Genomic DNA, 72,089 nt, shown 5'->3' with positions numbered 1-72,089 from the left:
CATGCATACCACATAAAACTTGAGAGTTGTGGTGTATTCCCATGAGGGGGGTGAATTGGGAATTTTAAAATTTCTTCCTAGGTTAATTTATCCCTATTTTAATTTCACAGTCAATATAACAGAACCTAGGGTCTTTCTAAAGAAGCATCAATCCAAAAAATAATAATGTATGCAAATATTTAAAATAAATATAACATTCAACACAAATTGAACATAAGCATACAAGTATGGAAAGTAAAGTGCGGAAATTAAATAGAGTAAGGAATAAAAATGCAAACATGATATTTGTTATCGGAGTTCGGCCAATCCCGCCTACGTCCCTGCGTAATGCAAACCACCCAAGGATTCCACTATTCCGCTCCTTAAACCCAGGCGGAGCTTTCTATTACAATCTACTGCTTACAAGAAGCACAACTTCCTCATAATCTGCTGCTTACAAGAGACACAACTTCCTTCTATTCCGTTGCTCACGAGACATAGCTACCTCACCCGGTTCACAACCCGAACCATAAATACAAATGGTATGAAAATTTGAGTACAAGTAAATGCTTCTTTACAAGAAGATTTGTACAATGTAAGAACCTTAATGCACTCTCAAATGATTTTCAATTTGAAGCTCCATAGAGTACGATAAAACCTCTCAAAAATATTTTATAATTAATTGAGTGAGAGAATGGAAAAATGATTTTCTCAAAATGATGGACCTTTTCAAATATAAGAAGTCTCCAAGCAAGAAAATATGAGTGAAAAATATTGCTTAAGGTTTTCTTCAAAAATTCAAATAGTTTTCTCCAAAATATATATTTTCAAATGAAAGGGTAGGAGGAATGATTTCTTTTAAGATTGGCCCCTTAAAAATAGCAAGAAGGTTTTACAAGCAATATATATTATAAATATATGCTTAAGCTCAAGCCTTGCTTGTAAACTCCAAAAATAATTTCCCCAAAAAAATTTTCAAGTAGAAGAATAGGAGAAATATAACCTTGATCTTCAAAATGGAGTATAAATATATGTTTGGGAGGAAAGAATATGCAAGTATGCTTTCCAAGGGTTTTTCTAACATTTGTCAGGTGTTTCGGCATGTATTTTTAGGCCAAATTGGAGATATTCAAGTCATTTTTCGGCCATTGGGGCACTTTCTACGCAAACACCTTTCAGTTTTTCAGTCATAACTTTTTCTATACAACTCTAAATTCAACGCTCTTGATGTCAACAAAAATTTAAGAGAAAATACCACAACTTTTATGTTGAACACATTTTAAGATATGGAGTGATTTATTGATAAAATCGCTCATCCATGAGATGAAAGAAATATGAAGGGAATTTTTCTACTACGAGCACCCTTCAGTAATTTGGACATAACTTTTTCTATATAAGGCCAAATTGAACGTGTTTTATATCAACAGAAAGCTAAATAAAACCCACAACTTTCATGTTGGATACTTTTTAAAATAAGGAGTGTTTAATAGAGAAAAGTACTCATTAATGCGACAAAAGAAACATGAAGGGGTTTATTTTTATTTTTTTTTAAAAAAACTTGTGTTGGAAAAATATTTTCATGAAAAGTTTATGTGCCCTAAGGTCAATCTAAGGTCAAGTTTGAGTTTCAAATTAAATCATGAGATGCATACACAATTAAACCTAATTAATTATTATAAACCAAAAATAAATAAAGTCTTCAAGCTTGTTCTCCTAATTTCCATGGAATACACCAATTGGTGCAAGCTTGAAGTGCATTTATGGCTTCCATTTTGCATCCTTCATTTGTGCTTCCAAAATTATAAACCTGTATATTCACTAAGTAAACAAGTGAGATGTTATTGTTTGTCATAATTAAAACAGGGATCAAACTCAAAAAGTCAACAATTTTAAGAGAAACAACTAAGGAACAAATCAAATTAAAGTATCGAAATCAATCAAAAGAACAAACCTTGGTCCAAGTCAACATCCACCATCGGAATTTTACAACTGATCATCGATGCAAGTATATATCAATTCACACTTTGAATATTCACCATTAGAACTATTTTCCTATCTCTCCTTAGTCACAGTTAATTAGAAAACAAGCGATCTAACTAACCCTAACTATTAAACAACCAAAGACAAACGCTAAAGGTTTATTCTAGTAGCAGCCTTATGAATTAGAGAGATTGATAAAGCTAAACAACACAAGCACAAGCAGTTGCATTACACAAGCAGTTGCATTTAATTCAGTCAAGCGTTCTTCCTAAGATCTAATAATTTCTGACGAAGCAAATCATTAAATCTTAGTTGCTTCACAAATTAGAGCCTGAAGGCATTGTAGTCCCATTATTTTATCCAAACTGTGTAGCTGTAGCATGTGGGGGATTTCCCACATAGCTTGAGGAGAGTGGTCGTGCATCCGTTGAATATGGGTTTAATTAGTTGAAAATGACCCAAATGGCCACAAAAAAAAAAAAAAAAAAAAACCCATATTTAGCATCAAATAAAAGCGGAGGTCCATAATGGGCCTTAAATAAGCACATAGGACCACTATTGGACTTTAATTCGACAAATAGGCCTATATTGGGCCTCAATTTGACACTTATCCCCAATATTGGGCTTTAATTACAAGCAAAGGCCCATATTGGGCCTTATTTTGCCACATAAGCCCACACAAGCCCAAAATTGGGCTTCAATTCAAAGCATAGCCTTATGGGCTTCAAATTAAGGTCAAATTAATACTTTAACTAAAGCACCTTACCGTATGGCTCCAGTGGAGTTAAAAGAATTAAAAGAATTATTTATGGATTTAATGAATCGAGTGTTCCATCAATATTTGGACCAATTTGTGGTTGTATTCATTGATGATATATTGGTCTACTTGAGGAGTTTTAGGGAGCATGAGCATCATTTGAGGCTAGTATTACAAATTTTGAGAGAGAGAGAAAGCCATGTGTAAAGTTCAAGAAATGTGAATTCTGGCTGAGGCGGGTTTCTTTTCTTGGCCATGTGATCTTTGACACAGGTGTAACTGTGACTCGAGTAAGATAGATGCAGTAGTGAATTGGGTAAGGCCAAGAAATGTTCAAGAGGTTAGAAGCGGTTTAGTAGGTTATTGTTAGCATTTTGTTGATGGTTTCCCCAGTTTATCAGGTCTGCTGACCCGACTCACGAGAAAAAATGCGAAATTTGATTGGACTGATGAATGTGAGCAGAGCTTTTAGGAGTTGAAATAGAGGTTGGTTATTGCCCTGGTGTTGGCTATTCCATCATAAGAGGATGGGTTTGTCATATATAGTGATGCGTCCTTGAAGGGACTTGGATGCGTGTTGATACAGCACGGCAGGGTTATCGCGTATGCTTCTAGACAGCTTAAAGAGTATGAGAAAAACTATCCAGTGCATGATTTGGAACTAACTGCAGTGGTGTACGCTCTCAAGATCTGGAGGCATTATCTATATGGAGGGAAGTGTGAAATCTTCACAGATTATAAAAGCTTGAAATATTTCTTTACCCAGAAAGAACTGAATATGAGACAAAGATGGTGGCCAGAAATTATTAAATATTATGATTGCACTATTATTTACCACCTAGGGAAAGCGAATGTGGTAGTAGATGCTCTGAGCAAGAAGTCAGTGGGTCGAACACTGACAGCTATAGAGATTCAGCACCCGATCCTGATGGATTTGTAGAGACTACGCATAGAGTTAGTAAAGGATAGTCCTTAGACATTTGTTGCCAGTCTGGTTGTACAAACTACACTATATGAGAAGATTAAGGCCGCTCAGGGTGATGATGTAGAGTTAGCAAAGGTAATAGCCAGAGTACGGGACGGTGAGGGAGAGGAGTTCGGCATCTTTGATGACGGAGCTCTAAGGTTTCGCACCAGACTATGTGTGCCAATAGATTATAATATTAAAAGAACGATCTTAGAAGAGGCACACAAATCACTATACACAGTCCATCCTGGTAGTACTAAAATGTATAGGGATCTGCGGGAGTATTTTTGGTGGAGTGGGCTGAAAAGGGAAATTGCCAAATTTGTATAGCAGTGTTTGACGTGCTAGTAGGTTAAGGCTGAGCACCAGAGACCAGAAGGACAGTTGCAACCACTCTTGATTTTAGAGTGGAAGTGGGATCACATCTCTATAAATTTTGTTATTGAGCTACCACCAATGCGATAGGGATTGAATGCAATTTGGGTGATTGTTGATCGTCTGACGAAAACTATTCATTTTATCCCTATTAAGGTCAGCTATTCCATGGACAGACTGATAGAAATATATGTACATGAGATTGTTCACATCCATGGTGTACCAGTATCCATAGTTTCAAATCGAGATCCTTGGTTTACCTCACGATTTTGAAAAAAATTTTAGGGAGCTATGGTACACAGTTAGCATTTAGCACGGCTTTCCACCCCCAGATAGATGGTTAGACTCAGAGGACGATCTAAACATTAGAAGATATGCTTCATGCATGCGTGCTAGATTTTGGGGGTAGCTGGACTCAGTTTATACCACTAGTTGAATTTGCTTATAATAACAGCTATCAGACTAGTATCGGTATGACATCCTACGAGGCATTGTATGGTAGGAGATTTCGGTCTCCTCTTTTCTAGGATGAAGTAGGTGAGAGGTCAATTTTGGGTCTAGAGATAATACAACAGGCGTATGATAAAGTCTGACTAATTAAAGAAAGAATTAGTTCCACGCAGAGTCAGCAGAAAAGCTATGCAGACACTTGCCGCTGAGAGATAGAGTTTGACGTGGGAGATTGAGTATTTTTGAAGATAGCTCCTCTAAAAGGGGTTATGAGGTTTGGGAAGAAGGGCAAGTTGAGCCCTAGGTATATTGGCCCTTTTGAGCTACTAGAGAGAGTGGGCTCAGTTTCTTACAGGCTAGCTTTGCCTCTAGCTTTATTTAGAATACACGATGTATTCCATATAGCTATGCTGAGGAAATACATCTCAGATCCTTCCCACATAATCAGTTATGCAGAAATAGAAAGCACCAGTACAGATCTTGGACAAAAAGATACAAGCACTGCGCACTAAAGAAATTCAGTTAGTAAAAGTTTTGTGGAGGAATCATGTTATAGAGGAAGCTTCTTGGGAGCTCGAGGAACAGATCAGACAGAAATACCCGCAATTGTTCCAAGAGGTTTACAGGTAATCAGGTAAAGTGTAAATATAACCTTGATCTTCAAAATGGAGTATAAATATATGTTTGGGATGAAAGAATATGCAAGTATGCTTTCCAAGAGTTTTTCTAACATTTTCAAGTGTTTATGCATGTATTTATAGGCCAAATTGGAGATATTCAAGTCGTTTTTCTACCGTTGGGGCGTTTTCCATGCAAACACCTTTCAATTTTTCAGTCATAACTTTTTCTATACAACTTTAAATTGGATGCTTTTGATATCAACAAATATCTAATAAAAAATACCACAACTTTCATGTTGAACATATTTTAAGATAAGGAGTGATTTATTGATAAATTCACTCATCAATGAGACGAAAGAAACATAAAGAGAATTTTTCTACTGTGAGCACCCTTCAGTAATTTGGACATAACTTTTTTTCTATAGAATTCCAAATTGAACATATTTGATATCAATAGAAAGTTAAGATAAAATCTCACAACTTTCATATTGGACACTTTTTAAAATAAGGAGTGTTTATTAGAGAAAAATACTCATTAATGTGACAGAAGAAACATGAAGGGTTTTTTTTAAAAAAAAAAAAAAAAAACTTGTTTTGGAAAAATATTTTCATGAAAAGTTTATGTGCCCTAAGGTCAATCTAAGGTCAAGTTTGAGCTTCAAATTAAATCATGAGATGCATGCACAATTAAACCTAATTAATTATTACAACCCAAAAAAAATAATGTCTTCAAGCTTGCTCTCCTAATTCCCATGGAATACGCCCATTGGTGCAAGCTTAAAGTGCATTAACGGTTTCCATTTTGCATCCTTCACTTGTACTTCCAGAATTATAAACCTGTATATTCACTAAGTACACAAGTGAGATGTTATTGTTTGTCATAATCAAAACAGGGATCGGATTTAAAAAGTCAGCAAAACTCCTTTAGATGCTTGCGAGGATCTTCACTTGCAAGGCCATGAAAAGTGGGCAAGAGATGTATTAGTCCAGATTTTAATTCAAAAGTAGTAGTAGCATCTAAATTAGAGAACATTATGCATAAAATTTTTTTGATTCAAATCAGAGGTAGCAAGCTCTTTCAAAGTTTGATTTCCAGCCATGACTTCCTCCTCTTCTAAATTAGAATCGCTAGCCAATAGGGAATCAAGAGCTAGATCATTCTCTTAAGGATTTCTCCGAGCTTCCCTCCTTAACCTGCGCAAAGTTCTCTCTATTTCTGAATCGCACTACAAATCACCTTGATTAGAAGATCGAGTTACAGGCATAAACAATCAAGGAACGATCCTTTAAATTTAAATTTAAATTCAAATTCAAATTTAAATTCAAATTCAAAGTCAAATTAAAATTCAAATTAAAATTAAAATATAAATTCAAATTCAAATTTAAATTTAAATTCAAAAGAGAAAGATCCTTTTTTTTTTTTTCCCAAGAATGAAATAAGGATCGCAAGAAGCACAAAAATCAACTAGAATCATTCCCGGCAACGGTGCCAAAATTTGGTGTGCTGTCTTAGGCAACCAAATATAAAACCTATACTCCTAAAAATACATGTAGTGGTGCAAGTAAAGATCGTTCTCGTGGAGAGTATCTAGCCTAGTTTTATGTTTCGTGAACAAGGATTGGGGGGTTGAGTATAACGAAAACAATTTTAAGAGAAAGAACTAAGGAACAAATCAAATTAAAGTATCGAAATCAATCAAAAGAACAAACCTTGGTCCAAGTCAACATCCACCATCGGAATTTTACAACTGATCATCGATGCAAGTATATATCAATTCACACTTTGAATATTCGCCGTTAGAACTATTTTCCTATCTCTCCTTAGTCGCAGTTAATTAGAAAACAAGCGATCTAATTAAACCTAACTACTAAACAACTAAAGACAAATGCTAAAGATTTACTCTAGTAGCAGCCTTAAGAATTAGAGAGATTGACAAAGCTAAAGAACACAAGCACAAGCCCTTGCATTTAATTTAGTCAAATGTTCTTCCTAAGATCTAATAATTTCTGACGCAGCAAATCATTAAATCTTAGTTGCTTCACAAATTAGAGGGATCAAACAATTGCGAATTTGAAATCTAACCTTGCAATAGACTGCAGTAAATAATAAACTAGTAGGCCTCCTAATAATTAAACGAGACAATCATGAAAATAGGTACAAAAGAACATCTGATACTCAAAGCATAAATTGAACAATAAAAACAAATTAGATCTCGCAAGTTTATTAATTCCAAGGCTTCTGTTTCCTTCGACTAATTATAAAAGTTTAGCCATATATAGGGCCATGATTTCTCTTTATTCTTTATTTTTATTGGGTTTGATGATTTTGCCTTTCTGTTTGCCCGTCAGCAATTAACTTGACGTGAAGGACCTCGCTGTGTTCATGAACAAAGTTTGAACATAATTTACAAGAATGATTTGTCTCTGCAAAGCCCTTTTCACCTGCCCAGGCGCTATAATATCATCTTCATTTCGCTATGAAACAGCAGAGAAATTAAAATTAGGAAACCAGGAAAAAATTGAGTCCTGAATACAGCAAACTTACGCTTTCTCCCAAACTGACTCAAAAGTCTCCACTTGGGCGCACATATGCACGCACACAAGTTTCTCAAATTACATTTATCATGATCTGTAGCAGAGAAAATTGAAGTAGGCAAATAACAAAAGCAAACCAAATGCCAGCACAACATAAATGACCACCAGGAGGAGAATAATCAGCGCTACACTGCAAGATTAAAAACTCATCAGTTGGCTCTGTCCTCGGAGGCCAATAAGAACGAGTAATCCCTGGAGTATCTGTTCCTCTCAATCTTCTGCCGCAGTTTCTCCGGCGCGAGGCGCAGTCTGAGAAGGAAAGCCTTGAGCCGCCGCTGCTTCAGCATCTTCATCATCAGCCTCCGCGGGGATCTCTTCTTCGTGGGCACCTTCATGGTCCTCCGCCGGATCACCGTCGTAAACATCCGCCGCTGCTTCAGCATCTTTATCATCAGCCTCCGGGGGGATCTCTTCTTCGTGGACACCTTCAGGGACCTCCGCCGGATCATCGTCGTAAACATGATCGACGGTGGATAATCAACTAGTTCTCTATCGATCTCTTTACGTAGCTTGGTAGGTAGGTAGGGTGTGGATGGATATTAATTCATTGGGGTTGTGCACGCATATAATATATAGAGGGAGAAAGGAATTGGTGAAAGGAGACTGATTAGGACTCGAGATTTCTTATTGGAGTTTTCCTGATTTTAAATAATTTTAAATAAAAAATTACCACTTTAATTCAATCACAAAATCACTCAAAATCCAAGAATAATTTCTCTCAATCATATCACTTTCATAAACTATCTAAAAAACTCTCAAGTTTCTTATCTCAACTCAAAAATTGAAATCCTCAAAAATAAAATAGATAACTCATTGTTCAAATTAAATTTCAAATTTCAAATTATTGGCATTTTTTGAAAAGAAGATGTTTCAAAAAGTATAAATTTTATGTGGTCAAGCGAAAAGAAAGGAGTAGATGCACCTAATTGGAGTTCATCTGTAGAACTCTAGAATTATAGATCAAGCCCCAATTTTTTTGCACATAAAATTGAAATCCAAAAAGTTTTCGTGAGGCAGCATTTTGTAAGGTTAGGTTGAGATTATGCAATATCTATTCTTACAAATAGAGCATTTATATATAATAGAAGGACTTTAATATAAGTATATATATATATATATATATATATATATATTATCAACGTAAAAAAAATAAATTAATAATAAAACAAATTTTGAATCCACAAATAAATAATTATTCCCAAGTTTGAACATGAAAATGTATATTCCCATCTTGTCATTATCTATAAACATTACCGATCTTCTTCTACAACACCCATAAATAATTACACCCATACTATCAAAAATAAAAAAAATAAAAAGTAGGAAAATAAATAAATAAAAGTCTCTTGCTAGACAAACAAATGAATTAGTTACTAGTTAGCAATTTAAATTTTGAAAGTCAAAATACAAAGTAATGGGCTCGTCCCTCTTCCTTCTCGCCAGAACTTGATTAATTATTGTGTGGAGATAAAGGTGGTGACGGCAGTGGTCGGGGCGCCCCTGAGGTGGAGCCGCTGTTGGCGCTGTCCTCGGAGGCCAATAAGAATGAGTAATCTCTGGAGTATCTGTTCCTCTCAATCTTCTACCATTGTTTCTCCGACCAGAGTCGCAATCTGAGAAGGAAAGCCTTGAGCCGCCGCTGCTTCAGCATCTTCATCATCAGCCTCCGCGGGGATCTCTTCTTCGTGGGCACCTTCAGGGACCTCCGCCGGATCACTGTCATAAACATGATCGATGGTGGATGATCAACTAGTTCTCTATCGATCTCTTTACGTAGCTAGGTAGGTAGGTAGGGTGTGCATGGATATTAATTCATAAGGGTTGTGCACGCATATAATATATAGAGGGAGAGAGGAATTGGTGAAGGGAGACTGATTAGGACTCATGATTTCTTATTGGAGTGTGGGAGATTGATTAGGAAGTCTCTTATCTAATAATTTGTAGTTTGTTAGTCGCTCTTGGTTAATTTTATTAGTTAGTTACATTCAAGTATTTTCTTCCTACTTTAATTTTGAAAAATGCCTCTCAAATATTTATTTTTTTTCCTTATTGTTTGGTGTGGAAGAATGAAATGAAATAATATGAAATTGGTCTTTATAATTTTAGATAAAATCCAGTAATACCCTTGAGTTTTTAAAAAGTGACACTTTACTCCCTGTATCTTCAAGAACTACCAAACAACCTTTTGAGTTTTAATTTTATTGATAGAGTAAACTTTCCACTAGTTGACTGTTAGTCAATTATTATGTATATGTGGAAAAAAGATAATTTTAGTCATAATAAAATGGTGTTTTAAAATGACACGTGTTCAATAAATTAAATTGAAAAAATTGATCAGCATAATATCTTAAAAATTAATTATGTAATTGAAAGACCTAATTGATTCTCAAATTAATTAGTCTATCTAGTTCGTCCACGAAGGGCCACGTTCGTCGACGAAGTCTATTCAGCACCTCGTCGACAAATTTCATAGTGTCGTCGATGAGGAAATACTGAGCGGGTCAGAGAAAATATCCGAATGAGATTTGTCGACGAAGGAATGGCTTCGTCGACGAGCTGTGTGGCTGGCTCATCGAACTCTTTATAATACTTGCATGAACTATGGGAACTAGAGTTCCATTTTTCTATACAGGAAAATATGGAAAACAGGTGCCCGTTATATGCCGAGCTATATACATAGAAAGGGTAAACCGAGAGAGTGTGTGCCAGTTTATATGCTAACGTGTTTGTATGAGTTTTGTGAAAATACTGGAATTGCACGTGTTATTATGTTTCATTATAAATTGTATATATGATAATTGGAACCACAACTTGCTACCAAAGGAGTTGAAAGATATTTCAGTAAAGGAGTTGGAAGATACTTCAGTATAGAGGGGTTGAAAGATACTTCCAAAGGCTCGGATTCGTAGCTAGTAAAGTATAGTGCAATCACACATGTGAATTAGTGTGGGTACATAAGATAGTCGGCTTGCAGGAGTTACGAAATCACTGGTGAAATAATAGACCAGGGGAGGCAGTCAGACTATGGAATAGATGCTCGGAAGTGCCTGCACAAATAGGGCACGTTAGAGTCATTAGTGCACAACCCATGCCATGGGGTAAATAGACATAATTATGTCATACCAAGCTAGTCCTTGTTCTAATATCTATATGCATGATTTAAAGACTAAAATGGGCAAAGTACTATATTTATGTTCATAGATCTCTTATATTACCATATTACAAATATGTCATTTATATATCAGATTTTTAATTGAAATATATGCATATGTTCACACCTTGTTGTAATATCTTTCCGCCTTACTGAGAAGTGTCTCACCCCATTATCCAACCTTTATTTTCAGGTCCATCCGGACGTCGGTCCTAGTAGCTAGAGGGACTTGGAAGGTTGTTTTTGGTTTAGCTTACATATATATTTAATCACGTAATAAACTTGGTTGGAGTACCTTTTTGGAGATTGTGAGTATTGGTTATGTTTTAGGTATGGATGACTGTAATTAAGAACACGACAAGTAAACTCTGGTATATGTTTGGTATAATCCCGATGAATGTTTATATTTTTTCGCAACATTTACATTATAGTTATGTGTGAGTACACCCGTATGTAGGGGTGAGCAAACGGTCGGTTCGGCCAAATTTGGTTAATTAACCGAATTAACCGAAAATTTCGGTTAAAGAATAGTGTTAACTGAACCGACCGAACCATTGGGCCTCACCGAACCGAACCCGACCAAATTTATTTTCGGGTAATTCGGTTAACCTAATTTAACCGAGAAATATGAGGGAAGGGGGAATTGGGAAGGTAAATCCGAACAAGGGAAGGGGGAAGTCAGGAAGGAGTCGGGGGAGATGATTGAGCTCGGGTGAGCTTGACGCCGATGACGATGAGGAGTCGGGGGTGGTTCTCGGTGACGATGGCTGGCCAGTGGCGACGGCGATGGCATCACGTGAAGATGGTGGTGCCGTGGTGCGGAAGTGAGCTCAGGTGAGCGAGAGAGAGGCAGTGACTCAGTGAGGGCTTCTGACTTCTCACTTTAGAGAGCAGTTACTGCGTTGCACTGTTGGTGATGAACTGATGATGGCCGGCGACGGCGACGGCGATGGACACAGATGAAGGCATTGCGTGAAGATGGTGCCTGGTGGTGCAGAGGAGCTCGGGTAAGCGAGAGAAAGGCGACGACGATGGCTTCTGACTTCAGAGAGCAGTGACTGTGTTGGTGATGATGGCCGGCGACGGCGATGGCGACGGCGACGGCGATGGCGACGGCGACGACGACGGCGAAAGGCAGTGAGGGACTTACATTTTCTGACTTCTGTGAGACTGATCGCAGTGAGAGTGTGAGACTGAGAGTATGAGAGGGATTTGGGAATGAGTGAAATCAGATTTTAATTTATTAATTTATATTTAAAATTTAATTAATTCGTAAATCGGTTAATCGGTTAACCGAATTAATATTCTCCATTAACCGAACCGAAACCCGATTAACCGAAATATTGGAAAACATAACCGAACCGACCGAACCGAATTTTTTAACCGAACCGAACCGACCAATTTCGGTCGGTTAATTCGGTTAATTCAGTTTTCCCCGAATTATGCTCACCCCTACCCGTATGTCCCTGTTTAGGGCAGGTTGTTCATGTATGTTTATCACGTACAGGTATTCTGTATTTGTGATAACAGTATGGGCCCATTTAAAGGGTCGGGTCACTATAAAGCCTCCCTCTTTTGCTGGAGGACCTGACCCGATCATAGCTGAAAACTGGGTTCAGGACATTGAGGAGATCTTGGCGGTGCTGACATGTACAGATCAACAGAAGGTGTCTTTTGCGTCCTTTAAACTGACAGGAGAGGCAAAACGCTGGTGGAGATCAGCGCTTTTGATTGAGGAACAGAGGCCTGATCCAGTACCAGGATTATGGAGTTGGTTTAAGGAATTATTCTTCAAACGATATTTCCCTGCTATCGTTCGGAGTGCGAAGGCAATAGAATCCCTGCATTTGGCTCAAGGGCAAATGACAATGTCTCAGTATGCTGGACGATTTATTGAATTGTCCCGTTTCGCCCCGTACTTGGCATTAGATGAGGAAAAGAAAGCAAGGAAGCTTGAAGAAGGCCCGAGGTAGAATTTTTTTTAGCAGGTCATCGGTTTTTGAGCTCAGACATTTGCAGAGGTGGTGGATAGAGCTACTATTATTGAGAATGGTTTGTAAAGAGGTGCCGTCGCTTAGAGTCATAGGAAGAGGTTCGCGTCTCAGGATTTTCAGGCAAGTTCCAGCAAAGGGCCATGGAGAGAAGAGTGATATTTAGGTGGTCAGGGATGGATGATAGGTCGCGGTGGTCCTCAGGGTGGACGAATTCCTACTTGTCATAGATGTGGTCGGGGACATCCAGGTGAATGTAGAATGGGAGAAGACGTTTGCTACCGTTGTGGGAGACCAGGGCACAGATCTTGGTCCTGTTAGGGATTTCCAGCTTAGGAACCAGCTCCCAGACCATTTTGGGGTGGGTATTAGGCACCCCGTGGAGGCCAGCAGAGGAACACTACACTAGTAAGACTGTACGCGTTGACGCCGGGTGATGCTGATGCAGCTGGAGACGTAGTTACAGGTACCCTTACTACTTTTTCATATAAAGTTGTTGTTTTATTTGATACAGGTGCCACCCACTCTTTTATTTCCTTGATGTATGCAAAATTAACGGGGTATGAGGCACGGTTGTTGGATGTTGGGTTGGCTGTAGCTACACCGATAAGATCAGTGGTGAGATGTTGGAGGGTACTTAGGAGTTTTCCAGCGATTATTCAGGGAAAGGTATTACGAGCCGATCTTGTGATGTTAGATATGTAGGGGTTTGATATAATTCTGGGTATGGATTGGTTGGCAGTTAATTATGCTAGTATTGACTGTCACTTGAAAGAAGTGATTTTCAAACGTCTAGGTGAGCAAGAATACAAGTTTCTTAGTTCACGTGTCCGTTCTCTACCACAGCTTGCGTTAGCTATTTAGGTGAGGAAAATGATTCAAGAGGGCTACCAAGGATTTGTCGCTTACATAAAGGAGTTGCCAAAAGAAGAATTGAAACAAGCTGATATTCCTGTAGTCAAAGAATTCTCAAATGTATTTCCAGAAGAATTACCTGGTTTGCCGCCAAACCGTCAAGTTGAATTTACTGTGGATCTTCTACCAAGGTTAGCACCAGTATCTAAGGCACCTTATTGTATGACTCCAGCTGAGTTAAAAGAATTAAAAGATCAATTAGAGGAATTGCTGGATAAAGGTTTCATCAGGCCCAGCGTGTCACCTTGGTGTGCACCAGTTCTATTTGTGAAGAAGAAAGATGGGACCATAACGATGTGTATAGATTATAAAAATATAAATAAACTGACAGTTAAGAATAAATATCCTCTTCCCGGAATCGATGACTTGTTGATCAGCTCCAGGGGACCCAAGTCTATTCTAAAATTGATCTACGGTCAGGTTATCATCAGGTAAATGTGAGGGCAGAAGGCATCTCAAAGACGACATTTCGAACAAGATATGGGCATTATGAGTTCTTGGTGATGCCATTTGGATTGACTAACGCATCATAAGTATTTATGGATTTAATGAATAAGGTGTTCCATCAATATTTGGACCAATTTGTGGTTGTATTTATTGATAATATAATGGTCTACTTGAGGAGTTTTGGGAAGCATGAGCATCATTTGAGGCTGGTATTACAAACTTTGAGAGAGAAAAAGCTATATGTAAAGTTTAGGAAATGTGAATTCTGGCTGAGGCAGGTTTCTTTTCTCCACCATGTGATCTCTGAGGAAGGTGTATCTGTGACCCAAGTAAGATAGAGGCAGGTAGTTAATTGGGTAAGGCCAGGAAATGTTCAAGAGGTTAGAAGTTTTCTGGGTTTAGCAGGTTATTATCGGCATTTTGTTGATGGTTTCTCCAGTTTATCAAGTCCGTTGACGCGACTCATGAGGAAAAATGTAAAATTCAATTGGACTGATGACTGTGAGTAGATCTTTCAAGGGTTGAAACAGAGGTTGGTTACTGCCCCGATGTTGGCTATTCCATCAGAAGAGGACGGGTTTGTAATACACAGTGATGTGTCCCTCAAGGGACTTGGGTGTGTGTTGATGCAGCACGGTAGAGTTATCACGTATGCTTCTAGACAGCTTAAAGAATATGAGAAAAACTATCTTGTGCATGATTTGGAGCTAGCTGCAGTGGTGTACACTCTCAAGATCTGAAGGCATTATCTATATGGAGGGAAGTGCGAAATCTTCATAAATTATAAAAGCTTGAAATATTTCTTTACCTAGAAAGAATTGAATATGAGACAAAGAAGGTGGCTAGAAGTTATTAAAGATTATGACTGCACTATTAGTTGCCACCTAGGGAAAGCAAATGTGGTAGCAGATACTTTGAGCAGGAAGTTAGTGGGTCCAGCACTGACAGCTATAGTGATTCGGCACCTGATTCTGATGGATTTGGAGAGACTACACATAGAGTTAGTGGAGGATAATCCTCAGGCATTTGTTGCCAATCTGGTTGTAGAGCCTACACTATATGAGAAGAATAAGGCCACTTAGGGTGATGATGCAGATTTAGGAGAGGTAATAGCTAGAGTACGGGATGGCCAGGGAGAGGAGTTCAACATCTCTGAAAACGGAGCTCTGAGGTTTCGCACCAGACCGTGTGTGCCGACAAAAGATGATATTAAAAGAACGATCTTAGAAGAGGCACACAAATCACTATACACAGTCCATCTTGGTAGTATTAAAATTTATAGAGATCTGCGGGAGTATTTTTGGTGGAGTGGGATGAAAAGGGAAATTGTTAAATTTGTACAGTAGTATTTGATGTGCCATCAGGATCAGGCTGAGCACTAGAGACCAGTAGAACAGTTGCGACCACTCTTCATTCCAGATTGGTAGTGGGATTACGTCTCGATGGATTTTGTTACTGGCCTACCACTAGTGTGATAGGGACTGGACGCAATTTGGGTGATTGTTGATCGTCTGACGAAGACTGCTCATTTCATCCCTATTAAGGTTTATTATTCCATGGACATACTGACAGAAATATATGTATAGGAGATTATTCGCGTCCATGGTGTACCAGTATCCATAGTTTCAGACCGAAATCCTCGGTTTACCTAACGATTTTGGAAAAGTTTTCAGGAGGCTATGGGTACACAGTTAGCATTGTAGACACCCCATTTTTACCCAGGCCCATATATGTATTGCTATTATTATTATGATTGTTATTTTATTATTATTATTATTATTATTATTATTATTTATTTATTCTTATTATTATTATTAATTTTCACTAATCTTATTATTATTATTATTATTATTATTATTATTATTATTTCTTTATTATTATTATTATTATTTTTCATTAGTATTATTAATATTACTTTTATTTTTATTTTTATGTCTATTTTATTATTATTATTTATTATTTTCATTATTATTTTATTATTTTATTATCATTATTATTAGTATTTTTATTACTATTTTTACTATTATCTTATTTATTATTATTATTATTATTATTATTATTATTTTCCATTAGTATTATTATTATTATTTTTATTTTTATTTCTATTTATATTGTTTATTATTATTATTATTTATTATTTTCATTATTATTGACATTATTTTAATTATTTATTATTAGTAGTTTCACCTTTATTATTACTATTATTATTATTATTTTATTTATTTATTTATCTTTGTTATTACTATTATTATTATTATTTTATTATTATTATTATTTTACCTTATTATTATTATTATTATTATTATTATTATTATTATTATTTCCTTATAACCATAATAGTAGTATATATTATTTCCAAAAAAATAAAAATACCAAAAACCGAAAAAGGAAATGTTTTTAGGGTTTTTTTTTATTTTTATAAAAGGGGGGGCACGGCTGGGCGCACAGCCAAGCTAGGAGGCGCAGCGTAGTCCAGCGCTGAAGGGAGCCAAGCAAAAGCAAAAACCCTCATCTCCATCTTCAAGCCCTCACACCATCATCTTCTTCCCTCTGCCCTCACGACTCCCTTGTGCATGCCTTTGCAGCCCCACGACCAAACACCACCGCCGCATCCATCGATCTCGCCATCACATCCCTGGCTTCCGGCATGTTACAAACACAAACTTGAAGAAGACGTCCTGATTCTGATGGGTTTCTCCGGCATCCCCTATAGTTCGTTCTCCGTTACAGCGTTGTTCCTCTAACTCTCTATTTTTTTCCGTGGCCATCTTGCAATTTCTCAGCAGCAGTCATCTTCATCGGCGCTCATCGTTGTTCACCCTATCTCTTCGGTGGTTTCTCTCTTCTCTGACGTCTCTGCTCCGGTGTGCTTTGGCCATCGTATTCATGCAATCCGGGCAATCTCAGTCTCGCGAACTTGGCTCTCTGCTCTCCTTCCATTCTCCTTCGACCTCTGGCTCTCTCTAATCTCTCAGTTACAGGTTCTACGGCTCGTTCCTCCGTTCACTGATCCGTCTTCTCCGGCGAAGAGCAGCAGTAAGTTAGAAGTTCTCCACAGCAAGCTCTGCCTCTCCGGTTAGTAGAGCCACCAGGCTCTCTACAAACACTCCACGGCAGAAACCGCAACAACCTTACCAGCGGAGCAGAGCACAGCCACGCCACTCTTGATTGAGGAGGCCGAGCACACGTTCAGTCGCCTTCTGCAGCTTGGCTGCCATGCAAACCTGTTCTCCCTTTGCTTCCGGCCAGTACAGCAGGACCAAACCCCTGTATTCCTCAGCCCCGACGGTTACCCATCGGTTAAAGTCCCCGGTGAGTCCCTCTGTAACTACGGCAAACACACGCCTTAGGTTTTTAATATTTAAAATTTTCTTTATTTTATTTGATTAGATATATATATATTAAAATTGTTTTGAAGGTTTTTTTTTTTTTTTATGTTGACATATTGTTATTATTATTTGTATATTGATTTAGTAAATTGCTGGATATTATTAGTGCATTATATATTGTGTTAACGTATGATATTGATTTTATTGTGTTGTGATTAAGTGTGGTATAGTTAATTATCGAATTTTTATTGTAAGAACTGTTTTAAATAAAGTTTAAATTTTATAATATTGTGACATATATATATTGTGGTGAGATCTTTTAGCTGATATTCATGTAGATTGTTTCTTTTGTATTATTATTATATTTATTATGTTATGAAATATAATCGATCGGAGTTTGTGTTTAAAGGTCAAGATTGTATTCGTTGTTAGCATATTAATATTTAAGATTCTGTTATAAGTGTTGGTGTACTGTTTTATAGTAAATATTCATGATAGGGTTTTTTTTTTGTTGTTATATTCACGTTTGTGGGTTTGTATTATTGTTGTGGCAACTGAAGTGTTGATTTCAATATTAGTATTATTTTTTTGTCATTATGATGTTTAATGCTGGAGATAAAAAGAAAGACACATGACAAAGTTGCCCTAATAAAATTCTTATAAAAAATACAAACCAAATTTTGAATGTAAGTTGAAAGGAACAAAAAAAAAAAAAAAAAGAAGAATAATTCTATCTAAGGTTAAAAAAGCCATAAGAGCCTTAATCCTCATTAGTTAAGCCAAAAACTTATAAATAAATAATATGAAATCACATTATAAAATATATATATTTCACCATTAGCTCATCTATTAGCCTAAGTGCATAAATCGAATTTTGTTCAAAATAAATTATTACCGAAGAAAATGCACGCTTCACAGTGAAAATAATCATGATTTATTTAGACAAATTAAGTGCATGCAAATGAAATTAGTAAATATTCATAAAAGGCTAGCTAGATAAATGTTACGCACAACATCTTTCAAATTGAAGTCAAATTAAAAAGTCAACACTTCATCTATTTTGATAAACAGATTAAGCAATGGGCCGTATGTCTATTATCTTTGTAGAATATGTTATTATCCGATTTCAAGGTCAATATACATCTCATTGAAATTATAAGCGTCATTTCCTGTTTTCCTTTACATTTTTAGAAAGACTTATAAAGATAACTTGTGTGACTTATGACTCAAATACTTTTTGCACTCGAATAAATTGAGATAGTTTATTTGATTCAAATGCCGCTCAAGTCATTTTATATAAATCATTTTAAAAACCTAAAACAAAAGAGGAAAAAGTAAACTACTGGCAGTAATTACTCAAAGAGGCAAGATGAAAGCATAATAAAGTATGATTCGTTGAACTAATACTAGGTCATAGCGCACGCGCATTGCGGTGCATAACTAAATAAAATATTTATAAATCATGAAGGAACAAATAATTCCTAGATGCATGGGTGCGGAGGGAAAACATGGATAATTATTTTTGAAAAAGAGCCGGAGAAAAAGGTTTTTCTCTTCCTGTCTCGAATCATACTTCGGTGCATTCACAGAAGAGGAAATCGCAATGCATCTTGCTTAGCAGAAGTGGCTTGGAGTGGTAGGTAGTTAATTACTCGATCAAAAGATATAAATATAGGGCAGAGTAAAAAACTCTCTAAGTACAATTGAAAGAGTTAAAGACAATAAAATTAGGTTACATTTGGCTTAGTGATATATATTAGGAGTAGAGCATTTTATAATAAAATAATAAAATCATTTAAACAAAAGAACATGCTATTACAATAAAATGAATAATAATTCATTTTTTTTGCTTTAGTACATGATATAGAATAGATAAAGAATAATCATGATCAGCGAATGTCTATTCTCATCCATGTATAGAATAGAACAAAATTAATTTTAACATAAGTTAGATTTTTAAAAATATAATTATAGTCCACTGTAACTTTTATTATATTTTTATTATTATTTTTTTAAAATGTATTAGTTTAAATCTAAGAGTCAGACATAGTATTAAATTATAGAAAACTTTTTGGTCGTCTCGTTTTACAAATCTTGTTTTTTTGCCTAAAAGCTCTAGAAAATTGTTAGGGTTTTTTTTTTTTTTTCAAAAAAAATTTATTGGCACCATAAAAAATTACCATTAGTACTCTATTTTTATTTTTTACATATATTAAATTAAATGACAACTCTATCTTTATAAAATTAAAAAATAGAACAAATTTGGGTCAAGGGGGATACCTACTTAGAGCCTGCATAAAATTAAATGGCAAGACCATTATCGATCTAAGGACAATCATATCTATAGTACCCAGTTGGACCCAATTGTGGATTTGTTCACAAAATCACTTTACAGTTTATACCCCCAATTTAATTATTTAATTAATTGATTGATTTGGGGGGTGACAGTACTCGATGTTCCCAGAAAGCTAGATTGCATGCTTTTTTTTTCTTTTTTAATTTTCTCTCTCTCCAAACAAGAGGCAGGATGGAACTCCTGAAAGAAGAAAGCAAAAAAAGTACACTAATGGGCTGCTTAGGGTGCGATTTTGCTTTTAATCCAGAGCAAGATCTCGCCAGAAAAGAGAGAAAAAAAATGAAAACAAAACAAAAACAAGAAAAGCAGAATTGCTTTTGTGGTATGTGCTGATGGGTGGGTGTTGTTCCTTTCACACTTTCTCGGGAAAAAAAACGAAGTAAGAAAAACAAGATGGACAGCTTCTGGTGTCCTGTTACCATCTAAGTTAGTATCTTGTGGCCTGTGGGTGTTCTTGTCAACTAGTGGTTTGGAGAGAATAGTGCTAAATTAGCTTCGGTGAAGTTTGTACTTCACGTGGCTCTGGTTTTTGTGACTGGTGAGTGACAACCATGCCATGATAATTATATAATATGCTGTACAACCTTCAAAACCATCATGTGCTGCCCACTGTATTTGAAGCTGAAAGGCTTCACTGCTTAATTGGTTTGGATTTTGGAATGGTTTGGGTGTTTAATTTTGTTTTTATGTATGATAAATATTTTATGTTCGTTCAACTTTCAAAATTTACTTTACAATAAAAATTTTATTGGACATGACAATTGAAAAATAGTTAAAATATTTTGTAATTAGCTTGATTATTATTATTATTATTTGAAATTTATGTATATTTTTTAATTATATTTAAATTCATATGTTCATTTAATTTTAATTTTAATTTGAAAGTGTATAATTTAATATAAAAAAAAGAAACTATTTCTCGATATTAAAATTTCTAACAACAGGTTGTCAAAACGACTAAAAACCATAAAATCTGGTTTTCAATTTTTTGGCAAATAATTGAAAATCGATAACAGAAACATAAAACTAACAACATAAATAAACGCATTTTTATAATATGTTTTTATATATGCACCTAATTGGAGTTCATCTGTAGAACTCTAGAATTATAGATCAAGCCCCAATTTTTTTGCACATAAAATTGAAATCCAAAAAGTTTTGGAGAGGCAGCATTTTGTAAGGTTAGGTTGAGATTATGCAATATCTATTCTTACAAATAGAGCATTTATATATAATAGAAGGACTTTAATATAAGTATATATATACTTATATTATCAACATAAAACAAATAAGTTAATAACAAAACAAATTTTGAATCCACAAATAAATAATTATTCCCAAGTTAGAACATGAAAATGTATATTCCCATCTTGTCATTATCTATAAACATTACCGATCTTCTTCTACAACACCCATAAATAATTACACCCATACTATCAAAAATAAAAAAAATAAAAAGTAGGAAAATAAATAAATAAAAGTCTCTTGTTAGACAAACAAATGAATTAGTTACTAGTTAGCAATTTAAAGTTTGTTAGTCGCTATTTTCTTGGTTAATTTTATTAGTTAGTTACAATCAAGTATTTTCTTCCTACTTTAATTTTGAAAAATGCCTCTCAAATATTTATTTTTTTTCCTTATTGTTTGGTGTGGAAGAATGAAATGAAATAATATGAAATTGGTCTTTATAATTTTAGATAAAATCCAGTAATACCCTTGAGTTTTTAAAAAGTGACACTTTACTCCCTGTGTCTTCAAGAACTACCAAACAACCTTTTGAGTTTTAATTTTACTGATAGAGTAAACCTTCCACTAGTTGACCGTTAGTCAATTATTATGTATATGTGGAAAAAATATAATTTTAGTCATAATAAAATGGTGTTTTAAAATGACATGTGTTCAATAAATTAAATTGAAAAAATTGATTAGAATAATATCTTAAAAATTAATTATGTAATTGAAAGACCTAATTGATTCTCAAATTAATTAGTCTATCTGGTTCGTCGACGAAGGGTCATGTTCGTCGACGAAGTCCCTTCAACACCTCGTCAACAAATTTCATAGTGTCGTTGATGAGGAAATACTGAGCGGGTCATAGAAAATTTCTGAATGAGGTTTGTCGACGAAGGAATGGCTTCGTCGACGAGCTGTGTGGCTGGCTCGTCGACGAAAACCCTGCCTCTTCGACGAGTTTGACTCAGTCAAGGGCCCTATAAATATCCATTTTAGGTTGCTTAAGGGCTAAGACTCTCCCAAAATCTCTCCCTCTCTCTCTCTCTAGAACAGGTGAACTTTCTCTCTCTATGGGATCCTTCACCATTCATCGTCTGTTTCTGCAAACGAAGATTCCTGCGAGGATCAGAGGAGGAAACTCTACAAATATAGCGGATCGGATCGTTGTTTTGAAGATTTTTTGGTTGTCCCAAAAATCGAGGTAAGGATTTGATCTCGTTTTCGAATAGATAGTTGGATAGTAGTCGAAATTGTAGTAAGGTAATGTTCTGTGGTTTTTTGGTTTCGAGGATCCCGTGTTGTTGGTTTGGACCGTTTCGTTCGTATTTCCATATTCGGATTTAAGGTTAGGGGAATTTGTTTACAACAATATTTTTGTAAAACTAAACTGCTAAAAAGTTAGTTTATGCTTTTATGTATGATTTGACTGCTTATTTGCTAAATTTCATTGGGTAAAAATGTCAGTTTTACAATTTTACGGTTTTTGGTAAAAAAGAGGATTTTGGTGTATGATCTCCAAACTTTACAAAACCTCTTTATTTGCACTAATATTATAGTAGGAGATGCTTGAATCCTTTATTTTCCATTTTAAATGATGTTTACTGAATTTTGTACGATATAGTGGATTTTCGTTCAAATGAGTGTGACTTATGTAATGAAATGAAACATGAGAACTCTTTATAATACTTGCATGAACTATGGGAACTATAGTTCCATTTTTCTATATAGGAAAATATGGAAGACAGGTGCCCGTTATATACCGAGCTATATACATAGAAAGGGTAAACCGAGAGAGTGTGTGCCAGTTTATATGCTAACGTGTTTGTATGAGTTTTGTGAAAATACTGGAATTGCACAGGTTATTATGTTTCATTATAAATTGTATATATGATAATTGGAACCACAACTTGCTACCAAAGGAGTTGAAAGATACTTCAGTAAAGGAGTTGGAAGATACTTCAGTATAGACGGGTCGAAAGATACTCCCAAAGGCTCGGATTCGTAGCTAGTAAAGTATAGTGCAATCACACATGTGAATTAGTGTGGGTACATAAGACAGTTGGCTTGCAGGAGTTATGGAATCACTGGTGAAATAATAGACCAGGGGAGGCAGTCGGACTATGGAATAGATGTTCGGAAGTGCCTGCACAAATAGGGCACGTTAGAGTCATTAGTGCACAACCCATGCCATGGGGTAAATAGGCATAATTATGTCATACCAAGCTGGTCATTGTTCTAATATCCATATGCATGATTTAAAGACTAAAATGGGCAAAGTACTATATTTATGTCCATAGATCTCTTATATTACCATATTACAAATATGTCATTTATATATTAGATTTTTAATTGAAATATATGCATATGTTCACACCCTATTGTATTATCTTTCCGCCTTACTGAGAAGTGTCTCACCCCATTATCCAACCTTTATTTTCAGGTCCATTAGGACGTTGGTCCTAGTAGCTAGAGGGACTTGGAAGGTTGTTTTTGGTTTAGCTTACGTATATATTTAATCATGTAATAAACATGGTTGGAGTACCTTTTTGGAGATTGTAAGTATTGGTTATGTTTTAGGTATGGATGACTGTAATTAAGAACATGACAAGTAAACTCTAGTATATGTTTGGTGTAATCCCGATGAATGTTTATGCTTTTTCGCAACATTTACATTATAGTTATGTGTGAGTACACCCGTATATCCCTATTTAGGGCAGGTTGTTCATGTATGTTTATCAGGTATAGGTATTCTATATTTGTGATAACAGTATGGGCCCATTTAAAGGGCCGGGTCACTATAAAGCCTCCCTCTTTTGCTGGAGGACCTGACCCGATCATAGCTGAAAACTGGGTTCAGGACATTGAGGAGATCTTGGCGGTGCTAACATGTACAGATCAATAGAATGTGTCTTTTGCATCCTTTAAACTGACAGGAGAGGCAAAACGCTGGTGGAGATCAGCGCTTTTGATTGAGGAACAAAGGCCTAATCTAGTACTAATATCATGGAGTCGGTTCAAAGAATTATTCTTCAAACGATATTTCCCTACTATCGTTTGGAGCGTGAAGGCAATAGAATCCCTACATTTGGCTCAAGGGCAAATGACAATGTCTCAGCATGCTGCACGATTTATTGAATTGTCCCGTTTCACCCCACACTTGGCATCAGATGAGTAAAAGAAAGCGAGGAAGCTTGAAGAAGGCCCTAGGTAGAATTTTTTTGAGCAGGTCATCGGTTTTCTAGCTCAGACATTTTAAAGGTGGTGGATAGAGCTACTATTATTGAGAATGGTTTGCAGAGAGGTTCCGTGGCTCAGAGTCATAAGAAGAGGTTCGCGTCTTAGGATCTTCAGGCGAGTTCCAGCAAAGGGCCATGGAGAGAAGAGTGATATGGAGGTGGTTAGGGATGGATGATAGGCCGCGGTGGTCCTCAAGGTGGATGAGCCGTTCCTAGTTGTCCTAGATGTGGCCGGAGACATCCAGGTGAATATAGAATGGGAGAAGACGGCTGTTGCCGTTGTGGGAGACCAGGGCATAGATCTTGGTCGTGTCAGGGATTGCCAGCTTAGGCACCAACTCCCAGACCGTTTTGGGGTGGTTATTAGGCACCCCATGGAGGCCAGTAGAGGAACACTACACTGGCAAGAGTGTACGCGTTGACGTCGGGTGATGTCGATGTAGTTGGAGACGTAGTTATAGGTACCCTTACTACTTTTTCGTATAAAGTTGTTGTTCTATTTGATACAGGTGCCACCCACTCTTTTATTTCCTTGATGTATGAAAAATTAACGGGGTATGAGGCACGGTTATTGGATGTTGGGTTGACTGTAGCTACACCGATAGGATCAGTGGTGAGATGTAGGAGGGTACTTAGGAGTTTTCCAGCAATTATTTAGGGAAAGGTATTACGAGCCAATCTTGTGATGTTAGATATATAGGGGTTCGATATAATTCTGGGTATGGATTGGTTGGCAGTTAATTATGCTAGTATTGACTGTCACTTGAAAGAAGTGATTTTCAAACCTCCAAGTGAGTAAAAATACAGGTTTCTTGGTTCACGTGTCTGTTCTCTACCACAGCTTGCGTTAGCTATTCAGGTGAGGAAACTGATTCAAGAGGGCTGCCAGGGATTTTTTTCTTACATAAAGGAGTTGCCAAAAGAAGAATTGAAACAAGCTGATATTCCCGTGGTCAAAGAATTCTCAAATGTATTTCCAGAAGAATTACGTAGTTTGCTGCCAGATCATGAAGTTGAATTTACTGTGGATCTTCTACCAAGGTCAGCAGCAGTATTTAAAGCACCTTATCATATGGCTCCAGCCAGGTTAAAAGAATTAAAAGATCAATTGGATGAATTGCTAGATAAAAGTTTCATCAGGTGCAGCGTGTCACCTTGGGGTGCACCAGTTCTATTTGTCAAGAAGAAAGATGGGACTATGAGGATGTGTATAGATTATAGAGAGATAAATAAACTGATAGTTAAGAATAAATATCCTCTTCCCAGAATTGATAACTTGTTTGATCAGCTCCAGGGGACGCAAGTTTATTCTAAAATTGATCTACGGTCAGGTTATCACCAGGTAAAGGTGAGGGCAGAAGACATCTCAAAGACGACATTTCGAACGAGATATGGGCATTATGAGTTCTTGGTGATGCCATTTGGATTGACTAATGCATCAGCAGTATTTATGGATTTAATGAATCAGGTGTTCCATCAATATTTGGACCAGTTTGTGGTTGTATTCATTGATGATATAATGGTCTATTCGAGAAGTTTGGGGAGTATGAGCATCATTGGAAGCTGGTATTACAATTTTTGGGAGAGAGAGAAAGCTATATGTAAAGTTCAGGAAATGTAAATTCTGGCTAAGGCAGGTTTCTTTTCTCAACCATGTGATCTCTGAGGCAGGTGTATCTGTTGACCTAATTAAGATAGAGGCAGTAGTGAATTGGGTAAGGTCAGGAAATGTTCAAGAGGTTAGAAGTTTTCTGGGTAGCAGGTTATTATCAGCATTTTGTTGATGGTTTCTCTTGTTTATCAAGTCCGCTGACGCGACTCATGAGGAAAAATGTAAAATTTGATTGGACTGATGACTATGAGTAGATCTTTCAGGAGTTGAAACAGAGGTTGGTTACTGCCCCGATGTTGGCTATTCCATCAGAAGAGGACGAGTTTGTAATACATAGTGATGCGTCCCTCAAGGGACTTGGGTGCGTGTTGATGTAGCACGGTAGGGTTATCACGTATGCTTCTAGACAGCTTAAAGAATATGAGAAAAACTATCTTGTGCATGATTTGGAGCTAGCTGCAATGGTGTACACTCTTAAGATGTGGAGGCATTATCTATATGGAGGGAAGTACGAAATCTTCACAGATTATAAAAACTTGAAATATTTCTTTACCTAAAAAGAATTGAATATGAGACAAAGAAGGTGGCTATAACTTATTAAAGATTATGACTGCGCTATTAGTTACCACCTAGGGAAAGCGAATGTGGTAGGAGATGCTTTGAGTAGGAAGTTAGTGGGTCCAGCACTAACAGCTATAGAGATTCGGCACCTGATTCTGATGGATTTGGAGAGACTACGCATAGAGTTAGTAAAGGATAGTCCTCAGGCATTTGTTTCCAGTTTGGTTGTACAGCCTACACTATATGAGAAGATTAAGGTCACTTAGGGTGATGATGCAGAGTTAACAGAGGTAATAGCTAGAGTACGGGACGGTAAGGGAGAGGAGTTCAACATCTTTGATGACGGAACTCTAAGGTTTCGCACCAGACTGTGTGTGCCGATAAATGATGATATTAAAAGAATGATCTTAGAAGAGGTACACAGATCACTATACACAGTCCATCTTGGTAGTATTAAAATGTATAGAGATCTGCGGGAGTATTTTTGGTGGAGTGGGATGAAAAGGGAAATTGTCGAATTTGTATAGCAGTGTTTGATGTGCCAGTAGGATAAGGCTAAGCACTAGAGACTAGCAGAACAGTTGCGACCACTCTTCATTCCAGATTGGTAGTGGGATCACGTCTCGATGGATTTTGTTACTGGCCTCCCACCAGTGCGACAGGGACTGGACGCAATTTGGGTGATTGTTTAACGAAGACTGCTCATTTCATCCCTATTAAGGTCGATTATTCCATAGACAGACTAGTAGAAATATATGTATAGGAGATTATTCGCGTCCATGGTGTACCAGTATCCATAGTTTTAGACCGAGATCCTTGGTTTACCTCATGATTTTAGAAAAGTTTTTAGGAGTCTATGGGTACACAGTTAGCTTTTTTATGACTTTCCACCCCCAGACAGATGGTCAGACTGAGAGGACGATCCAAAAATTAGAAGATATGCTTCATGCATGCGTGCTAGATTTTGGGGGTAGCTAGACTCAATTTATGCCACTAGTTGAATTTGCTTATAATAACAGCTATCATGCTAGTATCGGTATGGCACCGTACGAGGTATTGTATGGTAGGAGATGTCGGTCTCCTCTTTTTTGGGATGAAGTAGGTGAGAGGCGAGTTTTGGGTCCAGAGATAATATAGCAGGCGTATGATAAAGTCCGACTAATTAAAAAAAAAATCAGTACCGCGCAGAGTGGGTAGAAAAGCTACGCAGACACTTGCCGCTGGGAGTTAAAGTTTGACGTGGGAGATCGATTATTTCTGAAGATAGCTCCTTTGAGAGGGGTTATGAGGTTTGGGAAGAAGGGCAAGTTGAGCCCTAGGTATATTGGCCCTTTTGAGATACTAGAGAGAGTGGGGTCAATTGCCTATAAGCTAACTTTGCCACTTGCTTTATCTAGAATACACGACGTATTCTATGTATCTATGCTGAGGAAATACGTCTCAGATCCTTCCCATATAATCAGTTATGCAGAAATAGAGCTTAAAGATTCATTAGCTTATGAAGAAGCACTAGTACAAATCTTGGACAGAAAGACACAAGCACTGCGTACCAAAGAAATTCAGTTAGTAAAAGTTTTGTGGAGGAATCATGCTATAGAGGAAGCTTCTTGGGAACTCGAGGAATAGATGAGATAGAAATACCCGCAATTTTTTCAAGAGGTTTAGAGGTAATAAGGTAAAGTGTAAATAGTAGGTAATGTTTCTTTTGCAGGTACATGTGTTAATTTAGTTAGTAAGTAGTCTTTTAGTTTTATAGTTGTAGTCTCCCAAAACATAGAATGAAACCACGGTATTCCTCCGCCATAAGTGAGGGTAAGTAATAAAATAAGTAGACCATTTTCCTTTGAAAATAGTGTATGGTACAAATATTAAATTTCAAGTATGAAATTATAAGGAGGGAAGAATGTAATAACCAGGGTCTCGTTGATGAACACAGGGGATTCATCGACGAGAATACATAAACGTCTCCTGAACGAGGATACGTCCTATCGATGAGAAGATACCGAGACGGGGGTTTTGGTAGTCTGAAATTCATCGATGAGGGGTACAGGTTCATCAATGAACTTGCTTCAGGACTCGTTGGCGAGATGACGTGTCTCGTCAACAAATCTGGGGTTATAAATAGTTAAAATATGGATTTTTCAGTAAAAAAAAAGACCCTTTCTCTCTTTCTCTCTCTCTCTCTCTCTCTAAAACGTCCCTCCTCCCTTCTCTGTTCGATCCCGGCTCCGTTTCTTGCCGAATCGATGACCTGAGGCCACCACGACGCTCCTGGGGAAGTTCTCCGCAATATTGTGGACAATTAATGATTTCCCCATATACGGAAACCTGTTAGGTTAGAGCACAAAAGGTTACTTAGCATGCCCAGTATTTAATAAGGATGATGGGTCCTTATCCTTGAAGCATGGCCGCAAGTTATGCTTTATGTGTCATCGTCGTTTTCTACGAATTGGACATCCTTAGAGGACTCGTGGCGTCAGAAGCATCAATGAAAAACCTAAATGAAGGTCACTGTCAAAGCGACTAAGTGGGGAAAAGATGTTAAACCAGCTAAGGTTGATCGAAGATGTGAAATTTGGGAAACCACCGACCAGTAGAAAAAGAAAACGCACTGAGTGGGAGTTGAATTGGACAAAGAGAAGCATCTTCTTCAAGTTTCCATACTAGAAAGATCTTCTACTACGCCAAAACTTGGATGTCATGCACATCGAAAAAAAACATTTGTGAGAATTTCATTGGTACATTGCTTGATATAAATGGGAAGACAAAGGACACCACAAATGCTCGCCGGGATATGGAAGATATGGGAATATAGCCTGAGTTGCACCTGTTTCGTGATGGGGACAAAATTCTTATGCCATCAACTTGTTACACATTTTCGAAGGATGAGAAGAATAAATTCTTCGAATGGTTGAAATCAGTGAATTTTCCTGATGGATATGCATCGAACATAGCTCGATGTATAAATACAAAGGAAGGGAAGATGCTAGGAATGAAAAGTCATGACTGTCACGTCCTTCTACAATGGGTTCTACCCATTTTCCTTTATGAACACTTGACTGAAGATGTTCACTCGATGCTGATTGAGCTGGGAATCTTTTTTCGACAGTTGTGCTCCCAAAAATTAAGCATAAATGAACTTGAACGGTTAGAGGATAACATCATGATCATACTATGCAAGCTGGAGAAAATATTTACACTAGCATTTTTCAATGTGATGGTCCACCTAGCTATCCATTTACCAAGGGAGGCCATAATTAAAGGATTAGTTCAATATCGTTGGATGTATCCTATTGAGAGGTAAATTATAAAGTCCTTGTATAATGATCACGTGATTTCCTTGTTTTTATTTATTTTTTATTTATTGTGTCTACAAGTCTATAATGCTACGTAAAATGCACAGGTTCTTATCCACTTTGAAGGGGTACGTGCGCAATAAGGCACGACCGGAAGGTTCAATCATTGAGGCATACATTGACAATGAATGTCTTGCATTTTGCTGAATGTATCTATATGATATTGACACAATGTTCACTCGTGAGGAGCGAAATGTAGACGTTTATGCTATTAATGCCGAAGATGAAGAACCTAGGAGCTCTATATTTTGAGAAAATGTTCGGCATCTCAGTGCATGAGTTTATGATCTCATTGGTATGAACGACCTACAAAAGGCTCATTTTTAAGTCCTTAACAATTGTGATGAAATTGTTCCATATATCAAGTACATGGTTCCAAACTCCTTACTTTGCATTGTATTTACATTTGCATAATTATATACTTAGTTGACATTAACATGTACTACTGTTGCATATAGCGAACATAAAGCTGAACTTTTGGCCCAAAATGAACGGACTGTTGACGAAAGACATAAGAAGGAATTTATCAATTGGTTTGGGAGTCGTGTAAGTAAAAAATACTGCTTGAGTGAGAAGCAATGTATGTTTTCACTATTGACGATTTATTCTTCTAAACTCCTGTTTATTGAATAGATAAAAGTCATGTATTACAAAAAGGAACCAAGGACAAGTAAAGATTTGTACGCGTTGACATGTGGCCCCGATCAACGAGTTAACCGCTACAGCGGTTGCATTGTCAACGGGTTACAATTTCATACAAAGTCCCTCGAACTGCATAGAAGAACCCAAAATTGTGGGGTTGCGGTGCTAGGCATAGAAGGAGATGAAGAAATTGACTACTTTGGTGTGCTGGACGACATTATAGAGCTTAGCTATGGAGCAAACAGACTCGTCCACCTGTTCAAGTGTACCTGCTGGGACATCGGCAATAAAAAGACTGGGATAAACACCGATGCCTACTTTACAAGTGTCAATTTTAGCAAGATCTGGTATCAAAATGACCCTTTCGTGCTTGCGACGCAGGCAAAACAAGTATTTTACCTTAAAGACACCAATTTGAAGGGTGAATGGCATGTGGCCCCAAAGATTCCTCCCTGAAGTTTGTACGCTATTGCAGAAGTTGCAGATGGTGAGATGAATGCTAGTGAGACTGCAGTGTAGCAGTAGTTATTGCAGAAGTTTGTACGCCATCTGTCAGTGTAGCAGTACAATCTGCTGCAAATGTTGTCGAAGAAGGCGCCGATCCTATACCATTGCATAGGGATGGTGCCACGGCAGAACACGTAAGGACTGCTGACATTACAATTGAACCTTATGTAGACGTTCACTTCATCGACGATGAGGAAACTGATGGGGAAGATGAAACTGGGGTTGAGTATTGTAGTGAAGAGGAAGACACTTTAGAAAGTGAGGATGATACCGATATTGAGGACATATAGGGGGGGTAAGCCTGTTATTTTTGTCACTATGTATTTGACATGTGTAAATAACTTAAAATATATGTATGATGCATCCATCTAATATTTGTGCTTCTTATATTTACTTGTCTACTAATTTACAGATATGGCACCAGGAGGTCGACATTGGAGACTTCCTTTCAGGCACACGAGTACATTGCATAAGGATGATCTAACATCCTCGAGACTGGTGGAGCCCGTCGGTCCTGATGCGACGACACCATTGTCTGTGCCATCGGCACCTCAGCTAAACATGGATACCACTTATGTGACTGATACGTAGGGTGAGTTGCCAACCATGATGAGCAGTGTTGGTATGGATATGATTAATTTATTAACATGTCAATTATTGATGATAGTTATTCACGCGTATGATTATAATGTTGTTCTTAAATTAACTCTGCTTTCAGCATCTACGTCCACGGTCAGGTCAGGCCGTGGTGCAGCGAAGAACATGTCACTGAAGAAGCACCTAGATAGGACAAAACAACAGATTCAGATCGACATTCCTCCAGGATACACCGCTCCATTGAACGATTGGTGCACCGCGTGGACGAGGGAGCTCGACATTATATGCTGACAGTATGCTCCAGTCACCGTATTCAGCTGGCTGCAGGTGACTCAGGAGTAGCGCATGGTTCTTTACATGCACATTTTGGTAAGTTCCCAAACCCTATAAAGTTGTTTTTAATTTAAATTTTTTTTTTTACTTTTAATATACTAGCCAATTAACAACTATCTAACATTATAATTGTATTACCTATATATGCAGGAGAAGTTTGATATGGACATCCTCGAGGATGACCATGTGAGGAGGGCAGTCGATTTCCAATTGTGTAAAAAATTTAAGAGCTATTGCTAAAAAATGTGCTCTCGTTTTCGCGCAATGAGAGATGAAGTAGAAGCGTGACCATACAATAAGATATCCCAAGAGGATTGGGAGGTGGTGTGTCATCATTTCTGCAACCCACGCTATCAGGTGATGTGTTTGTATTATAATCACAAATTTTTCACAATGATGTCGCTAATAAATTGTTGTTACATCTTCCTTGTTGGCCATATGTGAAACAAATGTTGCGAATCGTAGCAAACTCCCTATAACGCATTGCGGTGAATCGAGGCTACTCGTAAATCATTGCCAGGTAATTAATATATATAAAACTATTTAATCAATACATGACATAATACTAATGATGTCTTATATGATAATATAGCGTGATCCCGAGACTAGCGCAGAGGAGCCGCTGCTGGATCTTTATTAGAGAACACACCAACGACAATCGAGGGAGTGGTGTGAGGGTGCGCAGGATAGACATGTAAGTGAAACAAAAGATTTAGTTTATTACTTGATTCAAAACATCAAGTTTTTAGTCTTACTTATTCATTTTTATCATTTTCATAACTGAAATTAGGCACGGATGGTCGAACTGAGGAATGCACCTATTTCAGAGGGGAGTCAACACATGACAAATTTCGAGATCACTTCCCAGGTGCTTGGGCAACGAGCGGGGGGCTGGGTGAAAGGTCTTGGAAGTGGATACATTGCCCCAACAGCATCATCATCCATGGGTGTGGCGACTCGTGCAGACATGGAACGAGGGTGTCGAGAGGCCAAGTATCGTGAGCAGGAGATGGCTCGATGGATGCAGATGATGGAAATGGAGAACTCGCAATTGAGAGACACGGTCTCCAGCTTTCAAGCCCAGATGCAAGCCATGATGGATAAGCAAGCACGGTTCGAGGAAATGATGCGCCAATCTTGACCAGATGATGCAGGTGATGTTGATGAAAAGTCGTTTGCTCCAGGATGGGCACGATCGTGAAGATGAGGAGAAGCTGGGCTGGCCGTAGGGTTTGCTGCTGCTGCGATCGTCAGAGTTGATGGGAGTGGCCGGAGTTGTTGAGTGAGGATGGAGAGATGATGGCCAGAAGCTATGGGCATCGAGAGGAATAGCCGTGATGGATGACCGGGGCTGCTCTGCGACGTGGATTCGGATACAACGGCAGCGATGAAGGTGGCGGTTGAGAAGATGGTGATGGAGATTGTGGGCTGCCGGAAGATGCTGCGGTGATGGTGAGTTGGGGTTGCCAGTTCGGAGAGAGTGATTGGAGAATAAGCAAAACGGGAAGGAGAGCTGGCTCAGGTTGCGGGGGCAGTGTGAGTGAGAGGGTGAGAAGAGAGATAAGGGGGTTGTGCGTGAGGAAGAGGTGGCTCTAGAAGAGGATGGTGCGCGAGGCACCAGTCGGATTTTCCTCCTTTTTTTTTTTTTTTTTTGGGTGTGCTTTGTGCCCCCCCCCCCCCCCCCCCGGTGCTTCTGTGAAGAATAAGCCTATACATAGGCTATATCTCCAAAAACCCTAAAGATCCTTCTTTTTTTTTTGTTTTTTCGTTTTTTTTGTTTTTATAATAATAATAATAATAATAATAGTAAAACTAATAATAATGGTAATAGTAAATAATAATAATAATAAAGTATAAATAATAATATAGGAAAATAATAACATTAATAATAAAAAAAATACTAAAAATAATAATAATTAAATAATAATAGTAATAATAATAATAATAATAATAATAATAATAATAATGATAAAAAATAGTGATAATAATAATAATAATAATAATAATAATAATAATAATAAATATATCCAAAATAATAATAGTAAGGTAATAATAACAATACTACTTGTAATAAATAATAAAAATAATTATAAGAAAGTAATAATAAAATAAATATAATAAAAATACTAATAATAATAATAATAAAATAATAAATACTAAAAATAATAGTGATAATAAAATAATAATAAAAATAAGGTAATAATAATAATAATAATGAAAATAAGGATAGACCCCTTGTTCTATCTGGTTAGGGCAAAAATAGGGTGTTTACAAAAAGCACATGAGCTGACTCACAACAGCTCAATCATGAAATCTGCCCCAGTTACATTTGTCTGCAACTATTCTTGGCCACTGCTTCCAACCAGGAGCTCAACATGGAGTTTGCCCCAGTCACATTCATCTGTGGTTGATTCTGTTCACTTGACATTCTTTCAATAGGGACCTTCTTGGTGATTCCTTGCAGGATACCTTCTTTGACTATCCATTCCACATTTTGGAGCTTTCGAAGAGTGAGAAAGGGAGTCTCTTTTTCAAAGGATGAAGGTTCATGCATTTAGGACATCAATTTGCTAAATCAAGAGATCAGATGCACAAAATAGGTGTTTTATCATGTTCATGCTTTTTGAAAAGAAAAATTTTTATGCCAGCATTCAAAAGTCATGTGATATTGATGCCAATCTATTAGGATGAATAACTGATTCTCTCCCTTTGTCGATTGCCCCTGTTTTATCGAGGGAAACTTCTCCTTTTTTGTCTCCTTTTGCTGCTGACCCAAAAAAAAAAAAAAATGTTTGATGGTTATTCCCAATTTAGCCAGTCCGACCCATGTTTTGATCTCGAGATGGTCTTTAAGACTAGAGACGAAACGTAGGCTTAGGGATTTAGGCTTTTAGAAGAAAATGGAAACTAAAGCTCAAAAATCTCATTCCCTAAATGATATTTTCTGCCCCAGTTTGTGGTGAGATATTTTTCCAAGAATTTGACCAAACTTGTCCTTTTGAACAAGCTGCCTATGTACCTTTTCAGGATCAGGTCATTATGTAGTTCATACTCACATTGAGTCTGAAAAATCATTTTGAGACAACGTGTGTACCAATCTGGTCAGGTCTTTCCTTTGGACCGTAATGTAGGCTTAAGGTATTGGTTAGAGAAGAAAAAAGGGGACAATACAACCCAAAGTTTTCTGATTTAAAAGGGTAATCTTTGGTCAAAGATCACGTCTTATGCATGCCCCTTTTCATTTCCTTTCTTTTTCTGCATTTTCTTCTTTTTTGCTTTTCCTTTAATGGAGTATTTTTCGAGCATCATATTCATTGGAGGCTCAATTGGGACTAATTTTTTTCAAACTGCCTTGGTGTGGGGTGAGATCTTTTTTAGACTACCCCAGTGTGGGGTGTGATCTTTTGATGGATTGATTAAGAATTGAACTCTTTTAGGCTCAAGAGGGCTTGCAAGGGGTTTTTCTCTTTTCTTTTCTTGGTAGCCGAAAAATGGTTTGCCATCACTTTGGATAACCCATTCCTGTCTCATATGATCTGTCAGACCTTTGAAACCCCAAACCCAGTTAAGTTTTTGGAAAATGACTTTTGAAGAGAATGGCTTAACATTCGAGCTCAAACGGGTTAGCAAACGATAAATCCACATTTGGGTTCATTTTAGGAGGATTGGTCGGCCAAAGATGGCCATCTGTCATTTGATCAAAACGGGAGTAATAAACTGACATGAAATTATTGGGAACAACACGGTCCTTTTGTCAAGTTCCTCCAAGAGTAAAATACTCCTTCATAACATTTGAATTCAATGGGGTAAGGACAATTATTCCACCCTCCTCCTCTTCCGCCTTCGAGCCGGATTTTCAAATTCAAAATCTCTTCCTAACTCGTGAATGCTACCAATGTTATTTTCCCTATTCCGCATAAAAACATGAGCAAACAAAATTTTGCAATTGAACTCATGATGCAAATGATATACGAAAATGCATAGCTTCATTTCATTAATGGAGATGAAATTCTCTGAGACAAAAATGTCATAGAATTATAAAGAGAAAATAGAAATAGAGAAATAAAGAAGACAAAAGCACCATATGAAATGGATTGGATAGTCAGCAGTCTATCAATTCTATGTTTCCACTACTGTAAAATGGTAAACCCCTCCACTCAAGCTAGTTTTGGGTCTATGGCTGATACTTTGGCTTCGACTACTTCTGGCATGCTAATCATTTCCTTTCCCGACTATTTATCATTAAAAGTCAAAGAATCGGCGTCCCTCGGTAATTGTTCCTTGTGCTTGAATGTCCAACATCGGTCAATGGTGTGGCCCAGTGAATTGGAATGATATACGCAACGAGCGTCTGAATCATACCAGCAGGGGATGTCGTACAGCTATTTCGGGGATGACCGAGATGAGCCCCCTCTCAAGAAATTGGGGGAACAATTCTGAATACAACATAGGAATTGGCTCGATCCTATTAGGACCTCTTCCCTACATTTAAACATTTTGCTAATTGAGCGTAGGTCCGATGCCTGCATGCGCCACCTGATTAATAGTAAGCTTGGCAGCAAAATTTCTCCTCACCCCCTTATTCCGGTTGCCTTGGTAATAACGCCCCTGAATCATGTGGGCTTCTTCGCCTTTCTTGTTAATCCACTTCTTGCCTAGATCAGTCTCATTGTCTTTGACAAGGCCTGCCCTGATGTCGGCTTCAATCCTACTTCCCGCGACTACGATGTCCATGAAGTCATGGGGAGTTGCTCCTCGAAGATGCCCGCGGTAGGGGTCTTTCAATGTATTTATGAACATTATGATAGCTTCCCGGTTGCCTACTGGGGGGTCCACTTGGATCAACGCATCCCTCCATCTATAGGCGTACTCTCTAAATGTCTATGTGGGTTTCTTCTCTATTTCAAAGAGAGTTATCCTATTAGGAGCCATTTCCAGAACACGGCGGTATTGTGTCTCAAAAGCATCCGCCAAATCTCCCCATGTGCAGACTCGAGCCCTATTGTAACGACCCAAAAAAAAAATAATAATAATAATAATAATGATAAATTAATTTAAAAAATTATTATTATTAATTAATTAAATATTATTAAGAAAATTAATTAAATTAATAAATTTGAGGATTTTGTGTGTATATATATATATATATATAAAAGTATATACAAAAGTAAAAGTAAGAGATAAAGGAGAGAAAGAAAAAAAAAGAAACTTGAAGGCTAAGTTTCCTGGAGCAAGCAGGAGGAGGAGAAGAAAGAAAAAAAAAAAGGGATTCACGCGCAGAAAAGAAGGGAAAGAAAGAAAGAGAAAAAAAAAATTTTATCTCAGCTCATGTTCTCCACTCCTCTTCTTTCTATGATTTCGCGGTGGATTCTCGCCCAATTGAAAATCTAAAAACACCATTAGACTCCAATCTCCGCCACTGACATATCTACCAAAGTGGATTTGTTGTAGGAGCAACGTAGGCATATCTCCTAGGGTAAGGCAAATTCTCATTCTTACCTCAATTTTTCTTAAATTTTAAGTCAAATGGGCGATTGGACACCTCCACGAGAATCTAGGGATGATTCTCTACAAGTCTAGCGGAGCAAATTTCTCGTGGGGTCGTTGTGGAAATAGCCTCAAAACTAGGATAAATGAGTTATTTAGAAATTAATTGTTATTTAATTAATGTAAATTAGGAAAAGTAAAAATAATATTTTATTGGAGTTGATTTGATTGAATCAGGGTTCGGGTGACTGCCGCGGGTATAATTTTGGGAGCCCTGCAGGCGTGGTTCAGGGAATTAGGTAAAGAGGAATAAAATTATATCAGTATTTTATTAAAGTGAACTGGTTATTTACGAGCATATGAAATTTATTATTTATCTATATGATTTTCAGAATAGCTAGATTACTGGAAAAATGATGTTTTTTGTTTAAGATTTATATTTGGGATAATGCATATGATATTAAATTCGTGTGACATGGGAATCATTTTTCCTAATAAATTAAATATAAATTGCTGTGGCATTTGGGTTTGCATGTGGGGATGTTTGGAATGATTATGACATGATGAATAAATTGTTATGTTTGACTCCTATATGGAAATGTATTGATCTGTTGGGATACTGTGTGAGAAATGAATTGATCTGTTGGATTCCTGTATGGAAATGCATTGATGCGTTTGTGTGAACTAACTAGTGTGGTTATTTGTATGCATCTCAGTATAACGTTGACATGAGGATGTTGTTATATTGCCTAAATATAAAATCTTGATATGACATTGGCAAGTCGAGGAGCTTGTCATATTGTCATTTATATGGGGTAGGACATTGGCAGGTCGAGGAGCTTGTTCTACTGATGTATGACAGGTAGGTCATGGGGATTGGATACTGGTGAATAGTGGTGCCTGTGTGAGCCACGTGTCGCAGAAGCTGGAGTGGTGCCTGTGTGGGCCACGTTATATCCTGTGTGGATAATGACGCCTGTGTGGGCCATGTTATGTACCCTATGTGGGTAGTGGTGCCTGTGTGGGCCACGTTATCTCCTATGTTGATAATGACACCTGTGTGGGCTATGTTATGTACCCTATGTGGGTAGTGGTGTTTGTGTGGGCCACATGTTGTGGAAGCTGGAGTGGTTCCTGTGTGGGCCATGTTATATCCTATGTGGATAATGGCGCATATGTGGGCCATGTTATGTACCCTGTGTGGATGGTGGCACTTGTATGGACCATGTAATGTACCTTGTGTGGGTAGTGGTTCCTGTGTGGGTCATGTGTAGATAAGAAGTACGTAGGTGCCCGCGTGGGCCACGTACTGACATGTACACAGTTGCTCTGTGTGGGCCACGTACTGAGGACATTGGAAGATGAAGTATGAGATGCATGATTCCTGTGTGGATGTGTTGTGTGCATGTGAATTTAATTATAGCATAAAAATAATGGTATAGCATATTGTGAATGCATATGTGTGCATGCGGCGAGGTAATTATACCACCAGGGGCTTGCTGAGAAAGGCGAGTGCTCTGCTAGATAGTTTCTTGGTATCAGTGCAAAGGGATGCTACTTGTATGTGCGGGTAGACATCTCAATCCTTGGAAACCTTTAAAATAATAAAGATGTGTGTACTGGCGGTGAGGTAATACTTCACCTGAGGGCTTACTGAGTAAGGTGAGTACTCTAGTAGGTAGTTTTTAGTACCAGAGCAGAGGGAAGCTACTTGTATGGGCGGGTAATCTTCCCTATCCTCGGGGAATTTCACCTGTATAAAAATTATGTACTTATGCATATTGGATGTGCATATGATATTAGATGTTGGAGATGTTATTAATGGTACATTTTCTCAGTTATTATTGATATTATGTGAGAAGCAGTTTATTTTGATATGTGAATATTAAAACTCATTTGTCACACACTGTTATAATTTATTCCACCCTTACTGAGAAGTGTCTCACCCTAGTGGATTAAAAACTTTTCAGGTTCTTCTGGAGATTGGGTTTGAAGGCCTAGATTGGGATTGTGTTTTTGGTGGTTTCTTTTTGGGATAGTGTGAGATATTAGTATGTATATATATAGATATATTTGTATTGGATTATGTTTTAAATACTAGTTGTAGATACGAATATCTGGATGTTGTAGTATTCGTTTTTGGGTTGTTATATAGAACTCTTGTATTTATTTGAGGTTATTTATTTATGTTCCGTTGCGTGCATGTTAATTATGGTATCAGATACAGGTGATTGGAACACGTGGCACCCGGGTCCCATTTGGCGGGTTCAAGGCGTCACACCTATCTTGTTGGACATACCACCTAGCCGCTACTCCCATAAGACTGCTCCGAAAGCAATGCATCATCAATTCCTCATTGTCAGCATAAGCGGCCATTGATTGGAAAAACAGGCGCATGTGGGTCCGAGGGCATGTAGTCCCATCAAACTTCTCAAATTCTGGCATTTTAAACTTTGAAGGGAGTACAACATTGGGCACCAAGCAATAATCTGAAGGTTTGGTGATATTGGAGGTTTGGGTCCCTTCTATAGCCTTTAACCGCTCTTCAAGCTCATCGCAGCGGTATTCTGTGGTAGTCGTTGTAGACACCCCATTTTTACCCAAACCCATTATTATTAATATTATTATTATTATTATTATTACTATTATTAATAGTATTATTATTATTATTATTATTATTATTATTATTATTACTTTGTTATTATTATTTTTACTATTGTTACTATTATTATTAATATAATTATTATTTTAAAATATTATTATCACTTTATTATCTTTATTATTATTTTTACTATTATTATAATTATTTTTATTATCTTACTTTATTATTATTATTATTATTATTATTAATTGCTTTTAAATATTATTTTATTGTTATTATTATTTCTATTATTATTATTATTATTACTATTTTTATTGTAATCATCATTATCTTATTAATTATTATTTTACCACTATTATTATTATTATTATTATTATTATTATTATTATTATTATTATCATTTTTATTTTATTATTACTTTACTATAATTATTTTTATTATTATTTATTTTTACTATTATTACTTTATTATTATTATTATTATTATTTTTAAATATAATTATTATTATTACTATTTTGCTTTTATTATTTTCATTATTATTCTTATCACCATTATTATTACCACCCTTATTATTATTATTATTATTATTATTATTATTATTATTATTATTATTATTATTATTATTATTATTACTTCTAAATATTATTGTTATTATTTTATTATTATCATTATTACTACTGTTATTTTTAATATATCACTATTATTATTATTATTATTATTATTATTATTATTATATAAAAAGAAAAGGATGAGAGGATGGGGGCGGAAACCCTAGCCCCTCCATCCCTTATTTCTGCCTATATAAGCATAGGGAACTCACACACACAAGCACAGCCAAAAAAAAAAAAAAAACTCGTTGTTCCTTCTTCTTCTTCTCCCTCTGCTTCTTCTTCCTACCCATCCCTCAGACTCTTCCTCTCCCTCTCTCACATCTGCCGCCCCCTCATCTCAATTCCCCTGACTCTCCTGCTCTGTCCCTTTCCTTCAGACTCCCTCTGCACAACCGCGAGCCCCGGTGGTGATGCCTCTCAGTGCTGTCTCTCTCGGCAACCTCCGGTGACTTCCCATCCGTCGTCACCTAGCCTCCCTCCGGCGACAGCAGCAGCAGCTGTTGCCGCCATCAGTGTCGTCGTCTCCATCCTGCAGCAATTGAGCCCTCCACGAACAGGGCACCAGCAGAGCTCTCCGCCACAGCCCCAATCTTTCGAAGCTTTGCTAAACTAGCCAACTTCCGGTGACCTCCTGCTGCTGTTCCCGGCGAGATCCCGTAGTGCCCTCACTCCTATCTCCGACGTCAGCTCCGGCAGTAGCAGCGGCCCTCAACTCCAGTTGCAGTAGTTCCCCCCGAGCACCCCAGGACCTCCGGCGACACACGCACATACCCGAAGGTCCAGATACAACCCCGGTGAGATTCCTGCACGCACAGCACACACACACACATATTGATTTTCTTTTTATTTTGGGGACGTTTAAATCTTTGTTGTATTTATTATGTATATTAAATAATTAATATTACTATTGTAGGATTTTTAATGTTGTAATATTAGTATTTAATATCCATGTTTAGATTTTTGTCATATTTATTATAAATACTAATTGGTTTATTTTTGTTTTTGTAGGATTCCTTTTTGTTTGATCGGGTCTCAAGTGTTAAATTTTGAATTTTCTGGTCATTTTTTTTAAATATGTAATATTATGGTTTACTATCTAATATTGTATTATCAGCATGTATATATTTTTTCTTATGGTATGCTTTTATTATTACATTTGTTTCGTATGAACATGTATGTGGCTTATTGTTGAATATTGTATTGTTTTCATGTATATAATTTTTTTTTCTTATGATATAACACTCTTATTGTTACACTTGTTTGGTATGAACATGTAGATGCTGTGCTTTTGAATATTGTACCATTATTATTATTATTATTATTATTATTATTATTATTATTATTATTATTATTATTATTATTATTATTATGTATTCAGGTTATTGGTTATCATCATCAAGTTAATATTCAAGTGATGTGATATTATATGGTTTTCATTATGATTATATTAATATTGTATATTTTGGATTATCATTATGGTGGTATTGATATTGTACATTTTGGGCTTTCAATATTGTCATGTTGATGATGTATATATATTTTAGGATTTTGATTAGTTTACATTGTTTTAGGTATTTTTAGGGTTTCCTTTATTACATGTAATTATTATGGTATTATAGTTATTTACTGTGATATTTTTTTTATCTTAAAATATTTAGTACTAATTATTTCGGTATCTTAATATATTTAGTATTAACTATTTTTAATATCTTAATACATTTAATATTAATTATTTTTGGTATCTTAATGTATTTAGTATTAGTTATTTTTGGCATCTTAATATATTTAGTATTAATTATTTTTAATATCTTAATATATTTGTGTTAATTATCTTAATATATTTAGTATTAATTATTTTTTATAGTATCTTTAGTGTCTTAATATATATAGTATCATGGTATTTCATTACTTACTTCGATATTTGTAATATTTTAGCATATATGTATTCTTATTATTATTATATGTATTATGGTAATTTAATTTCTTAGTTTATTATCTTATTAATATATATTAAAACCTCCCATACTAGTATTTTCCTATAAAAATTTTATATACAATTTCAAAATTTGGGAGTGTATTTTCTTAGATATTTTCTTGATTTTTTTTTATTCCTATGATTTTAATGCTAGGGTATTAGCCTTCGGGTTTTACATACCTTTAGTTCTGAGAAAATATATATATAGTACATATATTTTTGTATTATTTATTTATTTATACTGCATATATATTTGTAAATCCACTAATAGAGGGGTAATTTGAAAGACTTATTAGATCAACTCAGGGATAATTCCAAATTAATTAGGTACCGTTCGTAAGAACGGGCACGTAGAGGATGCTCGTACCTTCCCCTCGCGTAACTGAACTCTCGACCCCAGCTCTGGTAACGTAGGCCCATTCTACCCCTAATGAGGTAGTAATCTTGTGTTCTAACCACACTAAAGGTTAGTGGCGACTCCGATATTCTTATTTTTTCTCGAAAATTAAAATCACATTTTTATTTCGCCGCCCGGGGCACGCACGCTTCGGGACGTCGCGACAGTCGTGATTGTTCCCACAACTGCTAATGAAGGTATTCCTATTTCTAGAGTCGTCACTGCTGGAACAATAGGGGGCACACTAGGAGGTGCTCTCTCTGAGGAAAATGGTGGCAGTCTTTACGACTGCCCATGAATCAGCGTGAAGCCTGGCAGATGGATAGGATCTGTTTCTTCTTCATGATCCTGTTCCTGGACTGTCTTTCTTTTTTTTAGCAGTAGGTCCAATATTCTTTTCATCTAATTTCCTAGTTCCTCTTGTCCTTGCTCTATGCCCAGGACCCGGTTTTCTATGTGTTCCGCCATGATTTTTGCTTTGCCTCTGGTATTGTAAGGGTGGGTAGAAGTGGGCTCAATCTTGGAGTTTCGGTTTTTGATTCGGCCTAATTTTACAAGAAATCGGAACGTGATTACCGGCTCATCGGAGGAGAACATGCATGCATGTATGCATGTAATGCAACCTAAACAAGCATTTGGAAAAGGTTTCGGGAAAAACCACACTCATTAATGATATCGGGAATAATCTATTTTTCCCCTTGGCAGGGTATTTTGGAAATAAATTTTGACTTTCCAAAAATGAATCGAGCTTTTTCCAAAAGATTGGCCAAGTGATATGAATGCCTAAAATGGATGCGAGATGTACACAACACAACTTAAAACATATGTACAAAAGATATGGGTTACAACATGTGGAGAAGGATGTAACTCCTGTCCCAACCCCGGGGTAAGTATGTACACAGGGTTCTCTGTAGCTCTATCCTAGGCAAGGGATTATGGTCAATCAAGTGTGGTTAAGCTCTAATCCCTATTTAAAAAGGTTCCCAAATTGAAACTCTATCCTCCCTCACAGAGCCTCGGACAAAGCTTGCATTGAGCGGAGTGGTTTGCGGGTCCCCATAGGCCATGCCACATAGGAAAAATAAATGTGTATTTTGAAAATGTGATTTTCCGTGGAAAACATGTGTGAAGGAGTCGCCACTAACCTTTTGAAGTGTGGTTAGAACACTTGATTGCTACCCCGTTAGGGGTAGAATCGGTCCGCCTCACCAGAATCAGGCTCGAGAGTACGGTTACACGAGGGGAAGGTATTAGCACCCCCTACGTGCCCATTCTTACGAACGGTACCATATTAACAAAAAATTATCCCTAAAATAAACTTGATAAACCTTTCAAAACTACTCCCTTTCAAAAATCAAAAGAATGAAAATACCTCATAGGTATTCCCTCATAACTGAGGCAATCCAATACTCTGAAGAGTCAATGCCCTGGGTTGCAATCATCGGGAAGGAAAATTGAAAATAGGATACAAAATACGCTTCTGGGGGGTTTGAAACCTATAGGTTTTTCTAAATAGGAAAAATACTATTTCAGGAGGTTTTTGAAATTTGTTTAGGATTGAAATGATTTTCTGTGCCTAAAAAGATATTTTTGTGATTTTTCCTAAGTGTAAAAATGATTTTTGTGATTTTTCCTGAACTTTCAAAATAACACAAATAAAATCAGTTGAAATCAAAATGTGAAAATATTTTTGGGATTTTTAAAAATTTTATGATTTTTATGAATTTTCTAGATATAATAATAGTATACAAGCAAAATGGAGAAAACTGGGGTGAACTGGTTTGGGAATGGTGAACCGGTCAAACGTTGATCGGTTTGGGGGAAAACCAGTTTAAGGTCTTGGTCGAGACCATTGATTTTTCGGGGTTTTCCAATGTTCTTCCGAATACAACAAAATTTGAGGCAACAACCATGAAAGTCATAGTTTTAAAGATATGACTTTAAAAAGTATTTTTGAAAATTTTGAATGTAAGGAAACAAATCTAACCATTGCAAAACACGTTGGAAACTTTCTTGGATTTTCTTCTAAAATTTCAAATGTAAACAAGTTTCAAAGCCTTAAAAATTTTTGAATTTTTTTGAGAATTTTTCTGAACTTTTGTGTCTTTTATGAAAAATTTTATTATGTTTTTTTTTTTTTTTTTGGGATTAAAAGGAAGTTATTTAAAATAAAAATCGATATAAAATCAAATAAACCGGCAGAGGCCGGTTCGGGAAAGGGGGCGGAGATGTAACATAGGAAGAGAAATTCCATTAGTTTTACCTCTTGTCTTCCTCTCCTCCGGTCTTCCTTTCCTGTATGCGAATCTGCAGGGGTTAGTCTACAGCGTCTTCCCGAGGGTGGTTCATGAGTTCTAACTCGAGGCACTACGGAGCACTTTCTTCAAATAGGGTGACCTGACCCGATAGGAAACAGGATTGGTTGTCCACTTGATCTTCTAAGAGAATGAAACGTAATCTCACTCCTTATCTACAAAGAAAAAATAATAATAATAAAACTTCACAAACTCACAATATAAGACTTCAATATTCGAAATCTTCTCCTACCAAAACAAAAAACCTCCTCCTCCTTGTGCTTAGAATGAGAAGACTATTAATAGACTTAGTTTGGCGCAAGCATGGGAAAGAAGACATAGGGGAGTAATTATGTGGGAAACAAAGCATGTGGTGAAAAAATGATTGAGGGAATATAGCATGGGATGAGTGATAAAGAGGGGGAACAAAGCATGTGGTGAGTGATAATGGAAGGAATATAGCATGGGATGAAATGATAAAGAAGGGAACAAAACATGGGGTGAGTGATGATGGGGGAACAAAGCACGGGGTGACGAATGATGAAGGGAATATAGTATGGGATGAATGATAAAGAGGGGAACAAAACATGTGGTGCGTGATGATGAAAGGAATATAGCATGGGATGAAATGATAAGGAGGGGAACAAAGCATGTGGCGAGTGATGATGGGGGGAACAAAGCATGCTTGCATTTGACAAATTAGATAAATAATAATAATAATAATAATAATAATAATAATAATAATAATAATAATAATAATAATAATAATAATAATAATACAAGGGTCTTTGAAGTTGTACGGAGCCCAACGGAGATGTGTGGGGCCCATGCACCATGTGGGGTCCACGAGTAGCATGGGATAGACGAGCCGTGTGAGGGTTATGGGAACCCGAGCCAGCATGCACCTGATGTAGGAATCCGAGCTAGCGTACCAAAAGTGGTAATGTGCACCGGATGTAGAATCCGAGCTAGTGTACCAGGAGATGTGGGGCCCACCAACCATGTGGGGTCCATGAGCCTTGTGAGGTTTATGGGAACCTGAGCCAGCATGCACTGGATGTAGGAATCTGAGCTAGCGTACCAAAAGTGGTAACGTGCACCGGATGTAGGAATCTGAGTTAGCGTTCTAAAAGGGTAACGTGCACCGGATGTAGGAATCCGAGCTAGCGTACCAAAAGGGATAACGTGCACCAGATGTAGGAATCTGAGCTAGCATACCAAAAGGGGTAACTTGTACCGGATGTAGGAATCCGAGCTAACATACCAAAAGGAGTAACGTGTACCAAATGTACGAATCCGAGCTAGCGTACCAGGAGATGTGGGGCCCAGAAACCATGTGGGGTCCACAAGCCATGTGGGACCTACAAGGATATGTGAGATCTACAAGCAGTGTGGTGGTCCACAAGAAGCGTGGGACTTACAAATATATGTAGGGTCCACAAGCAGTGTGGGACCTACAAAGATGTGTAGGCTCCACAAGCAGTGTGGGACATACAAAGATGTGTGGGGTCCACAAACAGTGTGAGAAGGTTTAACATGAGGTCTCCTCGGAAATGTCAGGTTAAAATTGGGGTGTCTACATAATATATAGAGGGACAGAGGAATTGGAGAAGGGAGACTGATTAGGACTGATGATTTCTTATTGGAGTGTGGGAGATTGATTAGGAACTCTCTTATCTAATAATTTTTAGTTTGTTAAACGCTATTTACTAGGTTAATTTTATTAGTTAGTAACATTCAAGTATTTTCTTCCTACTTTAATTTTGAAAAATGCCTCTCAAATATTTATTTTTTTTCCTTATCGTTTGGTATGGAAGAATGAAATGTAATAATATGAAATTGGTCTTTATAATTTTAGATAAAATCCAGTAAAACACTTGAGTTTTTAAAAAATGACACTTTACTCCCTGTATCTTCAAGAACTACCAAACAAAATTTTGAGTTTTAGTTTTACTGATAGGGAAAACTTTCCACTAGTTGACCATTAGTCAATTATTATGTATATGTGGAAAAAATATAACTTAAGTCATAATAAAATGGTGTTTTAAAATGACACGTGTTCAATAAATTAAATTGAAAAAATTGATCAGCATAATATCTTAAAAATTAATTATGTAATTGAAAGACTTAATTGATTCTCAAATTAATTAGTCTATCTGGTTGAATCACTCTTAAGCAACCAATTGACATCACCATAACAGAAAATAAATTCAATACTATTTTGAAAATTATATATATATATATATATGAAAAAATAAAATTATTAAAAAATTATGAAAATACATTGTAATTATATTACTACAAAATATTTGTTAGATGTAATTAACATTCATAGAAATTTATTGCCTAAACATATTATAAAATAAATAAAACATAATTCAATATGTTTAAATTCAACTAACGACAATGCATAGTGTTAAAGAAAAGGAGATAAACTAAAATTTCAAAATTAATTCTTTATAAATTAATTTTACTAATATAGTAAACTTTCTACTAGTTGACCGTTAGTCAATTATTATGTATATGTCGAAAAAATATAATTTTAGTCATAATAAAATGGTGTTTTAGAATGACACGTGTTCAATAAATTAAAATGAAAAAATTGTTCAGCATAATATCTTAAAAATTAATTATGTAATTGAAAGACCTTATTGATTCTCAAATTAATTAGTCTATCTGGTTTAATCACTTTTGAACAACCAATTGACATCAGCATAACAAAAAATAACTTCATTACTATTTGGAAATTATAATATATATATATATATATATATGAAAAAATAAAACTATTAAAAAATTATAAAAATACATAGTAATTATATTACTAGAAAATATGTTTTAGATGTAATTTATTTTCATAGAAATTTAATGTCTATACATATTATAAAATAAGTAAAACATAATTCATTATATTTAAATTCAAGTAACTTGTCACGCACAGTGTTAAAAAAGAAGATAAACTAAATTTTCAAAATTAATTCTTTATAAATTAAAATTATGCGATGTTAGATTTTCTATGTGTAAAACATGAATACTAAATGGATAAAGAAAACTCAAATTTATGTTAATTGGTAGACCATTGTTCAAGACAATTTATTGAGTTTTCCTAATTTTATTCAAGTTGTTCTAGACTTTAATCAAGCAGATAATCATGCTGAATATACTTACAAAATCCCATGTTTTAAATATGATATTCAACGGAACTCATAAAAGCCAAGCAACAATTCCACGAACTGTGTGATCCGAGCTAATTTTGTATTATATTTTATTTTTAAAAAATTTATTTAACAATATAATTTTCATAAAATGCACATAGAAAATATTTTGTAATAATAGAATTATTTAAGTTTTTCTCAATTATTAAAATTATTTATTCAATTTTCATTATTTTAATTTTTTAAAATAATAATTTAATTATTTTTCCATGCTTATATCATCCTCCGCGGGGATCTCTTCTTTGTAGGCACCTTCAGAGTCTTCTGCCGGATCATCGTCGTAAACATCCCCCGCTGCTTCAGCATCTTCATCATCAACCTCCGCGGGGATCTCTTCTTCGTGGGCACCTTTAGGGACCCCCGCCGGATCACCGTCGCAAACACGATTGACGGTGGATGATCAACTAGTTCTCTATCCATCTCTTGACATTGCTAGGTAGGTAGGTAGGGTGTGCATGGATATTAATTCATAGGGGTTGTGCAAGCATATAATATATAGAGGGAGAGAGGAATTGGTGAAGCGAGACTGATTAGGACTCACGATTTCTTATTGGAGTGTGAGAGATTGATTAGGAACTCTATTATCTAATAATTTGTAGTTTATTAGTCGCTATTTTCTTAGTTAATTTTATTAGTTAGTTACATTCAAGTATTTTTTCTTCCTACTTTAATTTTGAAAAAAGCCTCTCAAATATTTATTTTTTTTCCTTATCGTTTGTGCGAAAGAATGAAATGAAATAATATGAAATTGGTTTTTATAATTTTAGATAAAATCCAGTAAAACCCTTGAGTTTTTAAAAAATTACACTTTACTCCCGGTATCTTCAGGAACTACCAAACAACCTTATGAGTTTTAATTTTACTAATAGCGTAAACGTTCCCCTAGTTGACCGTTAGTCAATTATTATATATATGTCGACAAAATATAATTTTAGTCATAATAAAATGGTGTTTTAAAATGGCACGTGTTCAATAAATTAAAATGAAAAAATTGATCACATTAATATCTTAAATATTAATTATGCAATTGAAAGACCTAATTGATTCTCAAATTAATTACCCTCTCTGATTGAATCACTTTTGAACAACCAATTGACATCAGCATAACAATAAATAAGATCATTACAATTTGGAAAATTATAATATATGATAAAATAAAATTATTAAAAAATTATAAAAATACATAGTAATTATATTACTATGAAATATTTGTTAGATCTAATTAAATTTCATAGAAATTAAATGTCTAAACATATTATAAAATAAATAAAACGTAATTCAATATTTTTAAATTCAAGTAACTTGTCACTCATAGTGTTAAAAAAAGGAAGATAAACTAAAATTTTAAAATTAATTCTTTATAAATTAAAATTATGCGATGTTAGTTTTTCTATGTGTAAAACATGAATACTAAATGGATAAAGAAAACTCAAATTTATGTTAATTGGTAGACCATTGCTCAAGACAATTTATTGAGTTTTCCCGATTTTATTCAAGTTGTTCTAGCATTTAATCAAGCAAGTAATGATGTTGAATACACTTACAAAATCCCATGTTATTAAATATGATATTCAACCATACTCATAAAAGCCAAGCAACAATTCCACGAACTGTCTTATCTGAGCTAATTTTATATTATATTTTATTTTTTAAAGATATATTTAATAATATCATTTTCATAAAATGTACATAGAAAATATTTTGTAACAATAGAATTATTTAAGTTTTTCTAAATTATTAAAATTATTTATTCAATTTTCATAATTTTAATTTTTTAAATAATAATTTAATTATATTTCCATGCTTATATCGGCCTCCGCGGGAATCTCTTCTTCGTAGGCACCTTCAGGGTCCTCTGCCGGATCACCGTCGTAAACATCTACCGCTGCTTCGGCATCTTCATCATCAACCTCTGCGGGGATCTCTTCTTCATGGACACCTTAAGGGCCCTTCGCCAGATCAACGTCGCAAACATGATCGACGGTGGATGATCAACTAGTTCTCTATCGATCTCTTGACGTAGCAAGGTAGTTAGGTAGGGTGTGAATGGATATTAATTCATAGAGGGTTGTGCACGCATATAATATATAGAGGGAGAGAGGAATTAGTGAAGGGAGACTGATTAGGACTCATGATTTCTTAATGGAGTGTGGGATATTGAGTAGGAACTCTATTATCTAATAATTTTTAGTTTGTTAGTCGCTATTTTCGTGGTTAATTTTATTAGTTCGTTACATTCAAATATTTTCTTCCTACTTTAATTTTGAAAATTCCCTCCCAAATATTTTTTTTTTTCCTTATCATTTTGGTATGCAAGAATGAAATGAAATAATATAAAATTGGTTTTTATAATTTTAGATAAAATCTAGAAAACCTTTGAGTCTTTAAAAAAATGACGATTTACTCTCTGTATCTTAAAGAACTACCAAACAACCTTTTGAGTTTTTATTTTACTAATAGAGTAAACTTTCCACTAGTTGGCCATTAGTCAATTATTATGTATATGTTGAAAAAATATAATTTTAGTCATAATAAAAGGGTGTTTTAAAAAGACACATGTTCAATAAATTAAATTGAAAAAATTGATTAGCATAATATCTTAAAAATTAATTATGTAATTGAATGACCTAATTGAATCTCAAATTAATTAGTCTATCCGGTTCAATCACTTTTGAACAACCAATTGACATCAGCATAACAAAAAAAAGTTCATTACTATTTTGAAAATCTTAATATATATATATGAAAAAATAAATTTATTAAAAAATTATAAAAATACATAGTAATTATATTACTACAAAATATTTGTTACGTGTAATTAAATTTCATAGAAATTAAATGTCTAAACATATTATAAAATAAATAAAATGTAATTCAATATTTTTAAATTCAAGTAACTTGTCACGCATAGTGTTAAAAAAAAGAAGATAAACTAAAATTTCAAAATTAATTCTTTATAAATTAAAATTATGCGATGTTAGTTTTTCTATTTGTAAAACATGAGGACTAAATGGATAAAGAAAACTCAAATTTCTGTTAATTGGTAGACCATTGTTCAAGACAATTTATTGAGTTTTCCTAATTTTATTCGAGCTGTTATTAAATATGATATTCAACCATACTCATAAAAGCCAAGCAACAATTCCACGAACTGTCTTATCCGAGCTAATTTTATATTATATTTTATTTTTTAAAGATATATTTAAAAATATAATTTTCATAAAATGTAAATAGAAAATATTTTGTAATAATAGAATTATTTAAGTTTTTTCTAAATTATTAAAATTATTTTTTCAATCTTCATATTTTTTTAAAAATAATAATTTAATTATATTTCCATGCTTATATCAGCTTCCGCGGGGATCTCTTCTTCGTAAGCACTTCAGCGTCCTCTGCCAGATCACCGTCGTAAACATCCGCTGCTGTTTTAGCATCTTTATCTTCAACCTCCGCGGGGATCTCTTCTTCGTGGGCACCTTTAGGGACCCCCACTGGATCACCGTCACAAACACGATCGACGGTGGATGATCAACTAGTTCTCTATCAATCTCTTGACATTGCTAGGTAGGTAGGTAGTGTGTCATGGATATTAATTCATAGGGGTTATGTACGCATATAATATATAGAGGGAGAGAGGAATTGGTGAAGCAAGACTCACGATTTCTTATTGGAGTGTGGGAGATTGATTAGGAACTTTCTTATCTAATAATTTGTAGTTTGTTATTCGCTATTTTCTTGGTTAATTTTATTAGTTAGTTACATTCAAGTATTTTTTCTTCCTACTTTAATTTTGAAAAAAGCCTCTCAAATATTTATTTTTTTTCCTTATTGTTTGTGCGAAAGAATGAAATGAAATAATATGAAATTGGTTTTTATAATTTTAGATAAAATCTGGTAAAACCCTTGAGTTTTTAAAAAATTACACTTTACTCCCGGTATCTTCAGGAACTACCAAACAACCTTCTGAGTTTTAATTTTACTAATAGCGTAAACGTTCCCCTAGTTGATTGTTAGTCAATTATTATATATATGTCGACAAAATATAATTTTAGTCATAATAAAATGGTGTTTTAAAATGGCACATGTTCAATAAATTAAAATGAAAAAATTGATCACATTAATATCTTAAAAATTAATTATGCAATTGAAAGACCTAATTGATTCTCAAATTAATTACCCTATCTGATTGAATCACTTTTGAACAACCAATTGACATCAGCATAACAATAAATAAGTTCATTACAATTTGGAAAATTATAATATATGATAAAATAAAATTATTAAAAAATTATAAAAATACATAGTAATTATATTACTACGAAATATTTGTTAGATCTAATTAAATTTCATAGAAATTAAATGTCTAAACATATTATAAAATAAATAAAACGTAATTCAATATTTTTAAATTCAAGTAACTTGTCACGCATAGTGTTAAAAAAAGGAAGATAAACTAAAATTTCAAAATTAATTCTTTATAAATTAAAATTATGCGTTGTTAGTTTTTCTATGCGTAAAACATGAATACTAAATGGATAAAGAAAACTCAAATTTATGTTAATTGGTAGACCATTGTTCAAGACAATTTATTGAGTTTTCCTAATTTTATTCAAGTTGTTCTAGCATTTAATCAAGCTGATAACCATGCTGAATACTTTTACAAAATCCCATGTTTTTAAATATGATATTCAACTGAACTCATAAAAGCCAAGCAACAATTCCACGAACTGTGTGATCCGAGCTAATTTTATACTATATTTTATTTTTTAAAGATATATTTAATAATATAACTTTCATAAAATGTACATAAAAAATATTTTGTAATAATAGAATTATTTAAGTTTTTCTAAATTATTAAAATTATTTATTCAATTTTCATAATTTTAATTTTTTTAAATAATAATTTAATTATATTTCCATGCTTATATCAGCCTCCGCGGGGATCTCTTCTTCGTAGGCACGTTCAGGGTCCTCTGTCGGATCACCATCGCAAACACGATCGATGGTGGATGATCAACTAGTTCTCTATCGATCTCTTGACGTAGCAAGGTAGTTAGGTAGGGTGTGCATGCATATTAATTCATAGGAGGTTGTGCACGCATATAATATATAGACGGAGAGAGGAATTAATGAAGGGAGACTGATTAGGACTCACGATTTCTTATTGGAGTGTGGAAGATTGAGTAGGAACTCTATTTTCGAATAATTTTTAGTTTGTTAGTCGCTATTTTCTTGGTTAATTTTATTAGTTAGTTACATTCAAGTATTTTCTTCCTACTTAAATTTTGAAAATTCCCTCTCAAATATTTATTTTTTTTCCTTATCATTTTGGTATGGAAGAATGAAATGAAATAATATGAAATTGGTTTTTATAATTTTAGATAAAATCTAGAAAACCTTTGAGTTTTTAAAAAATGATGATTTATTCTCTATATCTTAAAGAACTGCCAAACAACCTTTTGAGTTTTTATTTTACTAATAAAGTAAACTTTCCACTAGTTGACTGTTAGTCAATTATTATGTATATGTCGAAAAAAATATAATTTTAGTCATAGTAAAATGGTGTTTTAAAATGACATGTGTTTAATAAATTAAAATGAAAAAATTGATCACCATAATATCTTAAAAATTAATTATGTAATTGAAAGACCTAATTGATTCTCAAATTAATTAGTCTATCTAGTTGAATCACTTTTGAACAACCAATTGACATCAGCACAACAAAAAATAAGTTCATTACAATTTGGAAAATTATAATATATATATATTATTAAAAAAATTATAAAAATACATAGTAATTATATTACTACAAAATATTTGTTACATGTAATTAACTTTCATAGAAATTTAATGTCTAAAAATATTATAAAATAAATAAAATATAATTAATATTTTTAAATTCAAGTAACTAGTCACGCATAGTGTTAAAAAAAGTAGATAAACTAAAATTTCAAATTTAATTCTTTATAAATTAAAATTATGCGATGTTAGGTTTTCTATGCGTAAAATATGAATACTAAATGGATAAAGAAAACTCAAATTTATGTTAATTGGTAGACCATTGTTCAAGACAATGTATTGAGTTTTCTTAATTTTATTCAAGTTGTTCTAGCATTTAATCAAGCTGATAATCATGCTGAATACACTTACAAAATCCCATGTTTTTAAATACGATATTCAACCAAACTCATAAAAGCCAAGCAACAATTCCACGAACTGTGTGATCCGAGCTAATTTTATAATATATTTTATTTTTGAAAGTTATATTTAATAATATAATCTTCATAAAATGTACATAGGAAATATTTTGTAATAATAGAATTATTTAAGTTTTTCTAAATTATTAAAATTACTTATTCAATTTTCAAAATTTTAATTTTTTAAAATAATAATTTAATTATTTTTCCATGCTTATATCAACCTCCACGGGGATCTCTTCTTTGTATGCACCTTCTGGGTCCTCTGCCGGATCACCGTGGTAAGCATCCGCCGCTGCTTCAGCATCGTTATCTTCAACCTCCATGGGGATCTCTTCTTCGTGGGCACCTTTAGGGACCCCCACCAGATTACCTTCTCAAACACGATCTACGGTGGACGATCAACTAGTTCTCTATCTATCTCTTGACATTGCTAGGTAGGTAGGTAGGGTGTGCATGGATATTAATTCATAGGGGTTGTGCACGCATATATTATATAGAGGGAGAGAGGAATTGGTGAAGCGAGACTGATTTGGGCTCACGATTTCTTATTGGAGTGTGGGAGACTGATATGGAACTCTCTTATCTAATAATTTGTAGTTTGTTAGTCGCTATTTTCTGGGTTAATTTTATTAGTTAGTTACATTCAAGTATTTTCTTCCTACTTTAATTTTGAAAAATACCTCTCAAATATTTATTTTTTTTCCTTATTGTTTGGTACGGAAGAATGAAATGAAATAATATGAAATTGGTTTTTATAATTTTAGATAAAATCCAGTAAAACCCTTGAGTTTTTAAAAAATGACACTTTACTCCCCTGTATCTTCAAGAACTACCAAACAACCTTTTGAATTTTAATTTTACTAATACCGTAACTTTCCCCTAGTTGACCGTTACTCAATTATTATGTGTATGTCAAAAAACTATAATTTTTGTCATAATAAAATGGTGTTTTAAAATGACACGTGTTCAATAAATTAAATTGAAAAAATTGATCACATTAATATCTTAAAAATTAATTATGTAATTGAAAGACCTAATTGATTCTCAAACTAATTAGTGTATCTTGTTGAATCACATTTTTGAACAACCAATTGACATCAGCATAACAAAAAATAAGTTCATTACTATTTTGAAAATTTTAATATATATATATATATGAAAAAAAATTATTAAAAAATTATAAAAATACATTGTAATTATATTACTACAAAATATTTGTTACATGTAATTAAATTTCATAGAAATTAAATGTCTAAACATATTATAAAATAAATAAAACATAAGTCAATATTTTTAAATTCAAGTAACTTGTCACTGATAGTGTTAAAAAAAAGAAGATAAACTAAAATTTCAAAATTAATTCTTTATAAATTAAAATTATGCAATGTTAGTTTTTCTATGTGTAAAACATGAATACTAAATGGATAAAGAAAACACAAATTTATGTTAATTGGTAGACCATTATTCAAGACAATTTATTGAGTTTTCCTAACTTTATTCAAGTTGTTCTAGCATTTAATCAAGCAAGTAATGATGTTGAATACACTTACAAAATCCCATGTTATTAAATTGTCGCGACATCCCGGACCCAACCCACGTGTGGGTTCGGCTTGCGAACAAGGGGAAAATGGATGGAAATGTGTATTTTGAAAATGATATTTTCGTGAGAAAACAATGTGAGATGGCGTCGCCACTAACCTTTTAAAGTGCAATTAGAACACTTGATTGCTACCCATTAGGGGTAGAATCAGTCTGCGCAACCAGAGTCATTTTCGGGAGTACGGTTACGCGAGGGGAATGTATTAGCACCCCCTACGTGCTCTTTCTTACGAACGATACCAGATTAATCGAAAATTATCCCAAAATAAATCGAATAAGCCTTTTAAAATTACTCCCTTTCAAAAATCAAAAGTATGAAAATACTATATCGATATTCCCTCATAACCAGGGCAAATCAATACTCCGAAGAGTACATGCCCTTTGTTGCAATCATCGGGAAAGAAAATCAAAAATAGAGTACAAAATACTCTCCCGGGGGTTGTTGAAATCCATAGGTTTTTCTAAATGGGAAAATAGTATTCCAGGAGGTTTTAGAAATTTGTTCGGGATGAAAATGATTTTTCCTAAGTGTGAAAGTTTTTTTGTGATTTTTTCGAGCTTCAAAAATAATTCAAATAAAATCAATAGAAATCAAAGTATGAAAATCTTTTTGGGATTTTTGAAAATTTTGTGATTTTTATGAATTTTTTGAATATCAATAATAAGAAGCAAATGAAATGGAGAAAACCGACGTGAACCGATTCGAGAGAGGACGAATCGGTCAAACGTTGACCGGTCCGTGAAAAACAAATTTAAGGTCTTGGTCGAGACCAATTTGATGATTTTTCAACATTTTTTCAAAGTAATTAAATAAATAAATTAAAGCTAAATCTGCAAAAATTAAGAAGAAGATGAGGAATAAAGTGGAAGATAGAACCGATTTCATACCGGTTCAGAAGACCCAATCGATTTGATGAAGAACCGATCCAAGAAGGGTCAACCCGTTTTAGGCCCAGTCAAGACCAATAAATTTTCTGATTTTTTCCTTATTTTTCATTTTTATGACTTTTATTTTTTATAAATGTGCAATAATCATAGGTACATATATAAGATTAATGTAAATAAAATATCAAGTGCATGTGTGACGTGTATGCATGGGATGCTTGGGTATGTAAATTAGTGGTGTGTGTGTGTGTGTGTGTGTGTGTGTAAGTGTGTATGGGTAATTTTAAATCATGGGTAGTGGTGTGTGTGTCAGCGTGTGTAAGAGTGTGTGTGTATGCAGGTATGTGCAGGAATTAGTGAGTGATGTGTGTGCAGGTGTAGTAAGTGTTGTGTGTGTAGGTGCTGTGTGAGTGCGTATTTTAGTGTGTGAAATAGTGTGTGTATAAGTGTGTGTGGTGCGTATTTTGGTGTGTAAAACAGTGTATGTATAGTGTGTGAAACAATGTGTGTGAAACTATGTGTGTGAAACTATGTGTGTCTAGCAATAAGTGTTTCCTGTGTGTGGTGCAGGCCGTGAGGTGAGTGTGGTGCGTGCATAAGAATGTGTGTGTGGGCAGTTCATGTGAGTGTTTTAGTGTGTGTAAATAATGTGTGTAGCATGAATTTCTGTGAAACAGTGTGTAAATAGTGTGTGTATTTTAGTGTGTGAAGCTGTGTGTGTATTGTGCAGGCCGTGAATAAAAACCTTGTGTAGTGTGTATTTGTGTGTACTGGGCCATGCCAGAGCAGGGGGGTTCACCGAGGTTGAAAAAGGGTGGTTGGCCGTAGAGGTTACCAGCAATGGTGAGGACGGAGGGGTGTACTCTCTCTGTGGGTGGCTAAGCTCTCGGCTGGCAGCAGATTGCTGATGTGGAGGATCCAAGAGATGGGGGAGAGAGAAGGAGATGAAGGAGAAGAGAGTCTCGGTAAGCGGCAATGCTCGTGGGGTAGGTTATTGGTGCTGCCGTGACAGAAAACGAGAGAGAGTGAGAGTTGGGGAGAATCTCTGGTTCGTGTGCTGTTGGTGCCGTGAGTGAGGCCGAGAGACAGAGGGATGGGAGTTGGTTGCAGGTGGGAAGCAGAGTTACTGGTATGGAGCAGAGCTCGGTTATGGAGGTAACAGTGTTCACGGTCTTGGGGAATCAAAGGGGAGCCTGAGGGTGATGAGCAGAGCTCGGGGATGGCTGTTGGTTGCTGTGAGAATGAAAAGTCGTGGGTGGTTTACCGCAGGAAAGATGGGGGTTGGCCGAGAGGGCTAGTTGGGTTGTGACACTAGTACGTGCATGGATTGTGTGGAAGACCTGAGAGCAAGGGTGGTGAGGATGGAGAGGGTGAGAGTGGGTTGTTGGAGTTAGATGGTGTTCGTCTGGCTAGGATGGTGGTTGTGTTGGCTGTGGGTGAAATAAGGGTGATGCCGTGAGTGATGGTTGTTGGCCGGAACAACTGGAGGTTGGCGTTGCAGTGGTGTGAGGCTACGGAAGAGATGGCTATGAGGGTGAGGAACGGAACTGGGAGAGCAGGGTGTACAATGGCAAAGCTGCAGTGGTTGGGGATGAAGGATGGAGGTTGTAAAGGCGGTGTCGGTTTTTGGAGGCAAGTTTCTACAGGGGAGGTCACCGTAGGGGTTTGCGCGGCTAAAGCTGGTGCAGTTTCTATCGCAGCTAGAAGTGGTTTGCGTTGCCTGGTGCTCGACTGTAGAAGCTAGTGTTGTAGAGAGTATTCGGTGGTGGTTGGTGTGGTGTCGGTAGGAGAGAAAGGTTGTGTTGTGTGCGTGTTTTGCCATGAGTGGTGTGTGCATGAAGCGTGACTGCCCAATGGGTTACACATGAAGCCATAGCGGCTACAACAAAAGCAGGGGCTGCTTTCAGCACACACATTAGAAAGCTAAAACAATGACACGCTTAAAAAGTCATACAAGCACAATGAACCTCCAATGAAGTTGTAAACAAATATACACGGGAACAAGCACTGCTCAAAATTGAAGAAAACCCACCAACCCACAGATAGCCAGGTTTGGGCTTATTATCAATTCATCGAAGGAAACAGGGAGATACCACCGAACAAATACTTTCCGATAAACCAAACCTCTGGGGACTATGGGTTTAAAAATGGAGCTACACCATCTCTAGTACGCACAAACCAACACGTAAACCAGAATAAAAATTCAGAATAAATCCAGGAGAGAAACTCACCCGGACAGAAGTAGACGGATTGAAGCGAACAGGAATTTAATCCACCGAAGAGATCCAACCACTCTCTGATCAAGAAATAAGAAGGAAAATATTTCTAATGAAGCATTCGCCACAGATTTGATGCATTAAAACCCGAACATTGCCATGGCCAACTTCTTTGCCGTCAAGCCATCATCATCTCGTGAGCACTCGCAGGCTCCATCGTCGCATGCAAGAACGGGGATCATTTGGTTTCTCTGCTGCTCGCCGGTACAAGTGAGTGGGTAGTCGAAATGAAAGATGACGGCCGGAGCTAAGTAAGGTGTTGGGTGGTTGCAGGAGGGGAGATGCCCAATTTGGGTTGCAGGTGTTTCTAGTGGTCAGAAAATGGTGGAGATTGCATTCTGGTGGCCAGGGTGGTCATACTCTATTCTCAGCTGCGTGTGGAGCATCGGGCATGGATCTGGTGCGGGAGAGCCGTGACAGAGGATATGGAGATAGTCGTGCTGCGGCTGTTTGTGCAGAAGAGAGGGAGGTAGGATGGTTCTGGCTGGTGGATGATGGATCCATACCCAGTCAAAGCAGACAGCTGCTGCTCCTTCAACATCTACGGCGCCGGTTGCTCCTCCGTCACCCTTTGCTGCTCCACCTACTTTGCCGAACATGTTGACATTTAGCCACTGCCCATTGAAATTTTTGCTCCCCCTTGTGTATATATATATACGTGTGTGTGGAGTTGTATATGTGGTAGTGTGGTGTGTTGCAGTGTGCATAAGAGTGCAGAGTTTGAGGGTGGTGTGTTGCAGTGTGCATAAGAGTGCAGAGTTTGAGAGAGTGTGTTGCAGTGTAAGCTGCGTGAAGTAGAGAGATTGTGTAGAGAGAGAGAGCTGTAAGAGTTGAGTGAGAGTTGAGTGATTGTATCCTCCTCCTCCTCTGTATTTTTCCCAGTACATAATAATCTCTCGCTCCCGTGGACGTAGGCCGGAATTTGGCCGAACCACGTAACTCTAGTGTCAACATTTGTGTGTGTGTGCTGTGTTTATTTTTCTCCATTAATTACTTGATCTGTAAAACCCCAACGGTGGAGTCGGTGAGAGTGGTAGCAGTAGAGAGTGGTCTCAGGCTTGCTGTGAGTATGAGAAAATGGTGGGTTTCCAATGGTGGCTGAGAGATAGAGGGATGTTGGTGGAAGACTGGTGTGGGTGAGTGAGATGAGCGAGAGGGAGGTCGTGTGCTCTGCTGCATGAGGTTACCGGTGATCAAATGAGGTGGTGGTTTCGGAAAAGATGGGATTGGCGAAGGGGGAAGGTGACAGAGAAAGTAGGGAGATTGTGACTCGGAGGAAAAAGATATTCCGCCCCCTGAGCACTGCGCGGGAGACTCTCTTTATAGGCTGCAGGTGGAGTTTTTTTGGCGCGAAAAAGTTGTTGTAATTTACCAGCGTGCGCAAAAAAGTTCCTTAACAGAATAATCATTTTCCTGCAGGTTCTGTTAAATAGGATTTGGGGGAATATTTTTAGAAACGGCTCATATGTCGTGCTCTCTTTTATTTTTTTTTATTTTTTTTTTATTTTTTTTTTTTGCACCTTTTTTTTTATTCAATTTTATACTTAAAATGAGAAACCCAAATTAAAAACACTTGATTCCCAGAAATTGGAAGGACCCGAACTCGGTGATACGACTCGATAAAAATTTATTTTAAAAATTAAACAACTCGACTCCGGCAAATTTGAAAATTTTGGAGAAACTCAATTTAAAAATTAAAAATGCTCAAATTAAAAAATTCAATTTTGAAACCCAAAAATGGACTTATTTTTGAAAATGTCAGGACTCGATTTTGAACTAACCGGAACTCAAATTAAAATACCGGGACTCACTTGAAGTCACCAGGACTCAAATTAAAATGCTGGGACTTAATTAAAAAAATACCGGGACCCACTTGAAGCCACCCGGACTCGAATTAAGACAACAGGCTTTTCAAAAAGGGTCCTCCAATCTTCAGAATTCAAAGTCAGTTTTTATTACATCGGGTCCCCTCAGGAAGGGTTGGTAAAAATTGGGGTGTCGACATAAATAAGATATTCAACCAAACTCATAATTTTTAAAGATATATTTTTTAAAGAAATATTTAATAATATAATTTTCAAAGAATGTATATAGAAAATATTTTGTAATAATAGAATTATTTAAGTTTTTCTAAATTTTTAAAATTATTTATTCAATTTTCATAATTTTAATTATTTAAAATAATAATTAAATTATTTTTCCATGTTCATATCAGCCTCCGCGGGGATCTCTTCTTTGTGGGCACCTTCAGGGTCCTCCGCCGGATCCCCGTCGTAAACATCCGCCGCTGCTTCAGCATCTTCATCATCAGCCTCTGCGGGGATCTCTTCTTCGTGGGCACCTTAAGGGCCCTTCGCCTCATCAAGGTAGTTAGGTAGGGTGTGCGTGGATATTAATTCATAGGGGCTTGTGCACGCATATAATATATACAGGGAGAGAGGAATTAGCGAAGGGAGACTGATTAGGACTCACGATTTCTTATCCAACTGTGGGAGATTGAGTAGGAACTCTATTATCAAATAATTTTTAGTTTGTTAGTCGCTATTTTCTTGGTTAATTTTATTAGTTAGTTACATTCAAGTATTTTCTTCCTACTTTAATTTTGAAAAATGCCTCTCAAATATTTATTTTTTTTCCTTATCGTTTTGGTATGGAAGAATGAAATGAAATAATATGAAATTGGTTTTATAATTTTAGATAAAATCTAAAAAACATTTGAGTTTTTAAAAAATGACGCTTTACTCTCGGTATCTTCAAGAACTACCAAACAACCTTTTGAGTTTTTATTTTACTAATAGGGTAAACTTTCAATTTGTTGACCGTTAGTCAATTATTATGTATATGTCGAAAAAATATAATTTTAGTCATAATAAAATGGTGTTTTAAAATGACACGTGTTCAATAAATTAAAATGAAAAAATTGATCAGCACAATATCTTAAAAATTAATTATGTAATTGAAAGACCTAATTGAATCTCAAATTAATTAGTCTATCCGGTTGAATCACTTTTGAACAACCAATTGATATCAGCATAACAAAAAATAAATTCATTACTATTTTGAAAATTTTAATATATATATATATATATATATATGAAAAAATAAATTCATTAAAAAATTATAAAAATACACAGTAATTATATTACTACAAAATATTTGTTACATGTAATTAAATTTCATAGAAATTAAATGTCTAAACATATTATAAAATAAATAAAACATAATTCAATATTTTTAAATTCAAGTAACTTGTCACGCATAGTGTTAAAAAAAGAAGATAAACTAACATTTCAAAATTAATTCTTTATAGATTAAAATTATGCGATGTTAGTTTTTCTGTGTAGAACATGAATACTAAATGGATAAAGAAAACTTAAATTTATGTTAATTGGTAGACCATTGTTCAAGACAATTTATTGAGTTTTCCTAATTTTATTCAAGTTTGTCTAGACTTTAATCAAGCTGATAATCATGCTGAATACACTTACAAAATCCCATGTTTTTAAATATGATATTCAACCGAACTCATAAAAGCCAAGCAAAAATTCCACAAACTGTGTGATCCAAGCTAATTTTATATTATATTTTATTTTTTAAAGATATATTTAATAATATAATTTTCATAAAATGTACATAGAAAATATTTTGTAATAATACAATTATTTAAGTTTTTCAAAATTTTTAAAATTATTTATTCAATTTTCATAATTTTAGTATTTTAAGATAATAATTTAATTATATTTCCATGCTTATATCAGCTTCCGCGAGGATCTCTTCTTCGTAAGGACCTTCAGGGTCCTCTGCCGGATCACCATCGTAAACATCCACAGCTGCTTCAGCATCTTTATCATTAGCCTCCGCGGGGATCTCTTCTTCGTGGGTACCTTTAGGGACCCCCGCCAGATCACCATCACAAACATGATCTATGTGGATGATCAACTAGTTCTCTATCGATCTCTTGACATTGCTAGATAGGTAGGTAGTGTGTCATGGATATTAATTCATAGGGGTTGTGCACGCATATAATATATAGAAGGAGAGAGGAATTGGTGAAGCGAGACTGATTAGGACTCACGATTTCTTATTGGAATGTGGGAGATTGATTAGGAACTCTTTTATCTAATAATTCGTAGCTTGTTAGTCGCTATTTTCTTGGTTAATTTTATTAGTTAGTTACATTCAAGTATTTATTCTTCCTACTTTAATTTTGAAAAATGCCTCTCAATTATTTTATTTTTTTCCTTATCGTTTGGTATGGAAGAATGAAATGAAATAATATGAAATTGGTTTTTATAATTTTAGATAAAATCCAATAAAACCCTTAAGTTTTTAAAAAATGACACTTTACTCCCTGTATCTTCAAGAACTACCAAACAACCTTTTGAGTTTTAATTTTACTAATAGCGTAAACTTTCCCCTAGTTGACCGTTAGTCAATTATTATGTATATGCCGAAAAAATATAATTTTAGTCATAATAAAATGGTGTTTTAAAATGACACGTGTTAAATAAATTAAAATGAAAAAATTGATCACCATAATATCTTAAAAATTAATTATATAATTGAAAGGCCTAATTGATTCTCAAATTTAATCTGGTTGAATCACTTTTGAACAACCAATTGACATCAGCATAACAAAAAATAAGTTCATTACTATTTGGAAAATTATAATATATATATATAATTATTAAAAAAATTATAAAAATACATAGTAATTATATTATACAAAATATTTGTTAGATTTAATTAACTTTCACAGAAATTTAATGTCTAAAAATATTATAAAATAAATCAAACATAATTCAATATTTTTAAATTCAAGTAACTGGTCACGCATAGTGTTAAAAAAAAGTAGATAAACTAAAATTCCAAAATTAATTCTTTATAAATTAAAATTATGCGATATTAGTTTTTCTAGCATTTAATCAAGCTGATTTTATATTATATTTTATTTTTTAAAGATGTATTTAATAATATAATTTTCATAAAATGTACATAGAAAATATTTTTGTAATAATAGAATTATTTAAGATTTTCTAAATTATTAAAATTATTTATTCAATTTTCATAATTTTAATTTTTTTAAATATTAATTTAATTATTTTTCCATGCTTATATCAGCCTCCGCGGGGATCTCTTCTTCATATGCACCTTCAGGGTCCTCTGCTGGATCACCGTCGTAAACATCCGCCGCTGCTTCAGCATCTTTATCTTCAACCTCCGCGGGGATCTCTTCTTCATGGGCACCTTTAGGGACCCCCGCGGGATCACCATCGCAAACAGGATCGACGGTGGATGATCAACTAGTTCTCTATCGATCTCTTGACATTGCTAGGTTGGTAGGTAGGGTGTGCATGGATATTAATTCATAGAGGGTTGTGCAGGCATATATTATATAGAGGGAGAGAGGAATTGGTGAAGCGAGACTGATTAGGGCTCACAATTTCTTGTTGGAGTGTGGGAGATTGATTCGGAACTCTCTTATCTAATAATTTGTAGTTTGTTAGTCGCTATTTTCTTGGTTAATTTTATTAGTTAGTTACATTCAAGTATTTTCTTCCTACTTTAATTTTCAAAAATACCTCTCAAATATTTATTTTTTTTCCTTATCGTTTGGTATGGAAGAATAAAATGAAATAATAGGAAATTGGTTTTTATAATTTTAAATAAAATCCAGTTAAACCCTTCAATTTTTAAAAAATGACACTTTACTCCCTGTATCTTCAAGAACTACCAAACAACCTTTTGAATTTTAATTTTACTAATAGAGTAAACTTTCCACTAGTTGACTGTTAGTCAATTATTATGTATATGTGGAAAAAATATAATTTTAGTCATAATAAAATGGTGTTTAAAAATGACACGAGTTCAATAAATCAAATTAAAAAAATTGATCACATTAATATCTTAAAAATTAATTATGCAATTGAAAGACGTAATTGATTCTCAAATTAATTAGTCTATCTTGTTGAATCACATTTTTGAACAAGCAATTGACATCAGCATAACAAAAAATAAGTTCATTACTATTTTGAAAATTTTAATATATATATATGAAAAAAAAAATTGTTAAAAAATTATAAAAACACATGGTAATTATATTACTACAAAATATTTGTTACATGTAATTAAATTTCATAGAAATTTAATGTCTAAACATATTATAAAATAAATAAAACGTAATTCAATATTTTTAAATTCAAGTAACTTGTCACACATAGTGTTAAAAAAAAAGAAGATAAACTAAAATTTCAAAATTAAACTAAAATTTCAAAATTAATTCTTTATAAATTAAAATTATGCGATGTTAGTTTTTCTATGTGTAAAACATGAATACTAAATGGATAAAGAAAACACAAATTTATGTTAATTGATAGACCATTGTTCAAGACAATTTATTGAGTTATCCTGATTTTATTCAAGTTGTTCTAGCATTTAATCAAGCAAGTAATGATGTTGAATACACTTACAAAATCCCATGTTATTAAATTGTCGCGACGTCCCGGACCCAACCCACGTGTGGGTTCGGCTTGCGAACAAGGGGAAAATGGATGGAAATGTGTATTTTGAAAAAGATATTTTCGTGAGAAAACAATGTGAGATGGAGTCATCACTAACCTTTTAAAGTGCAATTAGAACACTTGATTGCTACCCCGTTAGAAGTAGAATCGGTTTGCGCAACCAGAGTCGGGTTTAGGGGTACGGTTACGCGAGGCGAAGATATTAGCACCCCCTACATTCCCGTTCTTACGAACGGTACCAGATTAATCCAAAATTATCCCAAAATAAATCGAATAAGCCTTTTAAAATTACTTCTTTCAAAAATAAAAAGTATGAAAATACCATATAGATATTCCCTCAAAACCAGGGCAAATCAATACTCTGAAGAGTACATGCCCTTTGTTGCAATCATCGGGAAAGAAAATCGAAAATAGAGTACAAAATACTCTCTTTGGGGTTTTTGAAATTCGTAGATTTTTCTAAATAGGAAAATAGTATTCCAGGAGGTTTTAGAAATTTGTTCGGGATGAAAATGTTTTTTTTTTTTTGTGCCTAAAATAATATTTTTGTGATTTTTCCTAAGTGTGAAAGTATTTTTGTGATTTTTAGTGATTTTTCCGAGCTTCAAAAATAATTCAAATAAAATCAATAGAAATCAAAGTATGAAAATGTTTTTTGGGATTTTTGAAAAGTTTGTGATTTTTATAAATTTTCTGAATATCAATAATAAGAAGCAAATGAAATGGAGAAAACCGGCGTGAACCAATTCAGGAGAGGACGAATCGGTCAAACGTTGACCGGTCCAGGAAAAACCAATTTAAGGTCTTGGTCGAGACCAATTTGATGATTTTTCAACATTTTTTCAAAGTAATTAAATAAATAAATTAAAGCTAAATCTGCAAAAATTAAGAAGAAGATGAGGAATAAAGTGTAAGAGTGTGTGTGTGTGTGTGCAGGTATGTGCAGGAAGATGTGTGCGCAGGTGTAGTGAGTGTTGTGCATGTAGGTGCTGTGTGAGTGCATATTCTAGTGTGTGAAATAGTGTGTGTATAGGTGTGTGTGGTGCGAAAAAGTTGTTGTAATTTACCACGTGCACAAAAAAGTTCCTTAACAGAATAATCATTTTCCTACAGGCTCTCTTAAAGGGGATTTGGGGGAATATTTTTAGAAACGGCTCACGTGTCCTGCTCTCTTTTATTTTATTTATTTTTTATTTTTTTTTGCACCCTTTTTTTTTTATTCAATTTTATACTTAAAATGAGAAACCCAAATTAAAAACAATTGATTCCCGGAAAATGGAAGGACCCGGACTCGGTGATACGACTCGATAAAAATTTATTTTAAAAATTAAACAACTCGACTCCGGTAAATTTGAAAATTTTGGAAAAACTCAATTTAAAAATTAAAAATGCTCAAATTGAAAAATTCAATTTTGAAACCCAAAAAAGGACTTATTTTTGAAAATGTCAGGACTCGATTTTGAACTAGTCGGAACTCAAATTAAAATACCGAGACTCACTTGAAGTCACCGGGACTCAAATTAAAATGTCGGGACTCAATTAAAAAAATACGGGGACTCACTTGCAGTCACATGGACTCGAATTAAGACAACAAGCTTTTCAAAAATGGTCCTCCAATCTTCAGAATTCGAAATCATCTTTTATTACATCTGGTCCCCTCAGGAATGGTCGGTAAAAATTGGGGTGCTGACATAAATAAGATATTCAACCAAACTCATAAAAGCCAAGCAACAATTCAATGAACCGTCTTATCCGAGCTAATTTTATATTATATTTTATTTTTTAAAGATATATTTAATAATATAATTTCAAAGAATGTATATAGAAAATATTTTGTAATAATAGAATTATTTAAGTTTTTCTAAATTATTAAATTATTTATTCAAATTTCATAATTTTAATTATTTAAAATAATAATTAAATTATTTTTCCATGTTTATATCAGCCTCCGCGGGGATCTCTTCTTTGGGGGCACCTTTAGGGTCCTCCGCCGGATCACCATCGTAAACATCTGTCGCTGCTTCGGCACCTTCATCATCAGCCTCTGTGGGGATCTCTTCTTCGTGGGCACCTTAAGGGCCCTTCGCCGGATCAACGTCGCAAACATGATCGACGGTGGATGATCAACTAGTTCTCTATCGATCTCTTGACGTAATAATGTAGATAGGTAGGGTGTGCATGGATATTAATTCATAGGGGGTTGTGCACGCATATAATATATAGAGGGAGAGAGGAATTAGCGAAGGGAGACTGATTAGGACTCACGATTTCTTATTGGAGTGTGGGAGATTGATTAGGAACTCTCTTATCTAATAATTTGTAGTTTGTTAGTCACTATTTTCTTGGTTAATTTTGTTAGTTAGTTACATTCAAGTATTTTCTTCCTACTTTAATTTTGAAAAATGCCTCTCAAATATTTATTTTTTTTCCTTATCATTTTGGTATGGAAGAATGAAATGAAATAATATCAAATTTGTTTTTATAATTTTAGATAAAATCTAGAAAACCTTAGAGTTTTAAAAAAATGACGCTTTACTCCCTGTATCTTCAAGAACTACCAAACAACCTTTTGAGTTTTTATTTTACTAATAGGGTAAACTTTCAACTTGTTGACTGTTAGTCAACGAGGATGTGATCACATGTCCGAAAAACAGTAAGAAGGGAGAGGCATAATAAAAGGGGGGGGTGTAAAAGGACACGTGTGCAGAAAGTAAAGTGAAAAAGGGAGCAGCCAGGAATATCCAAAAGGTGAATGAGAGGGATGAAGGACCATTGAATTCTCAATAATGAGGCGAAATCGGGCTGCCGGAGAGCACGGGGGGAACAACCAGGGACATCTAGCATAACAAAAATAAGTGCAGTACGATTTTTTGAAAAGTGTAATATACTCTTATATATGAAAAATAAATTTCTATTAAAAAATTATAAAATACAAGTATTGGATAAACTACAAATTTTGTTACATGTACCTTAAATTTCATAGAAATTAATGTCTAAACATATTATAAAATATAAAACCTAATTCATACAAATTTCAAGAATCTTGTTCCACCATAGTGGTGAAAAACAAGAAATAAACTAAAAATTGCAAAATTAATTTGCTGGTATAAATGAATGATGCGATGTTGTCTAATTCCTGATTGCAGTTGGACCGTTTCTTTGTCTGTTTCTGTGGAAACATCATCTGATTGTGGTGACGTTTTTCTCATATTTACACACCCTGAATACTAAATGGTAAGAAAACGTCAATTTATGTTAAGTGTAAGACCTTGTTCAAGACAACTCATTGAGTTTTCCTAAGTTTTATTCAAGTTGTTCTAATCTGATTTAATCAAGGTCACAGAATGATTTTGAATCACTTACAAAATCCCTCATGTTTTTAATAATGAGATTCAACCAACTCATAAAGCCAGCAACATTTCCACGAACTGTATATTCGGGCTAATTTTATATATCTTTATTTTTTCAAAGATTCTATTTAATAATATAGATTTTCATAAATGTACATAGAAAAATTTTGTAATAATAGAATGACTAAGTTTTTGTAAATTATTAAAAATTTTTCAATTTTTCATAATTTTATTTTTTAAAATAACAATTTATTATAGTTCCATGCTTATATATCAGCCTCCACGGGATCTCTCTTCGTAGGCACCTCATGTCCTCTACCGATCCCGTCGTAAACCTCTCCATCTGCCGCTGTCATCATCTTATCATCACCTCCGCATGGATCTCCTTTTCCTTTTTAGACACTTTCCTTAGGGACCTCCCTAACTCCCGCGATCCACCGTCGTCAACACGATCGATTATGATGATCAACTAGTTTCCTATCAATCTCTGCATTGTCTGAGGATCGGATGGTAGAGGTGGTGCATGATATTAATTCATAGGGGTTGGCCCTGCATATAATATCTATAGGGAGAGAGAGAATTGCAGAAGCGAGACAGTAGATTAGACTCAACACGAGATTCTTATTGAGTGATGGCAGAATGATTAGGAACTCTCTTATCTAATATTTTGGAGTTTGTTAGTCGCTATTTATCTGATGGTTAATTTTTTAGTTAGTTCATTCAAGATCTGTTTTTTTTTTCCTACTTTAAATTTTGAAAAATCCTCTCAAATAGTTATTTTTTTTCTTATCGTTTGGTATGGAGAGCCCGCGAAATGAAATAATAGGACTTGGGTTTTTATATAATTAAGATAAAAATCCAGTAAAACCCTTGATTTTATTTAAAAAGGACACTTTAACTCCCTGTATCTTCAGAACTACCAAACAACCTTTAGGTTTTAATTTTCTATAGCGTAAACTAAACTTCCCCCTATTGACCGTTGTCATCTATTATGTATTGTCGAACAACAAATTTTAAATAATTTTTAGTTATCCTAAATGGTGGTTTAAATGACAACGTGTTCAATAAAACTTTAAAATGAAAATGATCACCATAATATCTTAAAAATTAATATGAATATAATCCTGAAAGAACCTAATGATTCTCAATTATGAGTCTATCTAGTTGGAAATCCTTTGAACAACCAATTGACATCACACACAAAAAATAGTTCATTACAATTTGGAAAATTCTAAATATATATATATATAGTATTAACAAAATTAGAAAAATACATAGTAATTAATGACTACAAATCATCTGTTAGATTATTAACTTTCAGAAATTTAATGTCTACAAATATTAGAAAATAAATCAAACTATTCCAATATTTTTAAAGTAAGAACTAGTCACGCATCCGGTTAAAAAAAAGTAGAATGGATACAGAAACCTCAATTTATGTTAATTGGTAGACCATTGTTCAAGACAATTTATTAGAGTTTCTTAATTGATTCAGTTGTGCTAAAAGCTTTTAATCAACTGATAATCATGCGAAAACACTTACAAAATCCCATGTTTTTAAATATGATATTCAACCAAACTCATAAAAGCCAAGCAACAATTCCACGAACTGTGTGATCTGAGCTAATTTTATATTATATTTTATTTTTTAAAGATATATTTAATAATATAAATTTCATAAAATGTACGTAGAAAATATTTTTGTAATAATAGAATTATTTAAGTTTTTCTAAATTATAACAATTATTTATTCAATTTTCATAATTTTAATTTTTTAAAATAATAATTTCATTATTTTTCCATGCTTATATCAGCCTCCGCGGGGATCTCTTCTTCGTATGCACCTTCAGGGTCCTCTGCCGGATCACCATCGTAAACATCCGCCGCTGCTTTAGCATCTTTATCTTCAACCTCCGCGGGGATCTCTTCTTCGTGGGCACCTTTAGGGACCCCCGCCGGATCACCGTCGCAAACAGGATCGATGGTGGATGATCAACTAGTTCTCTATCGATCTCTTGTCATTGCTAGGTCGGTAGGTAGGGTGTGCATGGATATTAATTCATAGGGTTTGTGCACGCATATATTATATAGAGGGAGAGAGGAATTGGTGAAGCGAGACTGATTAAGGCTCACGATTTCTTGTTGGAGTGAGGGAGATTGATTCGGAACTCTCTTATCTAATAATTTGTAGTTTGTTAGTCGCTATTTTCTTGGTTAATTCTATTAGTTAGTTACATTCAAGTATTTTCTTCCTACTTTAATTTTGAAAAATGCCTCTCAAATATTTATTTTTTTTCCTTATCGTTTGGTATGGAAGAATGAAATGAAATAATATGAAATTGGTTTTTATAATTTTCGATAAAATCCAGTTAAACCCTTGAGTTTTAAAAAATGACACTTTACTCCCTGTATCTTCAAGAACTACCAAACAACCTTTTGAATTTTAATTTTACTAATAGAGTAAACTTTCCACTAGTTGACCGTTAGTCAATTATTATGTATATGTCGAAAAAATATAATTTTAATCATAATAAAATGGTGTTTTAAAATGACACGTGTTCAATAAATTAAAATGAAAAAATTGATCACCATAATATCTTAAAAATTAATTATGTAATTGAAAGACCTAATTGATTCTCAAATTAATTAGTCTATCTTGTTGAATCACATTTTTGAACAACAAATTGA

The 72,089-nt window shown here is 34.9% G+C and overlaps 1 protein-coding gene across 1 annotated transcript; it reads right to left on the bottom strand.

The window, feature by feature from the left end:
* Positions 1-48,769: 48,769 nt before the first annotated feature.
* LOC131156103 (uncharacterized) lies at positions 48,770-55,093 on the bottom strand. The gene is made up of 3 exons (XM_058109550.1): positions 55,021-55,093; positions 50,414-50,509; positions 48,770-48,918 (listed from the first exon to the last, which is right to left on the bottom strand). The coding sequence occupies exons 1-3, from the start codon at positions 55,091-55,093 to the stop codon at positions 48,770-48,772; spliced, it is 318 nt and encodes a 105-aa protein (XP_057965533.1).
* Positions 55,094-72,089: the final 16,996 nt, after the last annotated feature.

Source organism: Malania oleifera, chromosome 5 (genome assembly GCF_029873635.1).
Source record: "Malania oleifera isolate guangnan ecotype guangnan chromosome 5, ASM2987363v1, whole genome shotgun sequence".
Lineage (NCBI taxonomy): Eukaryota > Viridiplantae > Streptophyta > Magnoliopsida > Santalales > Ximeniaceae > Malania > Malania oleifera.
Note: the sequence above shows the minus strand (reverse complement) of the source record. Positions and strands in the feature narration are given on the sequence as shown.

Bases quoted from the DNA above. Each gene is read 5' to 3' on its own strand.
- LOC131156103 (XM_058109550.1), bottom strand. From the start codon at position 55,093: ATGGAGGTTGAAGATAACGATGCTGAAGCAGCGGCGGATGCTTACCAC. The intron at 50,510-55,020 runs GTGCATACAAAG...AGGGCCCTTAAG, and splicing joins TCCGGCAGAGGACCCAGAAG to GTGTCCATGAAGAAGAGATC. The intron at 48,919-50,413 runs GTGCCTACGAAG...GGGTCCCTAAAG, and splicing joins TCCGGCAGAGGACCCTGAAG to GTGCCCACGAAGAAGAGATC.